Source organism: Pygocentrus nattereri, chromosome 11 (genome assembly GCF_015220715.1).
Source record: "Pygocentrus nattereri isolate fPygNat1 chromosome 11, fPygNat1.pri, whole genome shotgun sequence".
Lineage (NCBI taxonomy): Eukaryota > Metazoa > Chordata > Actinopteri > Characiformes > Serrasalmidae > Pygocentrus > Pygocentrus nattereri.
Genome location: NC_051221.1, coordinates 36,794,086 through 36,866,174, shown reverse-complemented (window position 1 = coordinate 36,866,174; position 72,089 = coordinate 36,794,086). Strand labels below are relative to the sequence as shown.

The 72,089-nt window shown below is 40.9% G+C and overlaps 1 protein-coding gene across 3 annotated transcripts; it reads right to left on the bottom strand.

The window, feature by feature from the left end:
- Positions 1-17,450: 17,450 nt before the first annotated feature.
- On the bottom strand, positions 17,451-61,328 carry slc38a4 (solute carrier family 38 member 4). 3 transcript variants are annotated; one of them, XM_017683090.2, is made up of 16 exons: positions 61,096-61,328; positions 38,266-38,448; positions 37,789-37,870; positions 36,952-37,067; positions 35,200-35,273; positions 35,021-35,113; positions 34,695-34,776; positions 33,816-33,898; positions 33,671-33,729; positions 32,053-32,319; positions 31,743-31,822; positions 31,547-31,647; positions 31,248-31,372; positions 22,497-22,641; positions 21,885-21,982; positions 17,451-20,874 (listed from the first exon to the last, which is right to left on the bottom strand). In XM_017683090.2, the coding sequence occupies exons 2-16, from the start codon at positions 38,367-38,369 to the stop codon at positions 20,770-20,772; spliced, it is 1,614 nt and encodes a 537-aa protein (XP_017538579.1). In that variant the 5' UTR covers positions 38,370-38,448; positions 61,096-61,328; the 3' UTR covers positions 17,451-20,769. The 3 variants fall into 3 exon arrangements, with proteins under 3 accessions (XP_017538579.1, XP_017538580.1, XP_017538578.1); XM_017683091.2 differs by lacking the exon at positions 61,096-61,328 and adding an exon at positions 43,878-43,990; XM_017683089.2 differs by lacking the exon at positions 61,096-61,328 and adding an exon at positions 42,955-43,074.
- Between the last annotated feature and the right edge of the window lie 10,761 nt (positions 61,329-72,089).

Sequence of the window (72,089 nt, the reverse complement as noted above, 5' to 3'; positions counted from 1 at the left end):
TTCAACATAAACGATGGAACTAACCTAACTTTGTGTAAATAGACCACAATATAAAAATATGTACACATATGCAGTCGTGACTGATGCATATTTTTTTCTGAATTTATACAAACACCATTTGATTTTATAGTAATTTTATTTTTGCTAGTTTGTGTTTATGAACCTACAGATCAATATAGTAAATGATGTGATTAAGTCACATTTTTATTAAACTTAAACTTGTAACTAAGTCACAAATAAATCTTAAACTTGAAACTTGCTTGTTCACAAAAAGTGATTTCAGAGCCACTCGGTTCTACCTGATGGAAATGATTTGCCTTCAGGGTTTTGTGCTTATGATAATGTTAATTATCATAAGCAAAAAACATTAGCGTCAGACTAATTACTCTATTAAAAGGTTTGCTAAGAGTGACACTAGAATATTTTCACCTAAAAAGAGTTCATGTAGTCTTGTTACAAAAATGGTAATACTATATGTACCTTTACTCAAGCAGCGGTCTAAAGGGAGGAACATCTACTTCTACTGGAGTAATATTTTACCTTGTGTATCTCTACTTTAACTCAAGTACATGATTTGTGTACTTTGTCCACCACTGTTTATAAGCTACCATCTCAGATATACAACAGCAGTGCAACATTAACAGTTACTAAGATAGTAATACTAATTGCACAAAAGCCTTTAAGTCATAAATTTCCTCTATATAGATTATCCATGCCTGTCCTTATGGCCTACATAATTACATATAAATACGCTGCACAGCTTCGAGTGTAAATTTGTAAAATAATCCTATTACAGGCAGAGACTAAATGAATAAATAATTCTGAATTTCTCTTCTATAGTGTATGATCGAGTTAATAAACAAGAAAGATTTTTTTCATAGTCTTGGCTGTTTTCTTGCACTTTTACCAAGGGCGCCAATAATTCTGGAGGGCAAATTCACCAAACACATTACTCTTTGAGATAAGCCTATTAAACAGGATGGAAGGAGGAGCTCAGTCTCTGTCCAATAATTTTGGCTAAAGACATGAAAGTGCAGATCAGAGATTTGTGCTTATAGTGATTGCACTGCACCAATCTGACACAAACCTGGATCCACTTAACTGCCATGTCCAGAAGCTTTACCCTCATGGAAGTATCAGATGAAAACATTACCAGATGAAAGCAAAGAGTTCGGTTCCTCTCGGACAAAGAGAGCCAGTGCATTGAAGCAGCAACTGATTCAATGTAGCAGTTATGGCGAAAGAGACACAGTCCTTATTTACCAAAACCTGTTCTTTTGTGTTTGTTTGATCGTAAAGAAACACACAAAGATGATGCTAAAAGGAGCTACTGTTAATGTACAATTTCATCACTGCATTATTGTATGATCTATTGCAGGGGTCTCAAACTCAAATTACCTGGGGGCCACTAACCAGGCTGTGTTTTCGATGAGATTAAAGGATCACGACAAAAAGCAGTGGGAAAAGGGAAAAACGACTACTTAAATATATAATAACTATGTACACATACAGAAATTCAAATACATTTTGTTCAGTGCTTATTTTGTTAACCCATGATACCCAGGGTGATACCATGTGCCGGCTCTTTGAGACCCCTGATCTATTGCCTTCGTTTCTTATTTCATTGTTTGCGCCAAGCCTGTAATTATGTCTGTTTATGTTGGTCATTTTATTTCAGAATTTGAGAGAGGCAAAGCTGTTCCTTATAACATGCCATTTAGGGTGACTCCCTCTATGTTGAAAGCTTTGGCTCTCTGAGCAATCATTGCAACTCAGTGTCAGGCTTCATGTGTTGAGCTGTCCACTGCATAATAATAGTCTTTAGTAGGGAGGACATTATAGGGCACCTACTGGATGCATGATTTAGTCTTGAAGCACGCAGTATGAGGAGGAGTTGCCAATTATTAAAGGCAGGTAGGCTAATTTTGCACTTGAATGTGAGAAGTTTGATAGATATGTCTCAAGCGTTTGTGCCAATTGAGGTCTCTGACCCCTTGGACTATGTATGACTTACAAAAGTTGGCCAACCCAGCAACCCTTTGTACTCAGTGGTGTTGCTCAATGGAAAGAAATGCCTCTGCAACGACAAAATGGTGATACATTTGAGTGACAAATCAACTCAATCATGCTTTATTTTGTTTTTTTGGAAGTTTGGAGGGGGATTTGTCTTAGTATACATCAGTGGTCACCAATTCTTCTCCTGGAGACCTACTTTCCTGCAGAGTTTAGGTCCAACCTGCATCACACAGGCTGCCCCATTTACTAATATCTGATACAGCCAATTAAAATACTTCTGAAGAAGTCAATAGGCTGGAGCAGGTGTGGCAGATGGTTGGGTCTGCGTAGCTCACCTGCATATCTCAGCTTTCTGTTACATAAATACTGCAAAGGCCAATATCATGATGAATAAACAATATTGTCCTGCTAGCCAGAAAAGCAGAAAGAGAGAGAAAAAAAGAAAGAGTGTAAAAGTGTCAAAGTGTAATTGATTGCTGATCACTGTTGGCATGACACTGGCATGGCACTGGCACTGACGTGCCGAGTGAGTGTCCAGGGTTCAATAGGACAGTTATGTAATGGCTTAGTCCAGTGCTGGAATCTGACAATGATGCTTAAAGACTGGATCGAGTCTAAGTCTCAAAATCCCTCCATCCAAAATCCCCCCCCAATGTCTCTCACACACATACACAATACACACATCAGATCAAGCACCGACACAACTACAAATGAATGCGTGGGCATTTGTGTACTCTGTTCCAGCCGTTTCTTGTAGCCTAAATGCTTGTACCCTACAATCAAATACCACATTGAGTAACCTTAACCTGGTTATGTTAAGCAAACATGACAGGATTGGCACAACTGGATCAGATAATAGATAAACAACAAGGCTCAATAAAATGCTCAGGTAATTAAATGCATCCAGCATAGATACATTTTTAAAAATTTAGAATAAAATGCTTTGCTCAGATTCCAGGCAGAAATTGCTGCTGACTTACAGATTTTCAGTACCACAGTGCCACCAAGGTTTTGGGTACAAGTGGGTACAAGGCTAATACCAGCAGAAAAGGCTGAATAAGACGTTTATCTGATTTTGCATCAGATATAACCTGAAATATCACAGGATTGTTCGGAACACAATGCAATGCTAAGCAAACTAAAGTCGATCACATAACAACAGTATGTCTAATGTTGACATAAGAGCAACAAGAGTCGCTAGCTAGCCTAATACAAGAATTACAACTCCTTCAATGTGGCTGAATTACAAGTCATGTTTTTGGCTCTGTATTTTCTCCTTTAGGGTAGTGGAGTGTTTGAGCAGTTTGAGCACGAGGTCATCTTGTGAAGTACATCAGTTAAAAACAGCTCCTTTAAAAGCGTTGTGCCTTGGCGGAGAACGCTAACTGCTAATTCTGCTACATCAGCTAACAAATGCCCATGTGGGCCAGCAAGGCCCCGACACCTGTGTACTAGCAGGTGTGAACATTCAAATATAGTGTTTGGATTGCATCGCAAAGCCTTCAGGATGTAAAGTGGGAAGTGATGGGTCAAGTCAAAACGGAAGGAAACTGCGGATCTAGCAGAAAACGACCTGACACTTCAACTAAAATAGGCCAGTTAAATTCAAAGAAACGATATACTGACAGGTGAAAGACTTTTTGCAGTTTTTATGGTGGTTTTTCTCAAGCAACACACTGCAAATGTTTTAACTGGATAGATCATTTATTCAGAAATATGTTAGCTTGCTAAGTCAGCTAGTAGCGATGCTGTAGCAAATGCTTCTTTACTGATACAGCTTTTGCTACTGCTGTTGTTTGGGACACTAATTTCCCATAGTGTAGAAAGGGATCTCATTCATTTTGAGGTGGAATGGTGGTGTGGACAGCTTTATTCATTATAATAGGAGTGGTCTGATTTTGTTGTCTGCACATGTGCCTGCTGGTAGGACAAGGTGTATGTGATGGAGGGAGTGGGAGGGCAATCCTATCCCCAATGGCTGTGTCATCACTGGGGAATGTACTCGGTATCTCCTGACAATAGAATCTAATGTTAGCTCTACTAGTAACAACATTTAACTCTTTCTGCACTTAACTCAGGGCCAATCTTGGGCCGGCAGAGGTTTTTTCAGCTGATAGAGACTTTGAAAAGTTCAACCAGTGAAAGTTTTAATGTTCAATAAACGCATTAGAACATTTTTGTTTTTAAATGAGTGTGTATTAAATAAATTATTGCATAGCCAATATAAAGTCACCAAACTAGTTCATTCTAGAGGGAAAGACAGACCTGCTGACAGTACTAATTTAACACTGTACAGGATTCAGACATGGTGTTGGCCTGGAGTTCTACGGCAGTGGGTGTCGGTAGCGAAAGGGCATATTAAATTGCGAAACTTTGTAATAACTCAGCGTAGTAAATGACATAAACAATGACTCAGCCTTCACTGAAAAGCTCAGCCATTCATGATGATAAGACACGGCACTCTAGCCCTTTTTCAAACAACCTACCAGGAAGACAATCATGCCAAACCATTCTACACCAGTAAACAATACAAACTCATTGTGAGTGTTATACCGGAACCTGGATTATGTAAAGTAGCAGTGATGAGGTGTTTCCTGTGAAAAGCGCAACAACATGCTGCAACCTGTAATATCCCTGCTTTTTCACCACACCCTGTCGTAATGTCCTTGTGCAGACAACTCTTGGACAAGGTGCTGGTTTACGATCAGAAGTTTTGGAAGTATTCAGTATTAGCAGATCCCAGCCTGGTTCTGTCTAGCACCACAAAAGTTTCATGTTTCTGTCTGGTTCATGTTTTGTTTGTGCCAGGTGAAATAACCGAATCCTCTGTGGATTCTCTCTCTCTTTCTGATTAGTTGCTTGAAGCAGAGCAGCTCAGGGTGAGTCAACATTCAGAGTGTTCAGCTACTAGTGAGTGGTTTCCTGAGTCATCCTTACGTAGCATCTATGAGGATCATGTGACTATCACTGAAAGGTGAAGTGTGCTAATGTTTGAGCAGGGAGGAGAGGAGAGAGTCAGGTTTCAGCCTCGCTGTCAGTACACCAGTAAACAAAGCTGTGTATTGTCCCGTGAGGTTTATACACAGTATGCTACGCATTCTTCAAAGGTGCTGGTGCATTTCCAGGGAAAAGAACTGGTTCTTGGCTAGCAAATTCTCCTAAACCTCATAAATCGTGGTATTTCGTCACCACTGGAATTCTTTTTATAAGAAAAACAATATCATATATATATATATATATATATATATATATATATATCCTATATATAATTTCCTATATTTTTGGGGGAAAAATAAAGCTGGAAACTTTCTGAAAAACTGTGGATCATCAGTAGTCTATAAAATGAATCAATGCTCAGTGTTTTACTGGCATTATGGTTCCCAAAAATCATTTGCATCACGCTAATAGTTTAAACTTACTACTGGTATTATTATTATTGTTAGCATTTAGCACATAGGGACCCTGCTAAAAAAAAACATCACAGACCAGCAAGCATTACATGCTGGCCTAAGCTTGTCTATGCTGGTCTATACTAGTCTATGCTGGTTTATGCTGGTCTAGTGGTGGTCTGATTCTGGTTTAGCTGGTCAACCCTGTCACCCCTATATGGCCATACCTGTTCACCAGCACAACAGTATCAAAACACAACATATACTGCTTTTGGTGGTGATCAGCATGTTTATTTCCGTTGCTGCTGACCAGTGTGCCAGGATGTTTTTGCTGGTGACCAGTCATGCCAGTTTTTCTATCAGGGAATGCCCACATCCAGGGAACCAGCACCAGGAACCTTGTAGGAAAAGGCCAAATAGGTACTTCACTTACATCAGGGTAGCACTTCAGAAACTTTTTCCATAACAATCAAAAGCACTACTGTAAATATAAAGAAAGCCAGAAGAGGGGATTTGGCTATTGGCCTGAGTACATAAAACAGAGCTATCTGCTTGCGGTGGAAGGTGGAAATAATCACAGGACTTTAGTGTATCATTTCCCAGACCTACATGCAAGATCAGATAAGTGAATGAAGTTAAAGTGAATTAAAGAAAAAAAAAATTTAAATATATATATATATACTGCTCAAAAAAATAAAGGGAACACTTAAACAACACAATATAACTCCAAGTAAATCAAACTTCTGTGAACTTTTGAATGTTGGTGGTGCTTTCACACTCGTGGTAGCATGAGATGGACTCTACAACCCACACAAGTGGCTCAGGTAGTGCAGCTCAGCAGCTCATCCAGGATGGCAAGAGGGTTTGCTGTGTCTGTCAGCGTAGTGTCCAGAGGCTGGAGGCGCTACCAGGAGACAGGCCAGTACATCAGGAGACGTGGACGAGGCCGTAGGAGGGCAACAACCCAGCAGCAGGACCGCTACCTCCGCCTTTGTGCAAGGAGGAACAGGAGGAGCACTGCCAGAGCCCTGCAAAATGACCTCCAGCAGGCCACAAATGTGCATGTGTCTGTACAAATGGTTAGAAACCGACTCCATGAGGATGGTATGAGGGCCCGACGTCCACAGATGGGGGTTGTGCTCACAGCCCAACACTGTGCAGGACGCTTGGCATTTGCCAGGATTGGCAAATTCGTGGAGAGCGATCTGCTGCCTGCAACATCCTTCAGCATGACCGGTTTGGCAGTGGGTCAGTAATGGTGTGGGGTGGCATTTCTTTGGAGGGCCGCACAGCCCTCCATGTGCTCGCCAGAGGTAGCCTGAGTGCCATTAGGTACCGAGATAATGCGGTTAGCCCTGGGTTCCTCCTAATGCAGGACAATGCTAGACCTCATGTGGCTGGAGTGTGTCAGCAGTTCCTGCAAGATGAAGGCATTGAAGTTATGGACTGGCCCGCCGGTTCCCCAGACCTGAATGCGATTGAGCACATCTTGGACATCATGTCTCGCTCCATCCACCAACGCCACGTTGCACCACAGACTGTCCAGGAGTTGGTGGATGCTTTAGTCCAGGTCTGGGAGGAGATCCCTCAGGAGACCATCCGCCACCTCATCAGGAGCATGCCCAGGCGTTGTAGGGAGGTCATACAGGCACGTGGAGGCCACACACAATACTGAGCCTCATTTTGACTTGTTTTAAGAACATTACATCCAAGTTGGATCAGCCTGTCGTGTGTTTTTCCACTTTAATTTTGTGTGTGACTTGTGTGTGAATCCAGGCCTCCATTGGTTATTAAATTTGATTTCCATTGATGATTTTTGTGTGATTTTGTTGTCAGCACATTCAACTTTGTACAGAACAAAGTATTCAATGAGAATATTTCATTCATTCAGATCTAGGATGTGTTATTTGAGTGTTCCCTTTATTTTTTTGAGCAGTGTATATATATATATATATATATATATATATATATATATATATATATATATATATATATATACATATGATGATAGCTTTCAAATAAGTCAAATAGATAAAGTGGGAAAGACCCATAAATCAATCTTAAATAGAACCTTTTACAGCAACGGGAAGTAGGCTAAGAGGCTTCAACAAGCAGCAAACTATGCCACAATCAAAAGAAATTCCAGAAAAGATGATGAAATTATTGAACTATGGGAATCTGGAAAGAGTTACACTGCCATTTTTAAGGCTCTGCGACTCCAACAAATCGCTATTCCAGATCTTTTATTCCTTCTGCTATCAAGCTATTAAATGCGGATAATAGTCTTTTTAAATGATTGTTATATTGTTTTTTTTGTTGTGTGTGTGTATATGTGTATATATGTATAGTCGTGAGTATGGATGAGAAGGCTGCAAATGAATTGCCCTTTTTGGGACTAATAAAGTACTGTGAACTGTGAACTGAACAGAACAACAAGACATTATCCATGAGCACAGATACTCAGTCACGAAAGATCCCAGAGGAACTGCACGCCTCACCCTCCTCAGGTAAGGTCAGTGTTCATGAATAATGTTCAGTGGAATGAGGTGTCAAAAATGTAGAGTTGAAAATAAATAACTTAGAAGATAGTGGTCCTGTTCTAGATAGAGCAAACACAGCATTCCACAATAAGAACATCCAGCCCTTCAGTGTGGCTGAATTAAAGCAATTCTGCAAAGAGGATTGGGCCAAAATTCCTCCACAGTGCTGTGAAAGGCTGATCTCTAGTAATTGGAAGAGTTTGCTTGCAGTTGTTGCTGCTAAAGGTGGCAGAATTAGTTATTATATATAACTATAAATATATATAATATAAGTTTAGTAGGCAATTACTGTTCCACAGGGGTGATTTAGGTGCTTGCAGAGCCTTTTCCCTTTAAAAAAAGAAATCAAATACATTTTCACAGCACTGTACGTTAATTTGACTATCATATTTATAAAAATATTGAAATATATTCATTATTAGTTCTTGCAAGGTCATGCATACTTATTTAAAAGGAAGCTGCCTTCCAATTTAGCTTCACTGAACATCAAACTGCGATGAACTGGCGACCTGTCCAGTGTGTATCCTGCCTTCTGCTGGGATCAGACCGCCGGGATAGGCTCCAGCAACCCCCCCGCAACCCTGAGGGAGAAGCGGCTTAGAAAATGGGTGGATGGGTGGATGAACATCAAACAATGAGTTAACAGAATATGACTCAAAACAGAATGTTCAGTCAACTTGAGTTGAGCCAGTTTATTTATTTGTATTAAATATAAGGTTAAAACATTGCATTCTTTTTACAGTGTGACTGGAGCCTGGCAAATGAAATATTCTGGGGGACACTGATGGTCCTTATAGGGTTAAAGGATTCTGGACATTGTGGTTAAGGACAAAAGCCACATTCTAGCCATAAAACTGTGGCTTGGCTCGGCTTCAAAGAAGTGACATTCCTCCGACATTCTTGCTATTGTGCACTCCTGAACAAGGCATGTTAATGCTAATCAGTCACAAGGAAAAGATGTTACCAAATCAAAGTTTCTTTCCTCAAGGTTATTTAACCAAAAGGTTTTCCCAAACAGGAACGCCCTGAGGAATCTCAAAATAGTGCTAATTGGAGCTTCTTCTTTAAGGACTGTAGCTATAGTCCAGCTAGGTTTGTTTTTTCTCAGTGTCAAAGTAACTGCCGGGATGAAGGGTGCCAGTGACAATGTTCTGGCCTTGATGGATTGCTGGGTAAATGTTGATTTATTAACGTAACGTGTTCTGATATGTCAGTGACCTCGCTGTGGCCACATAACAACCCAGTCTAGAAACTCCTGTCCTCCAGAAAGTGTGCTTAAGTGAACACCTCAATGGTGTCAGCCACTCTCCCCTCGATGAGGCAATCAGGGAAACTGTTTCTCTACCTTGATCACTTATCAGTGTCAACAGAGGTTTTGAGCAAACTGACTAATACTGAAAGTATCATTATGTGTCTTCAAGCCATAAATGATCGCAGCCCTTGATAAAACTACTCTCTTTGAAAACGAGTTCAGAGGCATTTATCAGGAAGAAGCTCTTTATAACACTCTGGAGGAATGGCATGTGTTTCTGTGCATAATGTAGGTGTTGTACCAGTGGCATTGATTATTAAAGTGACCCATCATTTGCGAGTGATAAAGTCCAAGAGTACACGTTTCCGGCTGCTGTTTCTGTCACCGCTTGAGGAGCTGATGTACGATTCACTTGGGTGGATTTGTATAAATTAAGTACAGCCCCCTTTAAAGATTAGAACTCATGCATGGCAGAGAAATACACTGCAAGAATGGGCCTGATCCAAATCGGAGCTGTATTTGGCATTGCTTTGCTTGGTGAGGGTTGCCTTAAGAGGGAATTTTACTCTTTTTTAATTTGTTGAGCTCAGTGTTGGCCCTGCTGTAGATGACCAGTGCATAGCTGCTGGCCTCGGTTTCTGATTCCTGAACACGTAATGAAACTGCCTCACTGTTAGGTATATTAGCATCAATGAAAACTGACTAATTGAACAATAAAAAAAAACAGGTGTCACTTCAAAAGGTCATATCAGGATCTGTGACTGTAATCGAGCTTTACCATGATGGGAACTTTGCCTTCTCTATTCACAGAGAAGGTACATTTTAATGGATGACTATTTATAAATGATGTTTCATCAACTACCCGAGGTCCGACAAAGAAATAAAGAACAGTGCTCTGCTCTGGAAGGAAATATACAGTCATCACGTGGTTGCATTTCTGAAGTGATTAAGGAGTGTAAACAGGACTGAGCACTTTTTTCCACTTGAACTTCATAAAGGACGACGGCCACTGAGTTCAGAAATCCTCCAGAACCGCAGCATTATTAAATCCCTATTAGCCTGTATAACACAGTAATGATATTACTCTGGGCTTACCTAAGAGCTATATCAAAAACGTCTATAAATAAAGTTGAATAAACTTCATTTATTTGCAGATAGACCATTAAGACATCACCTCTGTTGTTCCAAGAGGAGAGTTGCATCACTACATAGCCCAGTGTCAGTCCCTCAACAGTCCTACACAAGGCCAGTGTCCGAAGGTGCCCAGACAGAACCTGACCATAGTCCAGTGCCACATGCTCTGCTGAAACAGGGAGCTAATACATGACATACCTTAATTTCTGCCTTTATTACACTCTAACATGTCTTACTGGGCTTCATGAACTCGTCTTCTTCCATAGATGCACACGTAAAAACATCCACTGAGCTGCCAGTTTTATTGCACCGCCCTTGAATCCATATCCATCGCCTATTTTATCAGAAAGACAGACCACATACAAACTCTGAAAAAATGTAGAGTATATATATATATATATATATATATATATATATATATATATATATATAAATAGAGTAGGGTGGTACACTCAAGGGTACATCTTAAATACATTCAGAATTGAACCATATTCAACTGAAATTATATTCTCTAAGTTGTACTGATTCCACACACCCTGTCTCACCTCCAGGCTTTTAATTTGTAGTTCTGTTTTAAAACATCAGGTTATGAAAATGTACAAATGTGTACTTTTTACCTGGAAAAATGTATTTAAGGTACACAATTGGACCTTAAAACCAATGTTGTACATTTGAGGGAACATTTACACTGTTTGTACCTTGATGAACAAAGATGTATCTGCACAGCAATTTGAAGTCTGACAGTGTAGGTACAGTTTGTATGTCAATAGCAGTGGTCAGTAAGTAGACACTGTTTAAAAATCCTGAAAATGCTGCTACACCTTACAATCCCATAAATACTGCAGCCCATCTGTTGTTGCACTATTAAGCACAAGTTGATCATTTAGATGATTAGATATAAGTTCTACTTGGATAAGGAACAGAAAACAAAGCTTTCATCTTTGAGAGAGAGAAGAGAAAGTCAAGCTCCACTCTTACTTCAGATCTGAAAAATCCACAGGAGTTTCTGTCCGTCCTTCCACTGTGACAAGAAAAACTCAGAGTCTGAAAGGATATGGAGCAGACAAGAAGCAAGTAGATAAACAAATAAGCTTTTGGTGTTCTGGACCAATGGACTGACCACCCCAGAGCCCAGATGTTTTCAGGATTACTGGGATTGTGAGAAGCAGAAAATACAACCAACTTCTAAAACTGAACTTTAGAAGACTGGAAAAATATCCTTGGAGAACTAAAAGCAATTCTCCCAAAAAGAATGGAAGCTGTAATGAAGGCAAAGAGCGGACAACACTGAGCACAGAAAGAATTGATATTCTACTTAGTTTTTAAAAACTTGCACGGTTGCTTTGACTGGAGATTGAATAAATGAAGGGTGATTGCTTCACTTTTCCACAGTACTGTAGGTACAAGATAGGTATGCAAAATCAACTGTACCATAACATATTTGAAAAGAAACTATAGGAGTTGCTGTCAGAAAACTTGTCCGACAAGTTAGACTAACCCATTTCTAGTCTGACAGCTTATAGTTCACAGCTGATGCTTCCTAATTTCAATCAGCATCACTACTGCTAAAGTGAGCAGACCACAGGGCAAGAAAGTGTAGGAGAAAGCGTCGGCTGAAACCAGCTGAGAACCGGCACAGGTCAGGGTCAGTACGGGATCAGCAGAGCTGGTGTGTTCTGAGGGATCGTGTTTCTGTGCTGTGCTTGTTTATGGAAGAGCAAGAACTCTGTGATGCTTCCTCTGAGACGGGCCCCTGGCGGCTCTCGGCAGGCCCCGAGCAGCGGGGCAGTGAGGGACTGGGTCAGTGTATTACAGTGTGCAGCAGGAGGTCAGCATGACGAAGACCTCAGCGTTCGGCCTAGCCGCTCTAACGCCAGGCTGATGTTTCTGACACGTTGTCGTTAACTGTAAGGTTGGTGTGAATGCAGTGGAGAGTGTGTAGAGGGGGAACAGAGAAAGCTAGAGAGGCGGAGGCAGTGTGTGGGCGTACAGCTGGCCCCCGGCTCCGTCAGGGCCTGCATGTCTTCCCCAGAAAGAGGACAGAGAGCACACACCTGACTATGTGACCCTATTGTGCTGAAATACAGTGTAAACTGGCTCGAGCCGGAAACCTTGACTGACATTACACTGTCTTGTATAACATTAATGGGCTCTTCATTATAAGACCACTCAACCCCTGGTTTGGACCACAATTCCTTGCCTTTCAAAGCCACTAGTTAGATAAAGATATTCACAATATGTAGCACAGAAGCAGCGTATTTGCAGAATGAACGTAGAACTTGGTGCACTTATAAATATAAATGTTCCTGAATGGTTCTTGGCTTGGATGTGTGGTTTTAGGACAAATCATTAAAATACATAGAACCATTACATGATGTGAAGGTTCATTTAAATGATTTACAATTCTCATTTAAAAAAAACTTCCATACTCTGAGGTATTTTAGAGTGAAACATGGTATTAGGCAGGATCTCTGAGCTAACTGAGAACAATGAGGGGAGCATGATATTATTGGTTATTATTATCTTTTCCTGCATGGTGATGTAATCAAAACTCAGAAGATATTTTAGAAGCTGGCAAAAGTCATTGCACTTCAACAGTGATGGAAAAACAAGAACTTCACCCTCCATACAGCAGAATGAGGTTCGATACCTAGCCCAGGCCAACAAGAGCCCTTGAGCAACATGCCAACTGTAACATGCCTCCACTGTAAGGTGCTCTTGAAAAAGCATCTGCCAAAAGCTGTAAATGAATTGTGCTTAATAATAACATTAATGACATAACAGAAATATGGATTTCAGGTTGATGTTAAAAAATTGTCCATTGAAAGGCTCTTAAGGGAAGCAGTTTTTTTGTTTGTGGCAGAGGATCCCAATTCCAGGCCTGGTGATCCACACTGTGCAAACTGTTGTACTTTGTCTCCTCCAGCACACTTGATTCAACTCACTGAATACTTAATAAGTGTCTCATTGATGGGTTCAGGTGTGTAGAGTAGGGAGAACACAAAAATGGATTGGGATTGGGAACCTTGTTCCACGGCATCGCTCTGAAGAACTCTTTTGGTACCCTTATTTTTAAGAGAGTAGCCAATCAGGGTCTTTTGCATATTGTAGTGTCATTAGAAAACCTTTTAACTTTGAAATAGTGACTTTAAGAAACACCCATTATAGCTTTTTATTTAGTTTGGCGCATTTGTACTGGTCCATTTCTTAAACATGAAATGTTCACACAGTGTAAGGGGCAGCTGACGATATGAAGCTCTCTCTCCATCGAGTACATGCTTTCTTAGTCATAAACACACGCACACACACACACACACACACACACATTGTTCTTTCAGGTGTCACATGGTGCATTTCTTCATACCACAGCAGTTAGAATTTTCCCTCTCCGTCTTCTTCACTTTTTGACGTCAGTGCTGCACGCTGGACCACATTTCATTGATGTGGCTTTATGTTCTTAAAGAGACAGGACTACTCTGGGAGGAAGTTTCTGGCCTGCTGTTCACAAATCGAAAATAGTTCAAAACAGTGAAATTGTGGAGTGAATCCAAGAATAGTGAAAATGGGATGTGCAGTTCAGGATAGTTAGTCTTTCCTGTGCAGTATGATTAACTGCCCATTGGAGCTGTGGAACAGCCACAGAGATACAGAGAAAAGAGATGAAATTGAATATAAAACAGAGAGCAGTAATGGACTAGTGCAGTTTAAAGTGAAATGGGATTTCAGTTGGGCAGAGCAATCATCACAAAGTCTGTTGAAGGCTCTATCAAGTTGAACTTTTCCTTTCTGTTATGTTTTTGCATCCTCTCACAGGACTAGCAGAAACCTGAAATACTAGCCATTCACACATGGCCAGTGAGAAGAATGTTGTAACACATCCTTCTACTGCAACTGCTTGTACCTGTAATCATCCTTAACTGCCGTGACTTTTAAGGTAATTTCCAGATTTCAGGAAGCAATTCCCTAACCATACAGACTTTCCCTTTCTCTTACAGAAGACATGGTCCATTCTCAAGACTGGGATGTAACAAGTATTTGGGAATATGTAATGAGTACAAGTACTGGGATTATGCATATAGAAATAAAGTATCTGTATTCAGTCCCAGTTACATTTTGAAAATGAAGTATTCATTATAGAGTTAATTCTACATTTTTTAGGAGAACAGAATACTTACCCACTCGATTGAAAACAATCTTTAAAAGAAACACAATCAATGCTTGTTTAACAATTAACTAATAACAATGGCATGTAGCAAACATTCGTTAGACGAGCTCTAAAGAGGACCTTAATTACCGGCTTCTTTACAAACACTGGAGTTCCTACTAAAGCCTGAGTAGACTGATAAATGAATGTGATGATCAGGTATTAATCTCAGTGTGATTGACCACTTTTGAGAGATGACCTAAGTAGTCCTTAAGTTTTTAACTAGTAATTTTCCCATGATTTTCCCATGTACCTTATCAAGATGCCTTATAAATGTATTCTGAAAAAATGACTATTTATGTATTGTAATGGAATTTGTCACTGAATACACTGAATACAGGACGTATTTTATTTTAGCCATTATTTTAACCTCTTCACATCATCACTGCAATGATCAGAATGGACAATTGAGCTACACAAATAACTCAACTGGTGAGGAGGACACTTGAAAGCTAAAATTAGGTGGCTACCTGGCTATACCTCCCCTCAGTTTGGTTCTTTTCTCAGGCTGAAAGGATAGAAATTGTCTCTGGCATCCATTTAGTGCTGAATAAAGATAGAATCTGTTTTCTTTTAAATTTGGTTTAATGGCTGAGGTAGGGGTTACAATAATGCTAAGCTTGTTTTATTAACCTATAGATCAGTGGCTAGGCTAGCAGACAAGATTGATGATTCCCTATTGGTGCACGATTGTAGCTGCACAATACACGCAGTGCATGAGTATTATAGTGAAGGAACACTGAAGAGAAAGAGAAAACGATATAAACTCATGCGTTCTGTCAAACTGATGAAACTGAGCGAATGCTGTGCTACAGAATATAACATAACATGACAAATAACATGTTAAACTCTAGTTTAAGGTTTAAATGATTAGTGTTCTCCTTTGAGTGTGTTGAAGCAGTCGACATGGCATGATGAATGGACCAATAGAAATGCTCTGAAGTACATGAAATAAAATCGCATTACATTAACATACATAAAATAGATAAAAACTTCCCATTAATAACGTTTTGTTACAACAGCAATGATATTTAGGTCTAAAAAGTTCAAGAGATTATTACGTGCAGTAAATGTACACAGAAAGAGAGCCAGCAGAAGGGGATCATCTTGGAGTGCATGCATGCAGGCTTATGTAACCAGCTGCCTGTCCACAGACTTGTCATTCTGGGAAGTGTGGCTACACACACACACACACAAACACTAGAATGTGTAGAAACCACCATAGACTAGCATGACAAGTCACCACCAAAACCAGACTGTTGTGTCCTGAATGCAGGGTTAGTGTTAGAGTTGGCTAATCAACAGGCTAGCTAGCAGCTAGACTAGCTACATCAGCATCAGACCAGCACTAGACCAGCATGAACCGCATGTTTTTTTTTTCCAGCAGGACTTTCACAGTCATATATCTCACCTGGCAGCGCTTAAGTGTTGCGTCCCACAGCAGTAGTGGGGTGTGTGGGGTGTGTGTGTGTGTGTTGTGGTTGGCAGGGCAGTGTGTGTGGACAGAAGGTCAGAGAGAGCAGATCACCAGCATGTGAGGAGATGAGGCAGCCTGGCAGGCTGGTGAGATATTCTGCTGCTGGGTAAAGGTGTGTGTGAAGTCTGAGAGCGAGCTCCTTCTCCTGCTGCCCTCGCCTGCTCTCTGCCTAAAGAGTTATGACCACTGCTGTCCTACCACCATTCATAAGCTGTACTTGAACGCCAGCCTGACGCCTTACGTCACACACGCACACACCAACTGGCAGCTTCATACCTCATTTGAACTGAGAAGTTTGGCCTAAGATAACATAAAAACTCCAAAGAATATACAACAAAAACTTATACACTTGATATTAATGGCAGTGATAGTGATTAATGATAGCTTGTTTAAAATCATAAATGGGAATAAATGAAATAAATGAAAAGTGAGAATAAACCATATTACACATTTGTTTATCTTTTTGTTTAAAAATCAATCAACAGCCTTATTAATGAGTCTGCAGTGGTATGTAAAAGAAATGTTCTTGATTTTCTAAATAAAAAAAAAAAAAAGTTACACATCCTCTACAGAGAGCACACTACTGTGCATTTAATGTACAATTACTGTTTATTTGTTGAATCTCAGTTTCAGACATTGCAAAAACAAACAAACAAAAAAAAACAATAACATAAAATGTGTCCCGTGCAAAAGTTACAACAAATTGATATCCATCCATCCATCCATCCATCCATTTTCTAAGCTGCTTCTCCCTCAGGGTTGCGGGGGTGCTGGAGCCTATCCCAGCGGTCATCGGGCGGAAGGCCGATATATATTTCCGAATATATCTGAAAATTGATATTTTTTTTCTAATATGTTAAACTCCGCAAATAAGTAGACATTTTGCACATTTGCAGCAAAATGCCTTACTTTAGTGCATTTTATGTCGAGGACGTGTCAAATTATTTTCACTTAGAACAAAATACTGTTTGACTGGGGCTTTACGGCTGTACATCATAACAGTCTGTGCTTTTTGTGCAAGATCTGAATAATAATTTCAACTCTCATTTTCAATTTCTTTCAGGCCAAATCAGGTTGTGGAATGATAAACAGTAAGACCAGCTTCTAAAATATCCATTTGAATGGTAATAACAAAAGCTCCTTAGTTGATTAAAAAAACAAAAAAAAACGAGAGGCTTTAGAAGCAATAACATTATCATTTTTTTCATTTATTTAGCCATTTGTACACATTTAAAAGCCGTTTGTTATCCTAAACTTACATCTGCAACATCCCAGGTGTTTGGACCACCTAGGGTCTTGTGGTCTTTGGAAGTCTATTTGAGGGGGAAAAAAAAAAATGTATAAATCTGTTATTTCATTCACTGGATGGCTTTATTCTCTGCTGCGGATTCTGCACAAGGCTTTATAATCGGAAAGAAAAGATCAGGACAACAAGGAGGACATTTGTTTCTTTTCTGGATTTTTATTTTTACATCAGATAATATTGAAACTTAGCTTCACTGATACAAAAACCCCCCTTTAGACATGGCAAATATACAAATCACGCTTAGTTGATCCACAGGAGGCAGACGCTGCTTGGTTAGCAGTATGTCAGTGCTTCTTGTGGGTTCAATGGCACTCAGGTAGAATGTTTTAGAGAGACAAGTCGAGCTCCAGCTGTGGAGTTGAGCTTCATCTGCGGAGGGTCCGTCAACTTTGTGTCATCATTAATGCTTTGAAAATCAAATAGACATCAAGAGTATCATACAGTAATAAATAATTGTGAAAACACTGCTGAGGTATCGTGGGAACTCATCATAGTAACCCTCCACAAATTCTGCTCGACTCCTTTTGTTTAATACCTGAGGCAAAATCAAGGCACAGAGCTGAAGCCCATCCAGCACAACACTGATAGAAGACACTGGGCATGCAGGTGTGTGAAACACGTCTGACTGACTGCTCCCTGATCTACAGCGAGTCCAAACGGATGTCCACATACAGGTGGACCTCACTCGGCCTCATCTTAAGGCAAAGCACCACAGATGTACATGCTTGGGTTTAAAGTAGTCGTCCAATGTTTTCCTAGGTTTTCTTTAATGGCAGCACAAAAATAAAACACTCACACAGGCTTCCAAGGGCCATAGAGTGAGGTAGCAAACCTGCTGTTCTGTGACAGATCCGCTAGATTTTCTTTTGGAAAGAAAATATTTTATTTTATTCATCTTATGGCGAGACGTTATAAACAGTGAAGCTGCTGCTTCCCAGCAGTCCTGGCCATCAAGTAATAAGTGAATGGTGGTAATTGGAGAATGTCAAAATCATCGTAACTCGACAATTTCATGTTGTTGCACTGTTTTTATGCATGTGTTCATCCAAGTTGCACTTCTATGAGCCATGGAATCCTATAGGCAGTCATTTTTGTGCCATATTAACTTCAGGATCTTTCAATAAAATACCCAACAAAAACTTTAAAAATTGATTTTTGGGAAAGACTATGGATGATTTCTTTAAAATGTGTACAAAAAACAGCAATGTGCCATCCATACATACACCTGTGACTGATATGTACCGTCATCAGCTGACATGTAAATCAAGTAATGTAAAAAAAAAAAAAAAAAAAAAAAAAAAAATTTTTAATTCATTCATAAAAACAGCCATGGAGGTCACATAACAATAAAAATACAATGACTTTTTCACAAATTTACAAAGCAAGCTCAGAAAGAAAGAAAGAAAGAAAGAAAAAGAAAGAAAGAAAGAAAGAAAGAACGTTAGATGACCTTAAACACCAAGAACTAAAATACATAATACTACAACTGTATTGATAAACTTTTGAGATGCTAAACCTTCCCACCCTTAAACAACTCACTAAGTGTACCTCAGTAGATTATTTACAAAGAATATACAACTGTCCAAAAAGACCATGTTTGTGATCCAAGACATGCACAAAATATACCATTTCATTTGAAATATTTATTTGCTTATGTCTAAGTAGACCATCAAAGGATCCATAAATATTGTCCACTTTGGCTGTATGGGAACGAAATACCTGCAGTGTTTGGTTTCAGAACCTCTACTTATGGCATTTGTGCCAAAACGTAGACAACTACTCTCCGACATGGCGAAGGAAATATGGAATTGACTGGCAGAGAGATGCAGCACGGCACGGTCAAAAACTAAGACAAACCTTCTAACTACTTTCATCAGGCCATGCAAAAAATGGGCAAACTATATGGTTTTTGGGGGGAACCTTTAAAGTACTTGTAAAAAGTAATTGAACGTAAACCCTTAAGAAGTTGTTTCAGCTCAAATTTACTGGAAAATCTGGTCTACACAAGACTTTTGGTGTGACTTTGAAGGGGAAGCTACCGAGACCGACAGTAACAGCATTACACACACACACACACACACACACACACACACACACACACACACACACACACACCAGTCTGGTCAACCAAGCTGTAAACCTCCAGTATAAACGTGTGAATTGCCTTTTCTGTATGGTAGTGTAGAGTATGGTGTGTTATTCCTGACCTTTTCTCCATTCACAGGGCATTGCTCAACAGAGTTATACCATTCACAGTGAAGAAGCAGGGTTTAAGCACAAGTCTGCTCAACTGGGTGATGAGTTTCAATTGTTGATGACTAATGCAGAGAAGCTCTCCTGGTATCAGGCGCTCAGATTTCAGCTAAAACCAAAATGGTCAGCACCAGCTGTCTCACTTTCGTCTCTCTCTCTCTCGTTAGAGAGACAGCACCAGAGTCAGAATGGAGCGGGACATCTCAGCATTCAGAGAGCCCTCTGTTCATATATCTTCACATTATCTTGCATAGAGTTTCTCTGCATGTGACCTGCAGAGTAAATACAACACCAGAACACCACAAAACGAGTCCCAGCTCAGCAAAAACAATAACAGCATACGTGCATGAAGATCACGGTGGATCGATTTGTAGACGCGGCTCTAAACTCGGGTTTTTTTGTGAAGAAGAATAAGAACATTGGCCCATTTCCGTCATGAGCTGGGTCAAACTCACCAAGCAAAGAGCTCATATGACCTCAAAACCTCGAACATTAAAGTGATACAGTTTGATCTTCCACAGCTTACTCTAGTTATAGTTCTGTAATGATATGTGATCGTTCAGTTAAAAACATGAGTTAAGAGACTTAAGAAATGCTAAGTATAAAGGATTAATGCCAGTAAAAAAAAAAAAAAAAAAAAAAAAAAAAAAAAAAACCCAATAAAATAACATATGCATTTTTGCCAGCATGCACTGGTCTATGAACATACGTAAAACTCTTGAAACCTAGAAGTGCTTTTTGTACATACAGAAAATTCCCACAACCTCCTGAAGCATCGAAGCAGCACTTTTTTCTGCAGCAATGTCTGTCTGAGGCAGTTGGGTCAGATTCAACATCCATCCATCTCCCTTTCTCTCTCTTTTCCACACAGAGAGCTCTCAGTGATATCACCTAAAGCCAGGCTGTTGACACAGAGGCTGTTGATAGAGCAACACAAGCTGGAGTTTCACAACTACATTCACTATGCACTACAGTTCAGCTTTCCCAGTATTTATCTAAAAAAGCATTATATAAGAGTTAGAGGACACATAATCAAGTGACGCTGGGAGGACAGAGAGAAAAAGAGAGATCACGCAGGCTGAACGACCGCTTGTTAATACTGTGTGTGGAGGGGTGTACTCTGCTATGTGACCCTCACATGGCTTGTAGTAACACTCAGTCTGTGTGTCTGTGAGCGTTGGGGTGGCCTTCCAGTCATTTAGTGACCACCTCCAGACCCAGGGGGGTTGTGGACCCAGTCGAGGATGATGAGGGTCAGGCTGCCTATCATGAAGATGATGCCAACCACAAGGAAAATGAGTGCCTGTGGGAAGTGAAGATTTGAAATGACGCTACAGCCACACTATAAAGTGATACATGAGCATGGTTGTACTCTGTCATACAAAGGTTAAAGAGCAAAGACTACGCCAACATCAAAACTGAGAAAAAACAGCTTTAAAGTTCTGTAAAACGTGCTGAAAGTATGTATGTGATACTGTACACACACCCTTCACCCTTCAACCCTTCTCTGGCGACAGTCATGATTTACATCATTTTACAAACGTTTGAGACACCAACTAACTACAAGAGAAGCTGACATTTTTATGTCAAGAGACTTGTGACATAAGTTTGATGATCATAAAAGTGATTGATTTTTCATAAATTGTTTTGTTCTATATACTGTTGTTGTTTTTTTTTTACTTTTACATTTTTAATTATTTTTTTAAATAGTTTTCAAACATTTATTTTAATTTGCATATTATTTTCATCTTAGCTTTGAAAACATGTGTTGATACCTAGAGTTGCTGAAAAGTGTTTCTGCTGAACCGGAGTATATACACACCCCTTGATAACAGTGAAATGCATCACCAAGTTCCAGTCAAAAATATAAAGATATGCCCGACCAGCCACTTTTGGGTTCTGAAGAGTTAAGTAAATACATAAAAAGGAAATACGTTTTCCTCTACAGTATATTATTTACCATTTAATGACTTATTTGTCTTATTAAAACTTAATACTGAATAAATCATTTTAAATTGATTCTAGTGTCTAGCTTGTAGTATTTCAATACACACTGTTTAAGTGTGCCACAGCAGTTGGGATAAACCCTCTTACAGGAGAAGGAAAATTTCAGAAGGAAGTAATTCTGGAGCATTTCTATTGGTCCATTTCTACAGGGCTTTGGGTATTAATGTCAAATTATGTAAAAAAAAAAACAAAAAAAAAAAAACAAAAAAAAAAACAAAGTATTTTGTAGTTTCAAAGCGTGTCATGTCGTGTGTCACCTAAAATTCTATTATGGCAGACTGAATTTGAATGATAAGGTGGACTTACAGATATCTTCTGCGTGGATCTGAACGGTATGCTCTTGACCAGCCGCAGGTAGAAGGCAGCTGGGAGGATGAAGATGAGCATGGTGGCAGCAGAGGAACCTATGAGATTCAAATGTAGAGTATGAGTATGTAGGAAGCGAGATCCAACCAGGCATATGTCATCACTTCCCTGAGGAGATCTTACTTCTACTTAATTACTGGGAAATGGTGGAGAACACCATTGCTAAGGATTACTAATCAGCAGAAAAGTTTTTCACCGTCATGGTTGGGATGGAGATGTTTGTTTTGTGTGATGTAAGACCTAAATGCTATGGCTGCCTGAAGGACTACATTCTGTTCTTTATGCTTCATGAAGAACTGATCTAACACACAGGAGAACATCATGCTCACCTATAAAGCCAAAGATGTCCCTGATTGTCGGGACAAAGATGACAAGTAAATTGTTAATCAGGATTACTAATCAGCAGAAAAAGTTTTCACCATCATGGTTGGGATGGAGATGTTTGTTTTGTGTGATGTAAGACCTAAATGCTATGGCTGCCTGAAGGCCTACATTCTGTTCTTTATGCTTCATGAAGAACTGATCTAACACACAGGAGAACATCATGCTCACCTATAAAGCCAAAGATGTCCCTGATTGTCGGGACAAAGATGACAAGTAAATTGTTGAAGATCAAGATGGCGAGAGCGATGAGGATGTGTCTGATCCAGCTGAATTCTTGCCCAGCAAACAGCAGTGTGACAATGGATGAGCGAATCTACAAAATGCAGACACAAGCACAAAAGCTTACTTACCACAACAATATATACAGTATGCATCTTTATTACAGTTCATACAGAAACAAAATATGGTGGTTTATGCACTTAAAGACTTTGCTGAAGTGTTATTGTTTGAAGTGTGACTATTGAAATTATTCTTACACCCGTCTAACTTTTTCCACATTGCGCCACATTTCTTGTAAGAACAATGTGGGCTGAACACGCGAATAAGTACACAGGATATTGTGGTTTTGCGACTGACTGAAAGTAAATGAAAAATAAACAGTTTCATTAATGAAAAATGAACACGGATTTTCAGTCCAATAAAGAGTTCTGGACGGATAATGTGAGAGGATATGAAAGTAATATGTACAGCGTTATTTTTTATTATTTTTGGGCAGGGCTGTCTTCTGCTTTGTTCTGAGAAAAGAGGCTTCTTTCGTCCTCTGTGGTAGCAGCTCTACCTGCTCTGGTAAAGCTAAAGCGAAAGTAAGAGCTGCAAATTGCAGTGATGCATGTGTGAAGAGACCAACCAGTCCATCACTGTATAAAATCCACACCTCCACAACTACCATTTATATACAATGTCACACATGCATTACTCTTATGAATTTATCCTTACACGTTCTGCTAAATGAAAACGGAGATGCTTAATGTAGTTCACAGGGCTAATAGGTCTTCATTTGTCAGTCGTTTTATAAATGTTTATGTATCAGCATTGACAAATATGTACATCTGAATATTGACATTGACGTACAATTCCCATTACAATGCATTCTTAATTGAAACAAAGCAAATTAAATGTATGGCAAAGTAACAAAGTAATAAAGCAAAGTAACAAAAGTAAAGTAACAAAAAGTATTTAACAAACAATTTAAATTAACATCGTGCTCGTTCTGAAATTCCCTTATGGATTATCTACAGATGCTATCTGGTAAAAAGTTATGGTTTAGGTTAGATTTAAGAGGAATCTGCAGAGCATCTCCACTGCACTCTTAAAATGAAGCGTTACTAAATCAACTTCTGCCCCCTTCTACTGTTTTACTGCTACAAACAACAAAAAAAAAAACTATATAACAATAAAGGCATCATATAATGATAATGAATTTCTTCAAATTATAAGGTGCTGCTGCTGCCACACCTATCAAAAATATGCTCTGCACTCCATGTATAATACACAAAAGCACACACAGGCCCACACACACACACACACACACACACACACACACACACACACACACACACTGCAAAGCTGAATGAAGGGGTTGTGTAAGTATACGGGGGGCAGGTGTATCGAGAGGGATCAGTTAATGAGCTGAAGCAGGTCACAGGACCAGCTCTGATCGGCTCAGAGTGAAGGCCTGGGAACGCCAGCACACTGGGGGAAAGTTCAGCACCCACAGAGGTGAAATGAAGCCACCACGAGGCCACACACACACACACACAGAAGAATGGATGCAGGGCGGAGCTTAGACCTCTGGATTAACTTTCTGTGTGTGAAGCTTGTGAAACGGCCTGAGAGAGTTGCATCAGCCAGATCACAGCACGCCTGCTCCTACACTGCCTTTGAAATCTACTATCACTTTACTGTAGAGAACACACTAAGCTATATCATACTTCATTATAGGGAGTGAAACTCTTCAGAGCAAAGACTAGCTGACCCGGAAAGGTACAGCAGCGTTTTTAAATGAAGCAGAAAATAAAGTGAAGTTAAAAGAGAATCTGATGTGACGGGCTACTTTTGTAAACATCTTAAAAGACTGTTATTAAATAATGGCACACTCGGCTTTTCGCGTAATTCCTCCACACATAAAGCAGAATGAAAAGTATACAGATCCGTTTCACTGTACAAGCAGGAACTTCATGTTAGGCCATTTTTTCTAAACCAGCCTAAAATCGGCAGGTTTTGAGAGTGAACTAGACAGTGGACAAGGATTTCAGCATACATTACACTTTCATGACACATCACAATATTTAATTACATCTGAGGTCTGATGAGGTGGAACATGCAAAAATACATTAAAAAAATAGGATATAATTTACTATAAAATAATCTTTATTTATTAATTCACACTGCACTGCACTGCACTAAATCCACCTAAAGAGAAATAACTATGCTCTCTTTATAATGAAACTTGCAGTTGGTCGTGATTATTTAAGCACTGACAATGTTCACAATATGCTAACACAAAGCACAATGTACTGTAATTGTTCACAATAATGCTAAAAGTCACATCGCCATAATGTCCATTTCTAACATGAATTACCAAATAAATATAAAACTTTACAAGGTTATCTTAAATACACTGAACAAACTGAATATACAAAATTAGTAAAAAGCGGTTATAAGAAGACGCCCTCTTTAATTTCAACTAATCTACACATTCAAATAAATATTTATTAAATTCATGTTTCCATTAACCTAATCCTGACCCCAACTCTAACCTTAAACCAAAGCCTAACCCTGGTTCTAAACCTCACCTGGTACTAACCCTAATCTTAACCCCAACACTGCTGAGAATCAACTACGTTTCACCAGACAGTCGGTTCATAATCTGAAAATACTGTTGCTGTTGGAGCAAAAACTCTCCAAAATAGTAACTTTACAGGAGGAAAACTTGTAATGGAAGTTAATGTAACAATTTTTTCCAATAAACATAAAACTGAGGAGTATATTCTTCTTCTAATATTTTACGAATGTTGCAGCTGGATGTATGTATTTTGCACATTTCTGTATGGGATTCGTTGAATGTGATATTTGATATTACTTCTCAATTAAAAAAAAAAAAAAAAAAAAAAAAAAAAAAAATTTTTTCCAAGTAATTCTAGACCCTTTCTGTTTGTCAACATGCAAACAACAAAATGTAAAGGGTAACTGCTTTTGTAAATTATGCAAAAAACAAACAAAAAACAAAAAAACAGAAATATAACAAGAGTTATATTTGAGGCTATCCAAATGAAAAGGGACCAATCTAAACCAGTCAGATAGGATTAAACACAGAAAATTATAAATAGAAACACTAAACTATAACGCTGAAAACTTGTAAAAAAATTGTAACCGGGTACTCCAATCTTGAGAAAAGGCATGCAAAAGATGCTCTCACAGACACTAAGTGACAAAATGCAGCGCATTACCCTCCACGTCTGGTAAAGTGTTTTAGATTCCTCTCCCCCCCCCCCTCTCTCCCCCGCTCTCACTCCCTCACTCCCTCACTCCCTCACTCCCTCACTCCCTCACTCCCTCACTCCCTCACTCTCAGCTAGGTGTCTGGCTGGTATTTTTAGCATGGTAATGAGAGTGTACCACTCTTCTTGCACTGGTTCTTACATTAAGGGGCTGTTACTGGTTGGCACCTGTGTGTGACATTTCGGTTCCTCCAGTACTCTCGGCTAAAAGAATTCAGCGCCCACCGGTGAGCAGCGAGGAGTCTTTGGAGGGTGCATGTGTGATATTCAACCAGCGGCCCTCTCTGTCTGCCAGTCGCCATGGAGGTGAAGCATGTGGCTACAGGCCACTGAAGTGAATCATGGGGCGGCGGTGGGAGCACGTTCAAACTCATGCAGCCACAGTAATCAAACTGTAGAGACACAAGCAGGTCATTATGGGGGGGAAAAGACTAAATCTGGAACTATGTGAGTCCTACAGCTTGCAGCTATTATCTCCTCCACAACAGACCCAATACAAATTCAACAACTGTTCATTTCCAGCTAACGCTAGCGTCTCTTTGAGGAAGACTGGAGTCAAACGACAGCCCAGTCCGTAACAAAAGACTTCAGACCAGAGCTGCCGCACGCTGGGACACGTTTGAAGCTACAACGTCATATTACAGCTGCACTGCTGGAATATGTGAGACCTAATCCTGTTCTTACAGCAGGTTTCAGCGCTGTACTAATTAGAGTAAATCCGTCTGCTCTTTGCCTTAGAGCTGCAATGCTAATGTTTAAATGCCAGACGACAGTCGCGTTCAGGATCATTTAACAATATTCTCATCTGACAGTGCTGTGCTGCATCATATCCTAAACAGATCAAAACCCCAGAGAACAATGGGTGTCTGCCAGTGCACCCTGAGGTGACCTTTAGGACTGGACCCCTGGGTCTCTGACTGCCACATTCATCCTGAGCGCCCACTACAGACTCAATCCAGTAGTACCACTCACAGAGCACATGCTCCAATGGAAGTTACGCTACTCTTGCGTTTTATTTTTTCCTTTGAGAATAACCGATGATCTTTTTGTAATTTTGTAAACCAAAAACAGTCATAATTCATTTTACATGACCAATTTCAAGCCTCTCTTTATCCCTTTAAATCAAACAGGCCGTTTTTGTGACTGTGCCTTAGGACTGACACATGTAAAGCTCTATTCTGATTGGCTGCCCTGTACTGTGCCTCATTCAAAAACCAGAATGGACTGAAACACTTAAACTTCATCATGAATGGGCAGAGCTACACTGTGGTAGGCTGAATAGAGGGATATATGTAAATATGCTGGTTTTCATGACATGATCTACTGGCAGCTTAGTAGTCATATGGACTGTATGGACTGGGGAGTGAATGGTGTGTTTCAAAACTTTATTTATGTTAATGTACTGAATTCAACTCTAACTTTTTTTAAAGTAAGGAACATTGAATTTTCCATGACATGGCCCTCTGAATACCTGGAGCTTTAACAAAGACCTCAGTTCACGTGCTTGCTCATATATGCGTGAATGGAGTGTTTCACAATGGCTTTTAATCATGGTTCAGCCAATCAGACTTAATCAGACTGGATCAGTTTTATAAACACACTTTCAATGCAGCCTTCAATGGGATGAATGGCAGAATTCAAGCTCCATAGCTTTGCGATTATAGAGAATAATGCCGTGTAACATACATATAATCAGCCTTTGACTACAACACATGACGCCACCATGCTTTAAAAACAGAGTCAGAAACGCAAACTGTCCGTCATTAAGTCAGTCATCGCAACAGGCCAGTCATGAGATAAATTTATTCTTCAAGTCACATGCGTATCACAATGGAAAAAGGCCAGTAAGTGAACTCGTGCCCATCGGTAGGAGAAATGGTTTATCATGCTATATCCCTGTTGCTAAGCCAAGGTCTCTGTAACCCCAGAGACAAAGCAAATGTAATCTCTGTCTCTTTCTGTGAAGAGCTGTGACCTTTCAGAAACGTGAAGAGCAAGGACGGCCAAAAAACACAAAATGTCTCTTCTCTCATATATCCACAAGCCCTTCTGCCAGCGTCTAAATGCTATCTCTCTCCAACACAATGAGCTGTAGGACACTATCAGGACATGAAGTAAATTTATGTGAGCAAAACATGCAAATCAAATGCATTTAAAGACTTGGACCTTCATACGCATTCAGCCTCACAGTGCCAAGCTATCGCTGCCGTCCAAAGAAAATGTGTATCTCCAATATAGTGACTCTTAATTACATTTTTTCTTTTTTATTAAAGTTCATTTAACAAGGTTTTATTCCAGGTTGTTTTAGAGCCTTTCTATTGCTACATTCATCAATTTTGAGAGCAGTTGCTGCGTTCAAATGATGTATAAAAATAAAACGTAACAAAAATGGACATTTTTTTGGGGACGGAGATGATATACAGTCATAAACCCACGGTAGCCCTCTATGAATGCAGTTTCCTAACAGAGATTTAAGCCTAGTCCTGGACGACACAGCATTCTAAATGGGGATTCTCAACTGAAAGGAAAATGAAATGAAAGCAGCCTTATATGATCTGATCTGGTTGCCAGAAATGAATATTGCAGCGTTTTTCAGCCTGTTCTCTGTCACCTGCCACACTTGTAGTGTATAATAATTTTGATGCATTTCCATAAACGAACATAAAGACTGTGGACATGGAGCACAGTCAGGCTGACATGCTGAAGCACCTGCCCACTGGCTTCTATTATAAGTGTGCTTTGAGCGCTGGGAGATTGTCTGTAGCAACTGCCTGCTACAAATGCGTCAGACAGAAAACTGCTGAAATATTCCTATTGCTCACAGCAGATCTAAATGTGTGCCTTCAGAAAAGATTCAGGAGTAAATTTGTCTTCAGCTAAAGGACTCACATTTAGTTATCTTTCATCCCACACCAGAACACACAAAATCTCAGACATCAATTTCAGCCTACACTTCAAATTACGCCTACGTTATTGTGAAGGTTATGGATTTGAGAGTGAGCTTGATGTGTACTTGTAGCTCTCCTAGTGGTAAGATAGCGGCATTGCACTGTCTGATTCTCTGCAAGGTCGAGCTGTCTGCAAACATACACACTGGCTCAGTACAGTGGAATATTCCACACACCCCTCTTCCCCCCACACCTCCCCCCGCCTCGGTGTCCCTCTGCTTCACCCCTCCTCTCAATGGATCTCCATCTGTATCTGCAGTCATGTTGCTGCCCTGATAGTTAATATAACTAATGACAAGTGTCATTATGTATATAATGAATGCACTACTGATATATGTTTTTATACCATTTACACCATCCTGTCTGACCCCTAAATAAATATATAAACCCTCTGAATGCTGCCTCCCTCCACAGAACTGACAGTCGTGAGTGTCTGATTCCACAGATTTGGCACTTATGCGTCCTGTAATAGACACTGGACATTGCCTAGCGCTTCTAAAAAGCTTGGGCTCACACGGCGCTCTGGCTTGAGAACAACCTGACGAAAATGGACGAGGATTCATGGGAGGTAAAGAAAAAGGATTAACATTTTCTTTTCGTTTATAATTCATGGATTTCAATCAATATCTGCTTGCACAGCACCATCTGGTGGACAGTTAAAGTTTTACAGGTCAGCAGTGTAAAAAGCTGAAGAGTTGCTGGAGTTTGAGGAACTATTAACAGGTTGTCAGTGAAGGGTGAATGGAGGGGATTTCCTAACAGAGACAGCTAAAGCAGTACCTTAACACAATTTCATTACATTTCATTCTAATTCATGAGTGCTAAATCTGTTTGTATAATAGCACCCTCTAGTGGACACTTAATGCTCTGCATGTCTGTAGAATGCTTCGCTTGACGGGCTGCTTTGTATAAACAGTTAAAGACAGGTTATCAAAAAAAAACAAAAAAACAAAAAGTAGCACATACAATTAATTAAATTCACATCACAAAACACCTCTCAGTGGTGAAAATGCTGCAGATTTCCTCACTCAAACACTCAAACCCCATTCCTCCAAATCTCCCTCTTACTCTTAAAAACAGCTCCATAAACATTACCTCATTTAAACCACACAGTGATCCATTTACACTGGATCACATAAAACTCTCTGACAGAAAGGTTAAAAAATGGAAATAAGAGAGTGCAAGTGCATCTAGAGCATCCAGAAGGGCCCCAAATGAGTCACACACTTACTGATCTGAGTACTGTGTAGCATGAGGGGAAGCAGGACCCTAATATAGCTGTAGCCATTTAGGGTCCCACAGCTCCACTGACAGATATTACACTCCTCAACCTCACCCACCCCTGTTAGTGAGGCTAGGGCTAAAATCCTACTCGGACAAAGATCACTGGGGTAAACCAAAACTTTGATGAGTGTGCGCTATATTAGTACGTTTATATATTAGTTCCTAATGAGGCCCAATAATAAATAGACTTAACTGAACAACAAACTATGCATTACCTAAAAGACACTAAAAACATCTAAAAAATCCATTACTATCATTCAAACGATCGAGTCGATGAATTGTGACAGCCCTAGTCATAGTATATGCAACAATAGTGTGTCTGTATCTCGGGCGAGTATAGTAATGCTGCAAGTGCCCAGAGCACTGGAAGTTCTGGGGAATTGGCCCAGTTAACAGTGTCTGTTGAGAGGAAGCTGACGCTCAACCCTGAGACTTTTTCATACTGTTGCCATTCCCTGACCTCATGAGGGAACACTGTGTGCTTTTGGTCAGCCCATAACATAGGCTGGCCAGTGTTACTGAGAAAACAGCAGCATACCCAGCTTTTTGCCCAGCTTGTCAAAACTACTATTGAAAACTACACTGGCAGCCAAGAATCAAATAACTGGGTTGTTTGATGTATATGTTTAATCACCTAACACTGACAATTCAGTGTTGAACATGCCGATGTGTCAGCATATGGATATGGTGTAAATGATAGTACAAAGTTGTGTAACCAATCAATACAACTTTCAAACACACACACACACACACACACACACACACACACACACACACACACACACACACACACACTTTGAGCCGCTTATCCTTCTGGGTCATTTCTGAAAAGACGCTCTGATACACTAACATTTATAAAAGTAGTTATATTAATGATTTTACTTTTTATGTTATTTATGTTTAGTTATGTGACTTTTTACTTCATTTTCTCCCCAATTTAGTTATTGCCAATTCGATATACAGTTGTATGCAAAGCTTAAACAACCCTGGTTAAATTACATGTTTTGTTAATTATCTCACTAAAAAGTACATAGAAATACATGCTGCTTTAAATAATAAATAATACGCTGTAATTATCTATAATTTGTCAATGTATTGTCCTTTAAGTGTATTAAATTGCCAACAAAATTGGTATAAAACACAGGTTCTAAACCTGTGAGTACTAATGAATGTGCTGGTGTACTCACAGGGAAGAGGACAATGGGAACGGTGAGAGTCACAGCGGTCAGCACGGCCAGACGCACCAGCAGCAGCATGGTGTCAAACTTGTACACCTTAGTGAAGGTGTGCAGCAACTCTGCCTCCACGTTTTCTGAGTGTGCATGAGGGAAGGGAGAATTGAGCGTTGTAAGAACGTACACATCATAACCTCATGATTAGTTATGAATTAACTGTAATGGACACAAAGCTTGCCATTCAAGTGGGTTTTAGCCAACGGGCATCTTTGCCTTTTCAGATTATGTGTGTTTGTTGGTAAGGAACGTACCATAGAATGTGAGGTAGCCAAAGAGCGCCGACAGCATGTACATAACAAGCATAGCCAGGATTGAAATGTTCGATACGTTCTGCATTTTCCTTCGGCTGCGACTGCGAAAGGAAATGGAAAAAACAAAGTCTCTAGAACAGATTGCCTTTTTTATTTTATTATAACTTAACTATAAATTACTATGCTTTGTACTCACTCTTTCAGCTCACTATAGATGGGAAGAACTTCTGGGTGACAAACAAAAGCAAAGGCCAGAATAGGAATAGTGTATGCTGTCTGGATGAAGAAAAAAAATTGAAAAAAAAAAAATCAGAAGGCATATAAACAAGACTTCCTTTAAATGTCTACAGTTCACGCCTGCAACACAAACAACAGAATGATTGTGCTACACAGCCATATACACCTTCAGCAAATAAACCAAGTTCAGCACCTGCACACCTTTCTTACCAAATCAAATATCTTAAGTAAACATGTTATGCATACAAACACAAACCCTCTGTCCTCACCTGTGAGTTGAACACAAAGTATTTTGGTGTGCACATGTCCTCATAGTCATCAGGGTGGGGGATGTAGTGGACCCCGCTGTGGGCCACAGCAGGTGACTGAGGGTCCAGGTGAACACTGCTCATGTCTGCTCGAGAGAACTCCATCAGAGCTGAGCTGTTATGGAGAGCTTGCGGACCTAACGGCGCCGAACCGTTCAGACTCAAACCAGACGAGTTGTTGTAGAAGAAAGGCAGTGGACAGGGCAGCTGTGTCTTCTTATAAATCAGCTGAGAGAAGGGGGGGGGGGGGGGGGGGGGGGGTTATTCACTAGTCTGTAGAAGAGCTGGTCAACACATCAAAAATATTTCACAATACTTTAGGTTTTCACAGTACACCATGTCATAATGTTTATTTTTTGACATCTGATAAGCTGGAAAAGATGATTCAAAACTATGAAAACACTGATTTCTACTCAATTTTATACACTACGCTGCATTAAATCCTATTTAATAAAGACATTTTGCTCTCTTACAATCAAACACGCAGTCGGGAAGTGTTATTTAAATGCAGACAATATTTACAATATGCTCAGAAAAGCATACTGTGATACACTGTGGCATAACTTATGTTATGATAAATACTGTCATATTGCCCAGCCAGGCCCTAACAGGTAGTTGAAGGTTGATGCCATTAACCACTTCAAAGAAGTGAGGAATTAAAATGTAAACTACCTGTTTGTGGGTCTTCACTTCAGTTCCTTATTACATGATCATTTGCATGACATTCAACAAATGAAGCGCTTTAATCTTAATTAGTGAAGTGAAAAAGTGAAGGAAAAGTGAAGAAGTGAAGAAAAACTCTGTGCAAACATAAGTATTAAATTTTGCTATGTCTAGCTTTAGTGTTTTAGTGTTAGGTTTAGCATTAGCTCATCTGAAGGGACATCCTCAGTCCCTCAAGCAAACTCATCAGGTTCAAAAAATGTGCAACTTTACGTCCAGTTACTAAAAATGTCTCTGTTTCGATTCATATTAATATGGTTTCTAGAGTTTGTCAGCTTTAAATTAGCCCACATTTATTTTCTCAGTTCTCAGTCTTGTATGTGTGCACTGAAAATCCTGTAAGCCAATATTATGACTAAAGAAAATTTCGTATGTATTTTTTAATGTACTCTAAATTAGGGCTCCTGAACATTTAGTCTGTTAGCTTAAGTGCTGCAGTTGCTACCAGGAGACTCTGGTCTGCACTGAGCTGAAAGTTGGAAGGACAGTAACTCAGGGAGACAGGATTTTTATTTATTTACTTAAAGTATTACTGAATAATTCATGAGTTACTGTATCATCAGTCTTAAGAGCAGCAAGTAAGTTTTAGACTTTAAAGGGTTAATTCAACAACAGCAGGTACACAACCTCAGATATTCGTCCAATTCGTCCATAATAGTTTAATGTGGTTGGACAGCTTGAACTCACTGACTCATTTGGGAAGCTTAGATAAAAGAGATTTGGGACTGAGGACGCACTGGTGCAAGACTAACTAATTAACAATTGCTGTTTGTTGTTTTGCACTAATAGTTTTAAAGATTTGGCGTCTGGCTAGCGGGCCTCTGTGGAGGACAAAAAAAGAAAAAAAAGAACTTACCACCCCCACAAAGAAGACCATACATGAAAGAGAGAACCCACTGGTGTAGCCTAGGTAGCCTGCATGACAACAGGAGAATATGCATCAGGTGTAATACTAAAACACAATCACACATCTCAAACACAAAATCAAATGGAGGCCTTACCCAGGTTCTTGAACAGCGACAGCGGTAAGATGACTCCAAAAGAAACAAACACCACCAGGTAATTACCGTTCAGGTACCATTCACTACAGAGAAGCAGGAGAACAGGCGACATCACTAACTCACCACATAGCGACCAACAACAACAACAACATGCTGTGACGTGCATCAACTACAGACGTTCATTAAGGATGAGCGATGAGCCATAAAATACAAGAGGCAGCTAGATTACTGTTATAGATAGTTATGGCAAGTAACAGTTCACATCTTCATGGTAACATTTGGACTCATTTACATTGGCATCATTTACACTGGGGAGTTTTCATGTCCCTACCACTTTTTGAATTGCCCAGGTTTGTCTCCACCATTGACCCCAGTGTAGTCTGCTAATAGATATTCAAAAACTCTAAAACCTAAGATGACTTTCACAATGCAGCAAAGTCAAAGTGCTCTTTGATCATTCCTCAACATTAAACAAACATGAAAGAAATCTCCGACAGTAAATGAAGCAGCTCACTGAAAAACAGTTGTGTTGTTTATGTGCAGAGGTGATCGAGATTAGCTACATATGTTTGACCAAAGCGGAGTGCAGTGGTTGAACATTAAATAATTTATTAGGACAAATCTATTCAGCACATCAAGCGTTCAGTTCTTATTTTAGAGTAACTGTTTAGCAGAGCTGTAAGAACATAATATTGCTTTAGCTTCATGTAACATTTAAGGTTCATACTTTCATATCCTTTTCAAAACACACCTAGGCACATGACCCTGTATAGTCCTCGAGCCTAACTCTCATTATAGAGTGATAAATTTACTCACGTAATCTTGACACTTACTGGTTCCAAAATAGTTAACCCACTAATTCAACACACACACACTTACCCAGAGTTCTCCTCTAGTCCCATAAAGGCTCGGATGACCTCTGGCAGCTCATATTTCACTATAAACAGGTAGCTGGACATGGCTGAAAAGAAACAAATTAATCACAGAATGCTCACAAGACACATCAACTCACATCCACTGTCTAAAATAATGTATTACATCAGTGACTACAGCAAGAGGTCAGCACAAAATTCAGCAACATGAAGAATCTGGCAGGTCAACCCTGAGTGAGGATAAACACTGTTCACACACACACACACACACACACACACACACACACACACACACACAGTACAGAACCATCACACAGTTGCAGCTTTTCTCACCTCCTATATTCTGCAGGATTATAGAACCGAAAGCTGCCATTTTCCCTGGCCAGCCAAATGCCCTTTCACCCAGCTTCTCATAGATGAGAGAACCTGGAAGGATTGAAACCTGATGGTTACAACACTATTTATATCTTTTTAGTGTGTAGTGTATGTACGAGTCTGTAGGTGTTGCATACCTCCTTCTTTAGCTGTTACCAGCAGGAGATGAATAGAGTACAGTGACAGAACAGCCACGCCCAGCAGTAGAATGCTGCAGAGTAAATCCAGAACAGCAGAGTAAAAGTAAGCTCATTGTAACATTCTCAAGTAATGCATAATTGACTTTTATCAACTATTTACTTTTCATTATGCTCTCAATCCAAGTTTCCTAAAGTTCATAAACACTACTTAAAGCCCATTTTAGAAAAACGTGTTCCACAACACTGAGATATACATCACATTCTGTGCACGGCCTGTGTGCCGCATTTTAAGTCTGTCTTATATTATCTGTGTGTTTGCACAGCTGTTAAGTAAAGTGTATGCTAAATGCCTGTGGTATGATGGTTTTATATATCACATCACATTACATTACACAACACACACACACACACACACACACACACACACACACACATACATACATACACACACACATACATACATACACACACACACACACACACACACACACACACGGCCAACTTCATCCTAATACTGTCTCCTTATCGGGCTGACAAAGCAAGAGCCATCAAATCAGCAGCTCCAGGTCAGCAGGGTTCTGTTTGGACCCAGTCAACCTTCATGTGCCATTGCTATATGCCTGACAGAGCGAGCAAGTGAGTGAGTGAGCGAGCGAGTGAGTAAAATTCTGAATCAAGATCATAATCGATTGAATATGTCGATTATACATTGAAAATGATTCTGGCTTCTGAGGCAAAGAGATGGGACCACAATTTTGACTGTTTTTCTTGCTGTCAAATGCAATAACAGCCTACTGGAACAAGTCTAATTTGATCATCTTTGGATACATAACTTTTTTTTTTAGCTTAACTGTGTTGCTAGCAGCACTGAGCTGAGTAGTAACTGTTTTCCCAGCTTAATAAATAGTTATCTTTCTTAGCTAGGCGATGTTACATGGGTTACATTAACTACGTAAGGTTAGCCACACAGGCTAACCAGAGTTACTGTACAGGTGATGTCAGCTACATAAGCTAGCTAAAAAAATGGGAAGTGACCTTTCCTTTATTAATTATATAATGTCTACAGGAAACCCAAATAGAGAAAAAACAAACAATAAATGAACATTAAAGAGTTTTGACACATAAAAAGGTGTTGTTTTAACATTACACCCCTCTGATAGAGAGATGGGGAGGGGGGCACTCCGGTACAGTCACTGTACACCGGCCACCCTCGCGCCAAACGAACAGAAATAGCCGCCTGACACAAGCAGGAGAAGAAGAGTGATGGAGACAAGGCTGAACATTGACCCCTTTCACCAGTCAGGTGAAAGCTGGACTGAGCCCTGATGGTGTGTTATTCATTCTCATGCTATGGGGAGAATGAGAGGTCAGCGGTCCAACTGCCCAGTCTCAGTCAGAGTTTTTACAAATGAGGAATAAGTTAACCTTCTCTCTCTCCTTTTCTTCATGTTTTCCTCATCTAATCATTTTGCTCTAGCCTCTTTCACTCTCTCTCCATCTCTTACTCTTCCTTTGTCCATCTCTGTCTCTCATGCCTTTTCACTCCCCTCAGGGGACAGTAAGGGTTAAGAGGAAGAGGCCAGTGAAGGGGGGTCCTCATCCAAAAATAGCCCTGGCGTCTCTCTCGGCTCTGCTACATATCCAGAGTAACTTCACTCTGGGATGCAGCTCAGGAGACCCCCCCCACAGCTGCACTGACACTCAATCCACAACTCACACAGTGGACCCAACGGTCAGTAGTTCACTTACACAAAGAGGACAATGCCAGTGTTGGCCATAGCGAAAGACAGGCCCAGGATACCGCTGCCCATGATGGCGTTACTGAGGTTAAAAGCAGACATCCCAAATGATGCATGCCCTGGGTGCTGAGAGAAAGAAAGAAAGAAAGAAGGAGAGAGAGAGAGAGAGAGAGAGAGAGAGAGAGAGAGAGAGAGAGAGAGAGTGAGAGAAAGAGAGAAAGAGAGAAAGAGAGAGAGAGAGAGAGAGAGAGAGAGAGAGAAAGAAATTTGATAAAAACAAATCGATAATTATGGAATCATGTAAAATTACTGTTAAAATGCACAAACACAAAGGAAAAAATGATCTAAAGTAGTGAAATGTATACAGCTGTATGAAAGTTTTGAGTACTCCTGCTCAAATGACGTTTTGTTCATTTAATAAGTGATAAGTTAATCCATCTTCTACAAAGTAATATACTTTAATGTGGGATATTTTAGCAAATTTTATTGCACATTTTTTAACATTAACTTTTGCACAGGTCACATTTTATGATTATGTATTTTTTCTCTGTAATGTTACATTCAGCAGATTATAATTGGGCATTAAATAATTGTGCTTTAAAATGTGCTCTCTAAGCTATTAAAATTGTCAGAAAAATACTTGCCGTGCCTCCTCATCTTAGAAATATGCATGAACTTACTAGTCCTCTTCTCAATTTCCACTAGCACCATTAATTGTTACCTTATTTGTGGTTAGTGGACCATTCCTATTACTATTTTAATACATACAATGATTCTTTTCAAAATTAAACGTATTATTTAATACATTTACTAATAAAGAACAAGATGTTTATGACAATATTCTTACATATTCTTCCTCAAATTTCTTCTTTTTCATTCCATTTGCAAGGAACTTCTGGCTCTCTGCATCTTCTTCATCCATATACTGGCTGTAAAAATGAAATTTAGAACAGGTTATTATGGGAGAGAGGACTGACAAAAGCTTTAATTTGGAACAATGGTAATGGACCTTATTTAAATACATGCATGCCTTATTTAAATACCCAATTAAGTCAAATAAAATGATATGACTTGATGACTTGATATCTATAAATTCTACAAACATTTATCTCTAACATCTGTATAGCCAATAAACCTAATTCTCATTGTGAAATGGTTAAATGTGAACCTCACAGTTTCTGTAAAGCAGCAAACAGCTGAGAATGGCATTTGAGAGCACATGCTGCCACAGAGAACAGGGCAGCAGAGGAATGACTAACAGACAGAGGTAGACGTAATGTGGTCTGGAAAGCAGGTATGTGTGTCAGGGTCCTGTGCTGCTCACCTGTTCATGGTGGTCTTCTCTGAGTCGATAGGCATGGAGTAGCGCTCGTCCATACTGTCATCGTCTGCCTCAGTGCTCACTGGCTTCAGCTCCATACGGTCCATGGCGTAAGCAGAAGGGAAGACAATACAGGCAGAAGAGTGGAGGACAGAGCCTTCTCAGTCAAACGAGGGGAAACACTGACTGTAAAACAAGAGCACAGGGAAGTCGGTCAGAGAGCACTGTCAAGACGGCCACAAGGACATGAAAAACCTTCACACACATTTACACGCATGGGCTAAATTTAACAAGCTAGATAAGACACATTTGTAGACAAACAGCAAATGGATGAAACGTAGCCCGTGTCCTATATTTAAAATATAGGTCAGGAATCACTAACAGGAGTCTTAATACGAGGAGATGCGGCTCATTACAGCAACATCAACTTATATACTAGGGTTGAATGATACGGACAAAACACTACTGCAAGTATACTGCCACACATTATATTGTATCTAATACAGTGCTTTTCAAACCAGTCCTCAGCGCCCATTAGACGCTCCAACTTTTTTGGCCCAACCTAACTCACAATCCACATGTACGATGCAAGCACGTGGATCATCTGGAGGGCCCTGAGGACTGGTCTGAGAATGACCACACTAATTGTTATAAGGACTAATTTTGATATTTAAGCGTCCACAAATAATGAACAGATATCCTGTTAACCGATAAACAAAAAAGGAAAAAAAGCGCAACAACAAAAATGACCAAAATTGAAAATAAACAAAACAAAACAGACTTCGGCCAAAATCAGCAACATGATGACGTCAACATTACATTTACGGCATTTGGCTGACGCTCTTAACCAGAGTGACTTACAATTTGATCATTTTTTACATAGGTAGGCCAAGGCGGTGTTAGGAGTCTTGCCCAAGGACTCTTATTGGGGTGTTTGCCCAGGTGGGGATTGAACCCCAGTCTACAGCGTAGAAGACAGAGGTGTTAACCACTACACTATACCAACCACCCACCACACAAATCAACATGTTAGTTTGTCACAGAAATAGATTTCCACTGTTTCTGGACCTCGCTAACATCAGCTACAGCAGTTAGCCTAGACTGCCTTGACAAAAAGTCCCTTACATTACAAGCTTCCATTCAGGCACTCGCGTTTCATATCGGCACAGTGTAGTTAACATACAACACAACATCACAAGCACAAGCAAAAGCTAACATTTATAGTCTTTTTAAAAGAAAAGCCGCGTTTCATTCCATTCTACTCTGAATATTTTCTCTGGCTTTCTGTGATGAAACGGAACAAGCGCCAGAACAGTGATTTAAGGTTTCGAGTACTGCCAGCTTGAAGCTTGAATGGTTAACCGAGTAAACGAGCCCATCATCCCTAATATGAAGTGCCATGGTTAAGCTTATACATTATTATACATTATTTTTGGTGCTTAATTCATCGAAACACCAGACGAACATCATGACACGCAATAAAACATTCAGGGTTTGGTTAGATGCTTATTTGCACACCATAGACCTCTATGACATCACTATTGCAAAGGTCTATTGCAATAATAACTAACAAATGTTATACAGTGCATCCCTAATAAATTCCTGTAGCGAACAGAGGAACAGAGGACAGGTGAGAGAGACAAGGATGATCTGTCTGGAGTTTTAGCTGTGGACAAAGCACAATGACATGGACCTCTGTTTATGCACACAAACAGAGAGTCACCATGGCATAAGCCTGCTTCGGGTCATAAGAGATACAATGTTGCTATGTGTAGCTTGCTCAGTTCAAGCTTTTTTCTAGGCCAAGAAGCAGAAGAGTGGAGATGAGAAATATTATGATTTCAATGGTTATTAGTGTTCTTAAATATTTTATCATATTTTAATACAGTACAACAATTGTTATTCTCATAATAACTCATAATAAGCAATGTTCACACCGTGCCACCCCTACCAAGGTTTCACACCAGCAGCCTAATCTAACCAAACAAACAACAAAATGGAAATCACATGTAAACAGCATGTCCTTCCCCTGGTTCTGTTTCATAAGTAAGGACCAGGAATTTGCTAGGTGTAAGGATCTTGAGAATGAATGAAAGAGGACCATTTAGTGCTGCAGCAGAAACTAGACATCTACTGTCGCGTTTAAAAGACTGGAATGCCCTGTTATATTAATAATCACTGTTATTTTATTCAACTATAACTTATGCAGTGCAGACACTATAAAAAAGACAATAGAAGATATTTTAAGAGGTTTTATTTAATTCTAAGCATTTTGAGAACACCAAGTTATTTAATGATTATTTATGAAATGTGTTTATTTACAGTATTTTCTTGAAGAGTTACCTGCGTCAAGGTCTGATCACCACGTTTCAAACACAAGGCATTGTGATGTTACTTTTATTACATCAATCTCAATGTTAGACAGCTTCTCAGTCATTACAGACTCATCTGCACCTAAAATATGTAACTATTTGGATCGTTTCCTACCAATTAGTTGATACCTTTACTCTCTTTACAAAGTTTACAGGAGAGGCATCAAAACAGAATCACTTCATACATCTAACTGCAATTTTCTTTTTACTTTGTATTGACAACAGTGATCTCAAACTTTTGAACTGTGATTCCAAATGCGCAAGTTACACTCTAGCAGAGCTGGTGAATCAATTCTGCACTAGAGCCACGCCAGACACCCTGGGATTTCATACTTAGACAGAATATTAACTGAATATTATTGGTAACAAAATGTTTTTGCAAAGCATCTGAAAATAATATCGGGAGAATATAATGTAGGGGCTTCAAGTAGTCCTGGCCAAGTTATCAGGACCTGTGTGTTTTCCAGCTTGATTCAAATAAAGAATTATGTCAACACAATTACTACCAAAGAACTTAATGAACTCAATGCATCTCATTTTTTCAGTGCCCAGTCTGATAGCTGCTCAGAGCCCAGCAGAACCAAGACCCTGGGTCAGTTATTCGAATAGCGCCCTGTTGGACAGTCAGGAATAGTTCCCTCATGCCCTCAGTGCTAGTGAGGAGAATGACATTATGTAATGCAGCAGCAAATAAGACAACGTTGCCAAACCATTCGCCCATCAAATTACCCACAGCTCTCCTCATCCTCACACAAAGCCCCCTTTGATAGAGCGCGGCCAGGATTGTTCCGGACCCTGAGATACACGTTTATAGAAAGCTGAAAACTTTCCACTGAGGCACTTTTGGCCCACAAGAGGGAACAGCAAGAGTGCCACTGAAAAGAGTGCTGAGACACTGAACACTGAGCAAGCTGGGGTCTGTTTACATCTGTGATACACTGTCTGCCCAGCACACTGTAATTAGCTTCCAAATTCTATGCAATTTTTTATGCCAAATTTGTCTTGTTTTATACTTAATTTTCTTTCCTTCTAGGCTGAGGGAGACTAACAGATTCAACAGCAGTACCAAGATTTAGTTCAGTGCATCCCTTATTTTTCCAGCTATATTTGTAAGTAATGGGTAGTTTTGTAACACATGAACATTTCCTTTAACATTATGAGAAGAGTACTGACAAGTCATAGTGAAGCCTGCTAAACCCGTCCTGCAAGTGTGAATGCATGAGCAAGTCTTTCAGTGACTTACACAATATATATGCAAAGTACCCATATGACAGCACAACCCAACCACAGCTTTTTAAAACCCTGCTCAGGCTTTTAATTACTCCTCGTAAGTGGATAGCAGTCTACTTTGTCACTTTATAACTATGTCATGCCTCTGAGAAAAGGAGAACAAACTTAAGCAGCAATTGAGGATATACATATTTAAGTCATGTCTGCTCTGAACTACAAGTCATTTACAGTCAAAGCGGCTTTACGTGTTTAACATGGTGGTCAAAAGGATCAGCCTTACTGAAGTTTAGTGAGTTTGTCACAGTAATAAACCACGTAACATCTAACATTCTCCTCAACAACACTTGCGAAATGCATTTATTTGGATTTAAAGGGGAATTCCAGCATCACATTTTCTGCATAATAAATGGTCAATATGTAAACAACCTCAGTTTCATGTAAAATGCGTCACTGTAGACAAACTCACCAAAACAGATTTCTTAAAAGTGGTGGCGACAGTAACCGAATGTCTGAAGAGTTTAACGCCTCCATAAGGTACCTCAAATTTATTACAGGGAATAAATCATGACTACTTGGCCTGATGCCTGAGAAATTGTTTTACCATAATTTTATGGAGACGTTTCTGGCTAAAAACTAATTTTATATAGCCATTCATAGCAGAGCTGAGCTGACATTTTAGAAAAATCAATCGAATTCCAGCTTAAAGAACAACTGCAGCAGAACATGAAAATGAAGCAGCGCACAGAGTGAAACGGATCGTGCGCTCACAGGAGTCTCACACCGACTCTGCATGGAATGCAGGGCAGCTGGGTGAGGCTAGCGCCCTTTGCAACAGAACAAATAGCCTTCTAAGTTAAGTTGTGCTACGACCAATATCCCACGCTCATAGGCAGTTACGACACCAACCGCAAGGCCCCTTCAGGGGACAAAAGACACTGACACACTCTGACACAACTGAACTCTCACCTAGCAAACACAGCTGCATATACAAAACCACTAACATGAGAATCACAGATCTCAAATGTGAATTCAGGTGTTTATGGCTGGTTACAGTGTAGATGAAGCTATTTGACTGCATTCAGGTACTCACAGGTTATGGGGCTCCGTATTGACAGCAGGAAGGAGAAGGGTAGCTTTTACTCCTGCAGGTAAGTGGCAGCTATTAAGTGCAGAGGGAGGGCCCTCTCTAGCCAATCAGGACTCCTCTACTGTTAGCTGTTGTCCCCCTCCCCCTGCCCCCCCCTCCCCTCCTCACCTGCGTCATCAGACACAGAGAACACACAGGATACTAAAAGTGCACACAAGATAACATGCATTGCATCATTTACTGTTTGTTCTGATCCTCTGGGATGAGAGGGATGGGGAACGTTTTTGGGATATTTGTCCCCAATATACACAGGCTCACAGGATCACACACGCTTGCTTACACTGACACACACACGCACAGTGATAGAGATGCACTCCAGCAGCTGCTCGGCTGTGGGGGGGCAGAGCTAACACCTCTCATACTTACTGACATACACTGTAAAGCCAATGTACACCAGCCTAGAGATGCACCATACAGCATTCCTGCCTCAGGGGCCAGACGACGCTTTATGTTTTAACCCCCACAATCTTCTGAAAGGACTCCATAAATCTCAGAAAAGACATGAGTGCTGTTTAGAGTTTAGAAAAGTGACAATTTAAGTAGCCTATGTTACAAACTGGCTACTGGTATCAGATTAACTGATTAAAAGCCAACCTTACATGTTTTTCTTTGTCTTCTTCGCAACCCAGATAATTATATTAGGTCTCCAATTAACTTGAACATCATCTGACATTATAAACATTACAATTTTGCACACATTCTCACATACATATCATCACAAGCACACCATTAGTCAAGTGACAAGGAGCACTGCAAGCTTCACCGATAAACTAAGAGCTGCAGCAGATCACCCACAGCATGAAATCATCTTTAAAACAGCCCAGTGTGCTAAAACGACAACGGGACAGAAATAAAACCACTCTTACTGTCTGGATGCAGATGCATTTTCTCATCTCAAGGAGAAAGAGCTTTCCTGTGCGGAGGGTCATTCCTTATATGGAGTCAGAAGCACAGCATTCAGCTCCCTGAGCCAATCACCAGCTCTGGCTCAAGGGTCAAAACAAAAGCAAAGAATTTACACTTCACCCTGGTATCATGCCGAAACTCATACTGGGTTCAAATGCCCTTTTCCAAACTATGCTAGACACTTTCCATGCATGTAGAAGCTGCCTGGCAGCCACAACAGAGAGAAGGATAATAATTCTGTCGGGAAAATTCATTTACACAATCATAAGGTTCTTCGGGTTGTAAAAGGCCCTGTCTACAATGCCGGGCACTGCTTTATAAAACTGCTGAAGACAGTGTGATTTCCAGTGTTAAACTGTGAAATATCTTCCATTATGAAAGAGCATACAAGCAAACCAGAGCAGATTAGATGGAAAGGAAGACCAAACTGCCGCAACTCATTTCCCTGGGACTGACTCAGAGCAAAACACATGGCTCCTCAGCAAGCGCAAACATTGCCCTCAATGTACAAAAATGTATACAAAGCTGTGGGAACGTTAGCTTTTCGAGTCATTCTAAGGAGCCGCGGCTGCCCACGCGACCCGTCCACCAAATGGCAACATGAAACCTCTTACAACCCGTGCTCGCTGATTCTTAGCAGAAATATCTTCAAAAACAAGTTTCACACCGGAGCAATCTGGGAGGATCTACACTGAATTAACGTGTGAAATAATTATAAAATAATCCTTATTATAATCGTTACTTGTCTTAATTTCACAGTGCACAGTATATCACATTTGGGTGGGAGTGTCCAGTTTATCTAACCTGAACTTAACAGTGAGAGTGTATGCATGTGATCACTTATTATGCCCAAATGACCACCCAGGCACGTGCCTCTTTGCCCTCAGACTGTATATGCCTCTCTGGTTGACTGTTTAGTAGAATAACTATTTTATGTAACCATTCTTCAACATCTGTTTCAGTGATCCTTAGCTTAGTTTTTCCCCCGGGATTAGAGCTTGTGGTTCGGCTTGGGTTCTACGAGCACTTCTGGTGTAGTACTGACCGCTTGTGGTTGTCCTCAGTAACTGCGAACTGCCATCCAAAACGCTGATCATCTCTTTAAGCAAGCATGACGTTCCAGCATCACATGTGGTTATTCTGAACAACAACTGTGTTTTGACAGGTTTTGGTTTCAGTAGACACAAAACTCTGTAGAGCACTCAGACTTATGACTGAATGCCATGAACTAATTAAACACTACTCAGGCATTGCATGCTGAGGTTTTAATCCCTGTATAGATAGCGATGTTACTGATTTTGGCTGCCTTTCTAAAAAATATATATATATTTTTTTATCTGCAACATGTCCCTCTTGGTTGAGATAATTTAAGAGTATTATACAATAAATTAAATTAGGTTTAATTAGCTTTTATGTAGTCCTCCCCTTTGAGCTTCTTCGCCTCAAAATATCTGTGCAACCCTAAAAAATGTCTGATTCTCCCGCTCAAAGTATGCTGCATTAATGTAACCAACACTAGAGCAGAATCCCATATATAAAAGCTCATATATGCCCTTGAAATAGGTTTGAACTCCAATATAAAAAAGCTTTTTAGAACAATTTGGGAAGTATACAGCCATATAATGGGCTACGAAAGCTGCTCTAAGATTTCAAGAGGCACCTGAAAGGGTTTGCTTTCAAGCGCAAATATAACAAACAAAATACCTTCAAAAAAACATTGTGCTGAAATGAGTGGATGAAGGCATGAGTCAGTGTACAAAGCAGTAAAATCAGCAACAGGGAGGAGATTTCTGCATGGCTAAATGTCAATGTTAGCATCTAAAGGGTAGTTTATATAGCAGTAATGCACAAATCCGGTCTCTGCAAGTGGATCCGGTTACCACTTGTCCCTCACTACAGCCAAATGTTTTGCACAAGGCACCACCTGCAACACTGTGGGACAAGTGTGTCAACTGAGTAAAGCAAAAGACAAAAGAGCAAACATACATGCTACACCGAAAAACATATCTACTACACTTTTCAGCTTAGAGAACCGCTACCTTTCATTACTACAGATATAAAGTAGAAGAGGTCTTCATTAGTACCTATTAGTACTCAGACCCACCCTCTCTCACTGTAATGTAACATTCCACATCTGCCCGAGTTAACCCTCACCATTCATACCTACATGCTGATGGTACATGTCATGCAAAGGTCAAGCTTGGGTCCCCACCCAAAAAAATGCCCCATCAGACAGAAATGGACCCCAGGCTTTGAAATTCATATTTATTACAAATGGAGAAAGTAATACTGTACTGTCAACAAGCTGTAGGGGAATGTTTAGTATAGACCATCACCGGTTAGAAACATTCTGAAACTCTTTTTCCTCAAGATTCACAGGTGTGAACCCACACGGTTTGCCCATATAAAAGATGGCTTTGTTGCAATTTTGGAACTATAGGACCATTTAAGGCTGGGATGCATTAAACTAGATTTCCTGTAGGTTCCCACAGCCTTTGGTGACAATTCAGTGTTCAGATTTGCTTTTCACTAAGCGCAGTGATCAGTCTTCACATAACCAAAACAGATCACCTCCCAGAAGAAATGAGCCAAAATATCAGAGCATCGCTTACAGCAGTATATTTCACATTTACTTACATTTACATTTACAGCATCTTATCCAGAGCGACTTACAAGAAGTGCTTTGTCTGCCTAGAGAAAGTATCTTTGCTAGTTACCAACAGATTAGAGAAAGACAGTCCTGAGCTCAGATACTGCTAGAAACAAAGAGAAAGAGAAAAAGGAACAGAGTTAAACAAAGAACTCTTTGCCATTCAGTGCAATACAATACACAGTGTAATACAATAAAATATAATAAATAAGTGCAGCTTATAATTCAATGCTCATTTAAGTGCTGTGTGAAGAGATGAGTCTTCAGTCTGCGTTTGAAGACAAAAAGAGACTCTACTGTACGGACAGCCAGTGGGAGTTCATTCCACCACCTGGGTGCCAGTACAGAGAACATTCTCGACGCTTGTCTTCCACACGCCTTGAAGGATGGTGGGTCAAGCCGAGCTATTTCTAATTCAAATACAAATTTGAAAATGCTGTGTATTTACAATTGCATTTCCTTTATGAGGGAATGAACACACTAAGACATAAACCAAACTCTGGATGCGTGTTTTCACTTGCATGTCTGTATATAATGGCTGGATACAGTTAAAATGGAAGTCCTTCTGACTTTGTTTCATTTTCACTGCCTTAATGGTCTGACTAACAGTCGCCCAATGCAACTGCAATTCCTCATTGTTGTGCTCCAACTCTGCCCAAATTCAAGTGCATTTGCAACCCTGTTTGCAGAGGCATTTTCACTGTCAGTGAGGCACTCCTGTCAATCAGATGCTATGGGTCTGACATAGGGAGGAAATTTTTGTGCAGGTGTGTTTTAGAAGAAAGTCCAAAATATGGCGCATTAGAAAGCATTGCTACTGACATTTTAACACTTGCCAAACAGGCTGAACATAAATCTGTCTAGTGATCTCCTGTAGTTGCTTGCAGAAGTGATTCTTGACCGGCTAGAAAACCCTGGGGCTGCACAAGCACAGGGTATTTTTTTTTGTTGTTGTTTTAAACATTTCGCACCATTAAGTCACTTAAAATGAATGTCAAAAACACAGTTTTTGCAATACAATATTTTGCATTTGAATTTGGATGGCTTAGATAATGCACACTTACATAGGAAATGCATTATAAACGCACATATTCATTTTCAAATTTGACAAAAGTCTGGAATATGCTCTCATAAATATATCACAACAAAGATATATGGATATGAGTGTATTTATACAGTTTGAAGGCAGTTAATGTAGGGTTGCTGTCTCTAGAGGTTGACACAAATGAGAAATCTTTTACAGAGGTTATCTAAACTTGTAGGGGAATTCACCTCTGTCGCTCAGCCTGCAGCTTTCATAATTCTTTACACGGAATTGTATTACTGTTGGCATGACCCTTGACTGAACCATAAGGAACCTTTTTCATGTATAAATGGCTGCATCTAGACAATCACAGTCTCATTTTAAACCCTTTAAATCCCTAATCTAAACATTTTTGGACAAAGATGGCATAACGTGCAGGTGCATCCTGAGGCAGAAGCATTCACACGAGTCTGTGCATGTGAGCTGGCATCGGTCTGCTGGCTACAGTGTACAGCCTACATGCAAATATTGCTCAAAGAATCACCTCTGTGCTTAGATAGGAGGCTTCATTCTGTTGACCCCTTGAATGCTGGGCTTTATTCATTGATGAATCTAATCACAGAATCTTATGCAAGTACAATATGTTGTTTAATAATTACATGCTATATATTATTAGTCACTACTGTGAAACTAATATACAGTGTGGGTTCATATAATATCCCCCAAGTTTTAAACTGGGATTTCATTGTTTTTTTTTTTTTCTTAGTTCATATATAAATCATACAAATGTAACAGAAACCACAAATCAGAAGAGTTTAATGCATCTAATACATATAAAAAAACACTGCTTTATGATAGTTCAGCAAGAATGACTTGGCTCAAAACATACAGCTGGCATTTGTAAACAAAAAATGACAAAAATGGAGATGATTGAAATGAACATGATATACAACCTCCACAGGCACATGTATGTTCACTGATCGTTCTGGAGATTTAAAAAGGCTATATTGGTTATAAGATCAATGATCCGGACCCTGGCTCCTTTCACCACCACTGTAAAAATACAAGTTTCCACATTTTATATCAACCGAGTGTTTATACCTCAGCAACCGGGTTATGCAGAAAAGGGTAAAACACCTTTTGAAGGGGTTAAAAGCACATCTTCCTCCTTAGGGTGATCTTATCTAGCCAATATCAACAGTGAATGCTTTGATCAGAAACCAGAAGAAAAAAGGATGAATCTGGTCTGACCCTGTAACAATCCTGAAATATCACACTCTCACGTTGTCTGATGTAATGTCGTTAGCAGCGCATTTCTTCCTGTGGGCCTGCAGAGTGTTTGAGTAGTTTGAGTACGACAGACTACTTTCAGATAAAAACTTAGAGTAAAGACCTTCAACTAAAAACAACTCATTTTAAAAGTTCAGTAGGTTTTACAGAAAAACGATCAGATTGGGGTCAGCCAACAGAATATCAGCATCTCAAAAGAAAACTGGTATCATAGCATCCCAGCATAAACACAAGACATAAAATGCCCCATAACGACTTCAAATAATTCCTTTAGCTTTGGACTAAAAATTACAGGCTTCTAAATACAGTAATTAAGGCTGTGAACATGGCAAAACAAGTGAGTAAAGTGAAAGCTCTCTCTAACAGGACTGGTGTTTTCTTATGTCAGCACTGGAGTATCAAACCATTAAAAGTTTGATAATTAGCTAGAGTGCTGAGATGATTTTAACATGATGCACTATAGATGCTGGGCCTCATACAGTTCAGTCGTACAAACATGATTCATTACACCTGCTCTCATTAGTCACGTAGGACTGAAACCACAAACACTTCTGAGGTGAAAGTAAAACTGAGTTTAAGAAATAGTGAAGACATCTGTTTTTCGCAACTTTTCGTGGTTTCCTTGATCACAAACACTCTGTCCATGACCTTACTGGACTTATCGATTTGCTCTTTTGGGGCTTTGGTGACACAGCAAAACTACAAATAACGGTTAAACTTTCGGGAGGCTCTTTTGGGAAAATACTGCTCTGGCCTTGAGAAAATGACCTCTGATGTCTTGCACAAAGCAGAGGTGAAAACACCCAATCTGCACAACATACAGTATATTGGAGGTTAATCATTACTGCAATACGGCCTTTCTTTGTGAACCTTCTCAATCAAAAAAGCAGAGCTACTACCGAGCTCTAACGAATCACGAGTTGTTTAAGTGAACATTAAAGTTAGTAGCCTGGTTGCCTTCAAATTTTGACTTTAATACACTTCAAATAATAAGTAAAACTAATATACAACACAGACTATTGTTGAGTTAACTCACTTTCACAAGTTCAATTAACTCAAATATTTAAGGAAGCCACGTTACAAACCTTTCTAAGCTAAAACATTCTTTTTGCACAACTGTAGATTAACTATTTTATTTCATCTATACTGTAAAAAGCATTTTGTGCACCGTTTTCACTGCTTAGTAATTACTTCTAAACGCAAGCTCTGAAAACTCACACTGTGCTTTTCTTATTTGCACTTCAGATGTTCTGACAGTAGTTCTGCTTTAGAAATAAATCAGTGTTTAAATTCCTGCTTCTCAGGAAAGAGACACAAAGCACAGAGGTATGATGTCTATGATGGAAGCTCCTTGAAGTTCATACCAAAATTACCACAGACCAGCATTTCCCAAAACATTTGGAGTGCAAGCATCAGCACCAGAGGTGGACTGATCACTGTTTTTTGGGGCCGATACCGATAGCTGATCACCTTTCGGCATGATTGGCCAACAGCTGATACCGATCAAGGACATGTCTTGTGTTTATTTTCAAGACATGACCCGTGCTTCTGTAGTCCGAAAAGCTCGGACTCGGAGTTAACAGGCCTTTAGTCTCACAGTCAAAAGTCAAATGGATTGCATCTCCATCTAGCAGTTGAACAAGGAACTGAAGGGTCTTGTGACCGAGGGGCTCTGCATAGGCCCGCAGCAATCCTTAAATGTAACTCATATGTTTTACGGTGCTGATCAGCTCTCAGGATCAGCCAAGTCAGAAAAATATCGGCTGGTCGCATATTTGGTCTGAAAATCGGCCGATACATATACACGATCCATTCATCTCTAATCAGTACCAAGTAGTAGAGAGAGACCTGAACGTGACACTGAGCGTGTTTACATGCACTTAACAATCCTATAACCAGTGGTGGACAGTAACTAAGTAAATGTAATTCGTTACTGTACTTAAGTCGTTTTTTTTCTTGTATCTGTACTTTACTTAAGTTTTTCCATTTTGGGTGACTTTTTACTTTCACTCCACTACATTTCAAAGTCAAATATCTGACTTTTTCCTCCACTACATTTTGAGAAATCTGTCGTTCCTTTTGGTTTCTACGTGTATAAAAACGTAACATGTCAAAACAAAAGAAGCGCAAAGCAAGAGCACCAATGATGAACTAACCTAACCTGTAAATAGACCACAATATAGAAATATGTCCACATATGCAGTCGTGACAGTACATTTTATAGTACATTTACATTTAAAGCATTTGGCTGACGCTCTTATCCAGAGCGACTTACAATTTGATTATTTTTACATAGGTAGGCCAAGGCGGTGTTAGGAGTCTTGCCCAAGGACTCTTATTGGTATAGAGTAGGTGTTTGCCCAGGTGGGGGATTGAACCTCAGTCTACAGTGTAGAAGGCAGAGGTGTTAACCACTACACTATGCCAACCACCTATAGTAAATTAGTTATGGTTAGTTTATGTTTATGAACAGAGGCCTACAGATCAATACAGTAAAGGAAAACTTATTTGTGATCCTGAGTTTAAAGCCAGTTTTTATTCAACTTGTAACTAATTTGTTGCTTGTGTGTAAAAAGTGATTTCAGAGCCACTCGGTTCTCCCTGATGGAAACTGTTTACCTTCAGTGTTTTGTGCTTATGATCATTTTAATAGACGTCAGCGTCACTCCTCTCCTTGGATCACCACCTTATAGTGGTGGAGGGGTTTGCGTGCTTGAATGATCTTAGGAGCTATGTTGTCTGGAGCAAAAGCTCCTGGTAGGGTCTCCCATGGCAAACTGGTCCTAGGTGACAGGTCAGACAAAGTGTGATCCATAATAACCCCTATGAAGACACAAAAACAGGACTTGTGTACCCTGCCCGGAACAGGGTTACCGGGGCCCCACCCTGGAGCCAGGCCTGGGGGAGGGGCTCGCCAGCGAGCGTCTGGTGGCCGGGCATTTACTCATGGTGCCCGGCCGGGCCCAGCCCGAAGGAGTTACATGAGTCCCCCCTCCCATCGACCCACCACCAATGGGAGGGGCAGTAGTAGGGGTTCGGTGCTTTGTGGATCGGGCAGTGTCCGAAGGCGTGGGCCTTGGCGTTCTGATCCTCGGTTGCTGAAACTGGCTTTTGGAACTTGGAACGTTACCTCACTGGCGGGGAAGGAGCCTGAGTTGGTGCGCGAGGTTGAGAGATACCGGCTAGATATAGTCGGGCTCACCTCAACACACAGCTTGGGCTCTGGGTCCAATCTCCTTGAGAGGGGCTGGACTTCTTTTCTGGAGTTGCCCATGGTGAGAGGCGGCGGGCAGGTGTGGGCTCTCTCATAGCCCCTCGACTCGGTGCCTGTATGTTGGGGTTTTCTCCGGTGGACGAGAGGGTAGCTTCCCTATGCCTTCGGGTTGGGGAACGGGTCCTGACTGCTGTCTGTGCTTATGCACCGAACAGCAGTTCAGAGTACCCAGCCTTCTTAGAGTCCTTGGAAAGGGTGCTTGAAAGTGCTCCTCCTGGAGACTCTATTGTCCTACTGGGGGACTTTAACGCTCACGTGGGCAATGACAGTGAGACCTGGAGGGGTGTGATTGGGGGGAATGGTCTGAACCCGAGTGGTGTTCAGTTTTTGGACTTCTGTGCAAACCACAGTTTGTCCATCACGAACACCATGTTTGAACACAAGGATGTCCATAAGTGCACATGGCACCAGGACACCCTAGGCCGCAGTTCAATGATTGACTTTGTAGTCGTGTCATCGGACTTGCGGTCATGTGTTTTGGACACTCGGGTAAAGAGAGGAGCTGAGCTGTCAACTGATCACCACCTGGTGGTGAGTTGGTTCAGGTGGTGGGGGAAGATGCCGGTCAGACCAGGCAAGCCCAAACGTATAGTGAGGGTTTGCTGGGAACGTCTGGCAGGAGAACCTGTCAGATTGATCTTCAACTCACACCTCTGTCAGAACTTTGACCAGATATGGGGGGAGTCGGGGGACATAGACTCAGAATGGGCCATGTTCCGTTCCTCCATTGCTGAAGCGGCTGACTGTAGCTGTGGCCGTAAGGTAGTTGGTGCCTGTCGGGGCGGTAATCCTCGAACCCGGTGGTGGACACCCCAGGCGAGAGATGCCGTCAAGCTGAAGAAGGAGTCCTACCGGGCATGGTTGGCCTGTGGGACACCAGAGGCAGCTGGCAGGTATCGACAGGCCAAGCGATCTGTGGCTTCAGTTGTCGCCAAGGCAAAAACCCGTGTATGGGAGGAGTTTGGTGAGGCCTTGGAAAGTGACTAAGTCGGCTCCGAAAAGATTCTGGCAAACCGTCAGGCGACTCAGAAGGGGAAAGCAGTGTGCCACTAGCACTGTATATAGTGGAGATGGTGTGCTGCTGACTTCGAATGAAGACGTCATTGGGCAGTGGAAGGAATACTTTGAGGACCTTCTCAATCCCGCCGACACGTTCTCCAGTGAGGAGGCTGAGTCTGGGGACATGGGAATAGGCTTGTCCATTACTGAGGCCGAAGTCGCTAAGGTAGTTAAGAAGCTCCTTGGTGGCAAGGCTCCAGGGGTGGATGAGATCCGCCCTGAGTTCCTCAAGGCTCTGGATGTTGTGGGGCTGTCTTGGCTGACACGCCTTTTCAACATTTCGTGGACATCGGGGGCGGTGCCACTGGATTGGCAGACTGGGGTGGTGGTGCCTCTTTTTAAAAAAGGGGACCGGAGGGTGTGTTCCAACTACAGGGGAATCACACTCCTCAGCCTCCCTGGCAAGGTCTATGCAGGGGTACTGGAGAAGAGAGTCCGGCTCATAGTCGAACCTCGGATCCAGGAGGAACAGTGCGGGTTCCGCCCTGGTCGTGGAACACTGGACCAACTCTTCACCCTCTCCAGGATTCTGGAGGGTTCATGGGAGTTTGCCCAAACAGTCCACATGTGCTTTGTGGATCTGGAGAAGGCATTCGACTGTGTTCCCCGGGGTATTCTGTGGGAGGTGCTTCGGGAGTACGGGGTACATGGCTCTTTGCTACGAGCCATTCAGGCCCTGTACAAACAAAGCTGGAGTTTGGTTCGCATAGCCGGCAGAAAGTCAGACTCGTTCCCAGTGAGAGTTGGACTCCGTCAGGGCTGCCCTTTGTCACCGATTCTATTCATAATTTTTATGGATAGAATTTCTAGGCGCAGTCAAGGGATGGAGGGTGTCCGGTTTGGTGACCTCAGGGTCACATCGCTGCTGTTTGCAGATGATGTGGTCCTATTGGGGACATCAGGCCGCGAACTTCAGCTTTCGCTGGATCGGTTTGCAGCCGAGTGTGAAGCGGCTGGGATGAGAATCAGTACCTCTAAATCCGAGACCATGGTTCTCAGGCGGAAAATGGTGGAGAGCCCTCTCTGGGTCGGGGATAGGCTCTTGCCTCAAGTGGAGGAGTTCAAGTATCTCGGGGTCTTGTTCACGAGTGATGGTACAAGGGAGCGGGAGATTGACAGGCGGATTGGTGCTGGGTCAGCAGTGATGCGGGCTCTTTACTGGTCTGTTGTGGTAAAGAAAGAGCTGAGCCATAAGGCAAGGTTCTCGATTTACCGGTCGATCTACGTTCCCACCCTCACCTATGGTCATGAGCTTTGGGTAATGACCGAAAGAATAAGATCGCGAATACAAGCGGCCGAAATGAGTTTCCTCCGCAGGGTGTCTGGACTCTCCCTTAGAGATAGGGTGAGAAGTTCAGTCATGCGGGAGGGACTCGGAGTAGAGCCGCTGCTTCTTCACGTCGAGAGGAGACAGCTGAGGTGGTTCGGGCATCTGGTTAGGATGCCTCCTGGACGCCTCCCTCGGGAGGTGTCACAGGCAAGTCCATCTGGGAGGAGACCCCGGGGAAGACCCAGGACACGCTGGCGCGCCTATATCGCCCAGCTGGCCTGGGAGCACCTCGGAATCCCCCTTGGAGAGCTGGTGGAAGTGGCTGGGGAAAGGGAGGTCTGGGCTTCATTGCTTAGGATGCTGCCCCCGTGACCCAAACCCCGGAGAAGCGGAAGATAATGGATGGATGGATGGATGGATGGTCAGCGTCACTAATTAATGACGTTCTATTAAAAGACTGGTTTACCAAGAGAGACGCTGGAGGATTTTCACCTGAAATGAGTTCATGAAGAGTCTTGTTATAAAAATGATAACAGGACATCAGAGCCAGAAGTACTCTTTTAGTACTTTTACTTTGTACTTAAGTACATTTGAAGGTAAATACTTTTGTACTTTTTCTCAAGTTGAGGTCTAGAGTAAGGACTTCTACTTTTACTGGAGTAATATTTTACCTTGGGTATCTCTGCTTTAACTCAAGTACATGATTTGTATACTTCGTCCACCTCTGCCTATAACTGCAGTAAATCAGATTTTGTCAGTAATCCCATCAACATGTTTACATGCTTTTGAGTAACTATATAATGGGTCTACATGAGCTGAGCAGTAATCAGATTTCTACTTTGCAACCAGCCAATAAACTCACAGAAGACGTCACGTAAACGTAACATAAAAATCTAACTTCATGCTGCGTTACATCATCTAGAAGACGAAGAATATTTAAATACTTTGCTCTGTGTTTGGTTTCAGCTCCTCTCCAAAAGTGTTTTGCTGCCATCTCGCGAGATCCACCGTCTGTTCTTGTGTATGCACAGTCTGACAAATCCAATAGAAATTGGAGTATGAGCTTACAGGCCCTGAGAAACCTGATTAGAGCTAAAATCCAGCTCTCTTTATCAGATTTTTTTAATTGTATTTCTCACTCACATGATGATGACAGACATCTAACACTGACTGAAAACTAGACGGTAGCATTATTTTTTCTAACCTCTGAATCCTTATAAATTTTAAAATATACAATATTAAAACACAAATTAACTGCTGACTCTTTTGTGGTTCTAAATATTAGCATTTTAACTAATGACCCATCACGTCTACCACGTTCATCATTTCATAAGCACTACAGCATAATAGAATGATCTGAGGAAGCCAACAACTAGTTAACAACACCCTGTAATAAGATAAGATCTGATCTACAGTTTTAGCACAGGAAGCTGGGCCTCAGCATAAAAGTGCATGTTCTCCCAAGAGCAACTATTACAGCTCCATTTGAACCTCAAAATACTGTCATATCTCATTGTGATTAGGTTGGAATTGAACTGATGTCTGTGCCAGCAGCTGAGAACTTCAATGATTGGTCCTAAACTGCCACTTGAATCTGCCTAGCCGGATTCATCCTGTGCAGGAACAACCTCCACGATTTCCAAAGCAGAGGGCCTGAGCTCAGGATATAATACACTGGAATAGCTGCAACATACCCTTGCAAGCCAGACTTTTGCCTATCGTGAAAGAATCTTGTGGATTTCTGTGTTTAGCAGGACAAAGAACAGTGACAGAAAATGGCCATCTAACTGACATGCAAACTGGACAAGCACAGGCTGCAGACAGCCAACCAGCAAGATACTGACCAAATCTGCATAGTTGTGGCCAGCTTACATTTATGGCATTTGGCTGACGTTCTTATCCAGAGCGACTTACAACTTGATCATTTTACACAGGTAGGCGAAGGCAGTGTTAGGAGTTTCGCCCAGGGACTCTTATTGATATAGTGTAGGGTGCTGACCCAGGCAGGGGATTGAACCCTAGTCTACAGCACAGAAAACAGAAGTGTTACCCACTACACTATACCAACCCCAGCTTAAAGGGTAATTACACCCTTTGTTTATTTTTTTTAATTCTACATACTTAATTGGGTAAGGTGTAAACAAAGTCACTCAGTAGTTTGACGTGAAATGCTCCACTCCAGAGAAAATCGTTGACTCAGAAGTGTTCACAGTAGCAGTAACCAGACGTCTAAAAAGTTTAATGCCTCTAAAAGCTTCCCCACAGAAAGCTATTACATGAAATGGTTACGGCTACCGTGCTAAGATGCAAAGATATTGTTTTTCGATAGTTTTACTTTATGTTCTTGACCTAAAGTGTATTTTTAACAGTCCCCAAAGAAAACATATTTTCTGATTCACAACTATTTTATCTTTACCAACATTAGGCCTACAAATAAAATCTCAGACGTTCACTGGTTTAGTACATAAAAGGGCTATATTTGTGACCCCTGGTTTCTATCAGTACCATTGTGAAGAAATCTGCGTCAGCAAGTTTCTCTACAATGAACTACTTCACATCAAACCACTATGAACAACTTTGTTAACATCTCCACGTTGGAATTAGGCAGAAATTAGAAAAAAAAAAAAAAAATCAGCGGAATTCCCAATTAATGTCCACAGATGTACACGGAGCGCCTGAGGATGAGACCAGCAATCACTTCTGGATTTAGGCGGCAGGTAATTCTTCTCAAATGCCCACTGATTTTTAGAATAAGTGTTTCCAGGATTCCAGGAGTTTGAAAGCACAGTGTACAGAAGTACAAGGAAACACATCAAAAGGTATCATCTGTGGTGACTGACAGTGTGATACAGATAGGCAGACTGAAAAATGCTGAGGTATGCTATTAATAGCCTGCACTTGTGTATTTAATAATAATTACCTGCTAAAATAGAAAGCACAATCACAAACTAAATGCTTAATTACATAGGATATTTTGGCAGCTTCTATGTTCAATATGCACTGAACGTATCGAATCAATCGGATTTAAATAGCTGTCTAAATATAGTCACTGCACACCTGAGTGACCGAAGACTCCAGGATGGCACACTGGGTTGGATGAGTTTGTGTAAACTGATAACGTCTGAATGCGACCCGTTCACATCTGCAGTGGCAATTAGCTCGCACAATCACATCCCTCTTACACAGTCCAGTTAACATACCAGCCTGTTGCTCTTAGGTCTGAGCCATCATCAATACAATGACATACAAGTCCTACAATTTGATTGTATAACTCAAATCCTACAATATTCATATGTAAATGGGAGCAGCTCAAAGGACACAAGGCAATCATGTTGCACAAGTTACCTAGCTGCTTGTCACACTGCAGAACTAGAACAAGGCCGTTGTGCAACTATGTCAGGTGTTGCATCAGACTCCCTCGCAGGCAAAGAACCATCATTTTTGCTAGTCACTAGAGATTATTTGAAAAAATAGAAAAGAAATGACATTCAGGCTCATCATTCAAACACTGATGTCAAGATACTGAACACCACTTATGCTTAAATAATTTGGTTTGTTCAGTTAGTCTTTCTAAATTAGACAAACTCCCAAACTCTGTAAACATCTGACTGTGACAATCCTTTGAATGGACTAAAAGAAACCAATCACCAAATTCAGCACGTGGAAGCAGCCTGTAATGAAATTCCAACTTCTTTTGCTCTTCCCAAATTCGATCTTCATGACCCACTTTAGACAATCAGCTATTTCTAGAAGCTTGCGATCACACTGATCCTAAACCTGGCTGGTTTTAATAAAGCTTTGAAGCTCCAGAATTGGAGACCTCTGCTTTAAGACAACATGATACACATTATGCAGCCCATCTCCAACAGGCTTGGCTTAGAATTCACTGCCAAAATGTGTGAATTTGTGGCATTATTTTAGTTATGTTGCTATATTTTGTCCATTTATAGAGTGTATTAACTGTAGAAACTCACAAAAAATATACAGAAGCATCTTTTGATTGATTTCAACCTAAACATCAAAACCATCCTTTTTTAAAATCAGGAACCGGCAGCCCAGCAACTCTGCCTACATCCATAACCCCACAATTGCAGCTTCAAATCATGCGTGACGCAGTACAGCAATCAGAAGAAGGAAGCAGACCAGCAGGTGTTCTTGTCCTAAGCATTATACTGAAGTCCTTGTAAACAGCATTACACTAAAATTCCCACATTGGTGGGAAACGTAAAAAATACAGAATAGCTTAACTCCTTAAAATCTCAGGCTTATTACATACTAAGGCTGATTACTCAGTAATTACAGCAAATTTAGTGCAAACTGACCATTACAGAAGTGTGAAATGAAGGTTTAGGTCCACCGACAGGCCCTGGCCATTTAAGGGGCTAAAAACAGGCAATAGAAAATGTTGTTTTGTGGTATGGACACTTTGGAATGCAATTTAAATTGGGCAATATGGCCAGTTACTGATTTGCATGTGCGAACGAGTGGATCTGTGCTGAAATGGTGACGTGTGTTCAGGTCATTTAGGGGGCCTCAGTTTAAAGTTCATGTACGAAGTTTGTTTTCAGTGATCGATCACCAACAGAACTTTTGCGGTACATCTTTAAATGTGACCTCAAATTTAAACAGGCAGTTTCGGATAAACCCTCCAAAGACCCTCCGAAGCAATGTTTGATCACACAGGGAAAGCAACACTAGACCACACAACAAAAGACTGATGTAAGCCAAAGCAAAAAACTCTAAAATGTACTCAGAAATTAAGAAGTACATGTCTTTCTTGCTACATGAACTATTAAAACTATTACACTGTAAAACCACTTCATGGTTTCATCGTGGTTTGGAGGTTGGATTCATTGAAGAACGTGCGTACTCTGACAGATACAGTGGAATGGCAGGGAAACCAGTAGCTTCAGTTGATGGGCATCCGAGAAGTCTTAAAACCTGAATAAGGTGACTACGACTCCAGGGACAGCCTGTGTGAGAGACCCTCAGAGTGGGTGGGACATACATGTGTGTGTGTGTGTGTGTGTGTGTGTGTGTGTATGTGTATATACATACAGAAACACACATATATATATATATATATATATATATATATATATATATATATATATATATATATATATATATATACACACACACACACACACACACACACACACATATACACACACATACATACACACACACACATACATATATACACACATATACACACACACACACACACATACATACGTGTGTATATACATACATACATACATACATGTGTACATACACACACACACACACACACACACACACACACACACACATACATTATATATATATATATATATATATATATATATATATATATATATATATATATATATATATATATATATACACACACACATATATACACCACACACATACATACATGTGTGTATATACATACATACATACACATACACCAACAACAACAACATCATCACCGCCCCCCCCCCCCTACCATTTTAAGAGCACACACACATCCACTCATGAAAGCTTCAGATAATTTCGTGTTTTGGGAAAGACGAGTGTTAATCACGCTGGAATAACCGTAACTCACTAAAACCCGCACCGGCCACGGTTTGTTGTCTGGCGCTCATCCGGGCAACACGTTACCACGAGTTACTCCCTGTTAGACAAAGCTAACCGAGCACCTGAGCAGAGCGCCGTTTGTGTCTGTCCCTCACCGACATGCTGGACCCCCAGATATACACTCACATTCAGGAGCCCCTCGCTCAGGACAAACGGATTAAAAGACTTCAGGGTCGTGGAAAGCAAGGCGGCGGCTGGGCGGTTCCGGCGGGCGCAGCATGAAGATCCCCAGCAGTGCTGGCGTTGGTGTTAATGTAGTTCACCGCGGAAGAGGAGCGAGTTTAGCCGAGTGTGGAACCACATTGGCGCCAAATGCTGTCAGTTTCTTACCATACCGCCTTTCGTTTGGTCAGAATGGTCACTTTGACACCTTTTTTCTGTATGAAGAAGTTAACGTGCAGACCCCTTTACCCCTGAACACGCCGTTTCTAAATAAGGTACATAAATAAGGGGCGGCTAACCACGGCAGTCGCCACGCGCCTACATACACACACACACACACACACTCAGGCGCACAGGCACTGACTTTGTGCTCCTCTAAGCGCTTATAAGCATCCCCACTTTTGTCCCACAGTACTGGCCATTTCAGTAGTAAACGCCTCATATCTAGCCGTGTGGTCGCACACGGTCCGCGCTCGTAGTCGTGTTTTATTCGGCTGCACACTGGGCGACTTCCCATGAAGCATGGTCCGTCCCCTCGACAACTCCAGCACATAAACATGACTCTTTTCAGGCAATTCGCAGCCAACAGGTCGATTTAGTGGTTTAATTTCCTCAGACTGAGCCCCGCTGGGTGAGCCGCCCTGCAGGGCAGTGAGTTATCCTATCTGTCCACATTCTCCCCAACCTGAGCGCTCCGGTACTGAGGGGCTGCAAGAAAGCGACCCGCGGCTGCTCGCGTGTTCGCAGAGGCGTTAGAAAGCGAGAGAAAAGCTAAGCTGTCCCCCCTCCGTGCACATAAACAGCGGCTGTGTGCGAGCACCCACCTGGTTCCGTCGAGGAAGCTCTCTGAGAAGCGAGGGGAAGGCGGAGGAGGCGGCCGTCTGCTCGTCGCTCTTCTAGACCATACCCATTCAACAGGGAAGCCACCGTGGAAATTTCCACCATGTGATGGCAGCCCTCCTCGAGCATCAAATTACACCCTCAGGCTGGGGGCACTTGGTGGGACCAGCTGGACGGCGGTCGCCTGTTGGAGCTTCTTTATCATAGCAGAGGGACACGGCCTGGTTGAGCTTGCATGAGGACTTCTCGCCAGCTTCGTCCTCAGTACAACTAACCCGCTCAAACCGTTTATCAGTGGTGGTTATCGTCGCTTTTTAGCTGACGCCCTTCAGTTCAACCAACTATGCCTTTATACACTGAGGAACAAGTTGATTGTAGAATCAACCTGACAAAATAGACAGGATTAGTGTCTTTGGGCCATTGTTAACATGTTCCTTTGTATGTGTTGTCTAGGCCTCACACCCAGCAACTAGGCAGGGTGTCCAGTTGTTTTCCAAGCCCTGCCCAAGTCCAGTGTCTTTAGACTAATCAGACATAGTCTGGAACCCAGTCCTTTTATGCCCACTCTACCCTTCAATATTCCCATTGAAAACCATGAGCTTGACTGAAGACTCTTCACCACTTTCATTCTTAAGACCCTTCATCTTTGAAATGTGTTTGTCAGTAGTGGGTATCGCCGCTCACTGATTGATGCTCTTCAGCTCAGCTTTAGTTAGTTCATATGTGGAGTTTCCAGTTACCGTCTGTGGAAGTGTAGATAAGGACTTTTTAAAATCACCTTGTATTTACGGTTATTGCAGTTGCTTTGCTTATGTCCATGGACAAGACTAACTCTGAGCCTAGTTGTTGTTACTTTTTGTTTACTTGTTTGTCAAAATTTCTAATACAAGTCACTATTTCTTGTGTAAACCTGAGTTGCTGAGGTGAATCTATTTAAGATCAGTTCATTTGGAGCAGGCCTACAGGCTGAAGAGTCATTTGCCCAAAAAGCTTGCCAACATTGGGCATCATTCAGCAATACGTTGGTTCTTAAATTTGTTCTTGAGAAAGGTCGTAAGAGAAGGTTTAACTTCGATTCATGATGTGTGGTCAAACCGCAGAACTGGTTGCACCTTTGTGCATAGATTCTGATCTTACCTAAGAACAAATTCCAGATATGAAAATGGCACGTCAGGATCTTTGTGAAAACTGCACAAGTAGATTTTAAGAAGAAATTAAGAAGGTTGGTGAATGAGGCACTTTCCTAGAGGTTTTGTGGGTTTCTGTTAATTAACTCTTATGTTTCTTCCATCCATCCATCCATCTATTTTCTAAGCTTCTTCTCCCTCAGGATGGAGGGCTGGAGCCTATCCCAGCAGTCATCGGGCAGAAGGCAGGATACACCCTAGACAGGTCGCCAGTCCATCGCAGGGCAGACAGACAGACACAGACAGTCACTCACACACTCACACCTAGGGGCAATTTTGCATGTCCAATCAGCCTGACTGGGAGGAAACCGGAGAACCCGGAGGAAACCCACACAGACACTGGGAGAACATGCAAACTCCACACAGAGAGGACCCCGGTCACTCTTATTTTTGTAGTTTACAAATAATTACCTTTGCAGAATGTTATCTTTCTGTCGTAGCACACTCCCGTGTTAAATGTGATGCATTTATATGTTTTGTTATTCTCACCACGGTGTTTAGTGTTCAGGTTTACCAGATCATCCTGGAGCCATGAATGCTTATAGAATGGCGAATTTGCGTGGAAATAGGTGATTCTAGTCTTACCTAAACCATTCATTCATTATAGCATGAAACAGTCCATTTAATGAAAGGGATTTCTTTTAATTGATGCCAATACAACACAAGGAAGAGTGTTTGATTCAAGTAAACCGAACTAATTTACCAGTAAGCAGAACTTAAAAAAGTAGAGCACTGCCAGCTCAGTGGAAACCATTTAAATATTATTGGGCTGTTTGAGTTGACCTTCCTTGCTGCAGAAGTGTGGATCACAGAAAATGAGAAAGTAACTATTGCTATATATAAAGTTTTTAAGCTTGAGCCTGTCAAGTTAATTACGTACATTTTCTTTCAAGGCAATACGTTTGCATGCCTTTATCAAGTAAAGTTAACTAATTTAAGTTAACAGTGTGGGTTTATGCCTCTGTTTAAGATCCTACAACGTTTCGAGTTGCCACACCATGCAAAAGCATAACATGCCACAATCTAATTCCAAGAGTCACAGTTATCCCACACTTGTATACACATGTAGCAACTTTCATTTTGTACCATTTGATTTCACTCGTGTGAGAGCTGTCTGACAGAGAGTAACACACCTATCAAGAATCCAGGGTGTGTCTCTCCCCAAGAATGGTTTCTACAGTAGTCGTTAGAGCACCATCAGCTGCACGTGGGCTCTGTCCCGTGCACATCTGGCAAACATGGTGTCAGAATAATTGTGTAATCAGAGCCATGGCAGTCTTTTTGATGTTGCCTGTTCAGTTTCAGAGAAGAACAGCTGGGCATTTACAGAGGGCCTTGTCAAATTAAATGACATTGAATCTTGTGCTGTGGTCTGAGGACACAGATGATCTAATACTTTGTCCTTGATCTGAATGCCATGGAATTTACCTAGTTCAGCAGGTCTACAGCATGATTCATTCATCAGACTTCAGCAGCTTTCTACACCCTTAAAAATAAAGATGCCAAAAGGGTTCTTTGAAGCAGTGACAATAAAGAATTATGTTTGCTTACCTAAGAGACCTTTCATGGATGTTTCTTCAGAAGGAGCCTCCACATCATGTTAATATTCCCTCACTGCTCATTCGTAGTTTAGTTAACTGATGCAGTTCTTTATGCAGCTAGAAAGCTCCTCAAGGTAATAGTCGTATGTATTTCTGGAAGAATGTTCTTATATGAAGTATCACATGAAATTGTAAAGTGGCCAGTGAGTGTTTCATTCTCATAGTTTGGGGCAGTCTACCTAACATGGGGCAGTCATGGGCTGGAGGTTAGTGAACCGGCCTTGTGACCGGAGTTGAAAGTATGTGACTGAGGTGTCCTTGAGCGAGGCACCTAACCCCAACTGCTCCCCAGGTGTTGCAGATAGGGCTTCCCACAGCTCCGGGCAATTGTTCTCACTGCTCTCTAGTATGTGTGTGCTCACTAGTGTGTGTGTGGTGTTTCACTGCACTCTTAATCTTAAACAGAGGTGATCAGTGAGTGCTTGCATTTACTCAGTTACCTGTATTTATGAAAACATTGGATATGATGAATTTGTACTTTCCTGAGTATTTTCAAATGATAAACGTACTTGTACTAGTGCATTTGCCACGAAATTAATATACTTTTTATACACTGCAGTTCTTTAAGTTACTTAAATCTTACCATGTAAGATGACTTACCATGTGTTACCATAAAGTGACTGAGTCAAGACAAAAACAGGCTAAAATGTGTATGTGCCGTGCTGCGAGTGCTCTGTAAAGCCTGAAATAATAATTTTGGGTGTCGTGTTGGAATCAGGCGTCTTTGTGTATTAGCGCAGATTTGAAATGAAGCTCTGGCTCAGTGTTTAGGTCTTAAATGCAATGAATACACGGTAGATAATTCACTCACTTCCTCAGAAGACACATCCTTCACCAGGTTTTGAATGAGTTCTCTTTGAATACTCTTTCAACTCACTCACTCGATCATCAGATTCATCCGCTCCAGCAAGGAGTCCAAAGCACAACCATTAGTCAATGTTCTTCTATACATTGCATGCAATTACACATTTCTAACAGAGAGGTCTCCAAATCCCCCAAACTATCTTAGCTTTAAATACTTGAATACTAATTACCCAGCTTGTTTTTTAGACCAGTACTTTTCCATTTACTTAGATAACTATTTACTTTTACTTAAGTAATCATTTTGGCTACAATACTTTCTAAAAACAAAAGGTTTCTGGAAGCTCTTTGAGTTTTGGTGGAACCTTACTATCTCCGGGAAGCTTAACTCCAGGAACGTTAACCGTGCCTCCAGGAATCAAATGTTCTTAAAAAAGTCTTAAGTCACACCTCTTGAAACTTAAACTCCCCTCTTTATTAAAGGCTCTGAGAGAAACCAAATCTGCCTTTTAAAGGTTCTTGAAACATGAATAATTCTTTAAAGAACATTTCAGTGGAGCCTTCATTTTATAGTTGGTTGCCCACTCTAATGAATAAACATTTTAAAACGTGTATTTTGCCATTAATACTATTCCCCATAATATTATAATTCCACATATGATTCAAATGTATCGTAAGCTCTTTCTAAATGGGCCGTAGAACATAAAGGAATATAATAGCTCAGTGGCAAAAAGCGTTAAATGAAAGAAAGTGGTTTGTGCCTCTTTGATATATTGGAACATAGCACCTCCAGTGACATTTGGCAGGGCATAACAGAATGCAGCGTCGGTTTACTAATGGTATTTTTGGAAGGGGTTTACCTTGACAAGTTAGCCAGGATGACCCAGTTCATAAAAATAGACTTTCATTAGAGAGTGCGGAGACAGACAGGGAGACAGGCAAGAGACCAAGGTGCAAATGAAGGGTTCATTTCTTGTAATATATGTTCTAGATCTCAGTCCTCACGCAAGTATCCACTTGTATATTGAGAAGCTGCAGTGCGATTCTAGTGGAATGCCTTACAGCGGGGCTTCGATACTTATTACACAAATGTTACTCATGTGAAAAGCATTTCTTCATTTTTGCGTTTACACCTTTTGAAATGCCAGCTGCCCTTTGCGTTGTGTGAACAATGGTCAGAAATAAGTTAAAAGGAAATTCTGTTCTGCATAACTCAGTGGATAAGATGTAAAAAAGTCATTCAGAGTTGTTTGGTGTGAAATACTTAATTCTAGAGAAACTTAGAGACAGAAATAGTCAGAGGAACCAGTTTAATGAGTTTAATGCCTCTAAAAGGTCCCTCATGGAAAGGCAGTACATGAAATAGTAATGAATTCACTTACTGGTACCTGAAAGATTGTTTTATGTTAGTTTAACAATAGTTTCGTGAAAAACGTTTGGCCTAAAATATATCCTTTGAGTACATTTATAATGGAGAGCAGGGGTGGGAATCTTTAGGCACCTCACGATTCGATTACATTTATCGATGCATCTTTTTTTCTATACAGGATTTCTATTTTCCTAATGTCTGAGGACTCGATAGTTTTAAAGCAAAGTATTTTTAATGATCCATAATGCATTTACTTCCAATATCTTTTATTAATAAATCAAATGGAAGTGATCTTGGCTCTTGCCTGTCTAGTAGCTATGAAAAGGCAAAGAGATTTAAGACGTCATTTGGAGACGAACGGACTTATTCGTATTTATAAGCACCTTAGTTGGTTTCCTGTTACGTTAAATCTGCAACGAGAGACTGTCAAACACTACAGCTGTGAAGATGAAGTCGCTTCTCTTTCGAATTTCCCCGTTCCACCTTAAATGGTGCCGCATTTACATTCGGTGCCTCAGTCAGAATTTAAGGTGGAACTGAAACATTTGAACAAGAAGTGACATCAGACTCATAAAACAGCCGAACGTTGAGAGACATTTTACAGTAAGCTGCTCAACTTCTGAGGAAAGGTTTCCTGATGGAAAGGGGAGGAAAGCCGCTGTAACGTTAGCTGAGCTAAAGCTTAAAGCAGAGCGAAGTGACTTTGTGTTTTCGTTCATATTTTTAGCCTATATTAGGACCTCAGCACACACTGAGACATACTGGGCATTAAATGTTGTGGCTCTCAAGGTGACTTGATTTTTGTTGAAAGGATAAAATGGCTCTTCTTAACATTTGTGTTGTGACTCCTGATCTAACCAGGCTTTAATGCAGAGCCGGTGGGATTTCTCACTCATCCAGCTGTGTTTCTGTTATGTGCCGCCACAGACTGTCCGGGCGCTGCACTCACCCTCTTCCAAGTTCCACCTTGTACGTTCTGTCAACATTATGGAATAAAAAAAAAAATTAGAAAATTGTTTTCGATATTTATGAATGGATTCAGAATCGTTCACGTCCGCATCGCGATGCATCTAAGAATCGAGTTTTTCCTGCACCCCTAATTGGAGAGGTAAGTGCAGGGCATTACAAGACAAAATTGCACCCAAAGAAAACCTTTGTCTTTGAAATGTGTTGCCATTTTATCCTCATTAGCATATAAAACTCAGCAGACATGTAGATTCACACATTTTTTTGGGTTTTGGATACTAAATAAAATGCTATATTTGTGTTGTAGGCATTGCAACTTGGTTCCGATCGCCTCCGCTGTGAAATCAGAGTGTGTAATCTTCTTTACAATGAACCAAAAATAACCTCTCTTTGGGCCTATTTTGTCTTACAATGCCCTGCAGATTCTTCTCTATCTGCTACTTATCTGCATTTATCTGAAAAGGATGTTTAAGGCCAACACTTTAATGCAAAACTATTGTAAATAGTTAAAAACTAAGGCATGCCATTCCTGACCGTTTCATTTCAATAGCTTTCTGTGAGGGAGCTTTTATAAGCGTTAAACTCTTCAGATGTCTGGTTCCTATCACCACCACTGTGAACATTTCTGACTCGTGAAGTTGCTCTAGCATTTCGCACCAAACCACTCTGAATGACTTTGTTTTCATCTCAACAAGTGCAATATGCATTATGCAATTATGAATTATTCCACATTAATAACAGTGTTCGACTGTACTGAGAAAAAACCTGTTTACCTTAACATAGTTAAAAATATTCTTTCTGTCTCATACGATTTTGTTACTGCAGTGAGGATTAGCAAAATAAGTTGTAAAAATGAACTGCAGTTTTATCTTTCTTGGTTATCTACAGTAGGTGCAGGTGGAATTGCTAGCACAGTCATGCAGGCTTTTAGTATGTGTCTGACTCCTCTGTGACAGCTGGGTTTTTAGACACCTTGTGTGCTCAAGTGTCCTGAATCCATCAGTCAGATATCAGGTATGCTTAGTTAGGTTTGTGCAGGCTAGTGCAGTGGGCTTGCTGGGCCAGAGGGAGTTTACTGATGTGTCAGTATGCAAGTTTGTACATGTTTTTTATGCAACACTGAACAGGTCACTGACTGCAGAGTGAGGCAGGAGTTACTTGTGCCTCTCTACAAATAAATAGGTCAGACTTTTGTATGTAGCTTATGTGACTATGTGATTCTACTAGTCTTGTCACAGTCTTTTCATTCATCAGGCATTTTTACAAGGGATATATGTTATGTTGGCATAATAACACTTCAATAACCTTAAATATTTACACTGCCTATCAACAGTCTGTGGACATCTTGCCTAATTTTTCACTGCCTTTTTCAATAAAGTAAGTCTTTGCTGACATAAATGACACAAGTGACATTTTTCAGGGTTCTTTGGAGTACTCCAATAGAAGAGCCCGTTTTTGGTTCCCCAAAGAACCAATAGATGGTTCTTCAAAGGGTGATTACACCGATTTTTTCGCTTTAAGGCACATGAAGAAATCATATCTGGGCAGTAAGTGTTTATTTGCTGTGAAAAACACTAATTTTAGAATGAATACAAACAGTATTATAGCTATTAATAACTATTTTATATGTCAGTTGGTTTATTTAACCGTTTCTAAACTTCTCCTTGTGACTGCTCAGAATTATTTGTAGTTATCATCCAATATCTGGTTTGGCTAATCAGCACTTCATTATGTTCAATCAGGTGTGCTGGCTGGATTTGAACAATTCAGTGTGATAGAGCCTGGAGAGGTGGTGATGGGAACCAGGGGTCACAACATACATAAATAAATGCTATTTTTTACTATCGAAAACCACCAGTGAACATTCACGTCTTCTGAGTTTTATATGTAGTGATGATGATGATGGCAAAATAGTAATAAAAATACATTTTTGAGGCACTATTTTGCCTCATAACACCCTGCATGTACCCTTCCACGATGGATGGATTTGAACCCTAAGAACTTTCTGCAAGGCAGCTATTTTAGATGCTTTGGATGTCTGGTTCCTATCACCTCCACTATGAACAATTCTGACACGCCAAGTTTCTCTAAAAGGGAAAATTTCCCATTAAACCACTGTGAATGACTGTTTACACCATAACCATTCAAATATGAAGACATTTAGAAAAATGTAAATGGAATTCTACTATAAAGAACTGTTTTTTTAAAGTTTAACCACCTCACATAATGTTAAAGTTTATACCCGTTTAAAAAGTCTTAAAAAGAGTGAAGGAATAATTTGGGTACATTCTGCAAAACTCAACGTATCAGAGGATCATCCTTGGTATGAAGAGTAAGTTTAGCCTACATAATAAATTATATATTATTATATGTGTTAGTGTGTGTTGTCCTGGTATGAGTAGATCAGACACAGTAGTGCTGCTGGAGTTTTTAAACACCTCAGTTTGACTGCTGGACTGAGAGTAGTCCACCAACAGTGTTCTGTGGGCAGTGTCCTTTGACTGCTGATGACGGGCTACAGGATGACCACTACGAACTGTACAGCAGTAGATGAGCTATCGTCTCTGACTTTACGTTTACAAGGTGGACTGACAAGGTAGGTGTGTCTAATAGACTGGACAGTGAGTGGACGCAGTGTTTAAATATAAGGAGGTGTATACGTCTCCTTGGAATCCTACACTTAACCGAATGTATCTAAATTTGGTTTACATGAGTAAAATAGTGATTGCAGTTGGTTAGTAATGAAATAGCAATGAAGCACCTTGTGGTGCCCACCACATTCTCCACACCGTGTGGGGAGCTTAGGTGGTGCGGCCATGCAAAGCAGCTCTCTGGATCACGTCGTGCCTTGGTTATAAATGGGCTATCATGTTATTATGTCGTTCAGTGGTAGCGTTAGTTTTTATTTATGTATGGTGGTGTGCATTGTTTGGCTAGCCTCCTCGTGTGATGCATCCCTCACTGTTTTCACTGTACGTTCACATTTGTGAAAGCCGCTGTTTTGCCTCAGTCAGACAAGCAGCTGTAGCACTAATATGAATGCATTTCTCTTTCCTTCCAGGACCTTGGACAGTCTTCAGTTATGACATTCTCCTGGACATGGTTTTATTATCACTTGTCAGTGATAGCCAAACAATGCAGTGAGGCATCAATACTATATTGTGTCAGACATGGGAGTGTGCAGGTTTTCGAGAGGAGCAGAGGGCTGAGAATCAGATGTGTGGGATGCTCCTGCTTATCCTTCAGTGTTGACACAGGTGCAAGTGAAAGTTTTAGAGTCATGGCCCTTTGTTTGAGTAAATCATGGTAAGATCGCAGCCATCGCATCGTCATGTGCACCTGCACTCTCTGCCCAAGGGAGGTGTCCAGGAGGCATCCTAACAAGATGCCCGAACCACCTCAACTCTCCAGGGCGGAACCGCACTGCTCCTCCTGAATCCGAGGTTCGACTATAAGCCGGACTCTCTTCTCCAGCACCCCTGCATGGACCTTACCAGGGAGGCTGAGGAGTGTGATTCCCCTGTAGTTGGAACACACCCTCCGGTCCCGCTTTTTAAAAAGAGGCACCACCACCCCAGTCTGCCAATCCAGTGGCACCACCCCCGATGTCCACGCAATGTTGAAAAGGCATGTCAGCCAAGACAGCCCCACAACATCCAGAGCCTTGAAGAACTCGGGTTGGATCTCATCCACCCCTGGAGCCCTGCCGCCAAGGAGCTTTTAACTACCTTAGCGACTTCGGCCTCAGTAATGGACAAGCCTATTCCCGTGTCCCCAGACTCTGCCTCCTCACTGGAGAACGTGTTGGTGGGATTGAGAAGGTCCTCAAAGTATTCCTTCCACCGCCCAATGACATCTTCAGTCGAAGTCAGCAGCACACCATCTCCACTATATACAGTGCTAGTGGCACACTGCTTTCCCCTTCTGAGTCGCCTGACGGTTTGCCAGAATCTTTTTGGAGCTGACTTAAAGTCACTTTCCAAGGCCTCACCGAACTCTTCCCACACCCGGGTTTTTGCCTTGGCAACGACTGAAGCCGCAGATCGCTTGGCCTGTCGATACCTGCCAGCTGCCTCTGGTGTCCTACAGGCCAACCATGACTCCTTCTTCAGCTTGACGGCATCTCTCACCTGGGGTGTCCACCACCGGGTTCAAGGATTACTGCCCCGACAGGCACCAACTACTTTAATGCACCTCCTTGTTGAAAAAAAATCATAGAACCCAATAAAAGTGAGTTATTCCACATGCATTTGATTGTTTCTTAATGGCGTCTAACGGCAACCATCAAGCCAATTCCTATTAGGAAGCAAAACCATCAGGTTTTATTCCTAATGGCCCTGCAAACACAGTTACGTTGTGAAAGCATACTGTTTTGGTGCCCACAACATTGTCTGCTTGGTGCTCTCTACATTGTCACATTGTTGAAATGTCATTCCTCATAAATGTAAAGTTAGGACAACGTTGTCTTGACAACTTTCTGGGAGGTTGTGACCATGTTGACGAGACAGTAATCGGTCCTATACTGACTCTACGTTGTCACAACCTCCTAAAATCCTTAAAAGGTTCTATTTTAATCACTATTACAGTTTTTGATAACCGATTCTAACCGATTCATGGCTTTCATGAGTTTCAGTAGCCTTTTTGTTTTTTTTCTGCGAATAAACCCGACATTCATGTCTTATTGTTCTGGTTTTACTGTAAAGTTTCCATATTTACTTACCTTATTATCAGTATGACAACATTAATATACTGTACATTCAGTGGAACTGTTGTTCGTGTTTCGTTGTTTTCCTCATAAAACGATTGGGGGCAGCCGTGGGCTGGAGGTTAGGACTGGAAGGTTGCCAAGTCAATCCCCAGTGCCGACAGTCCATGATTGAGGTGTCCTTGAGCAAGACAGCTAACCCCCAATTGCTCCCCAGGCGCCGTGGATAGGGCTGCCCACCGCTCTGGACAAGTATGCTCACTGCCCCCTAGTATGTGTGTGTATTCACTAGTGTGTATGTGGTGTTTCACTTCACGGATGGGTTAAATGCGGAGGTGGAATTTCCCCG

Excerpts from the sequence above, each read along its gene's own strand:
- slc38a4 (XM_017683090.2), bottom strand. The coding sequence starts at position 38,369 with ATGGACCGTATGGAGCTGAAGCCAGTGAGCACTGAGGCAGACGATGAC. Across the intron at positions 33,899-34,694 it reads GGACTAGAGGAGAACTCTGG|TGAATGGTACCTGAACGGTA; the intron begins GTAAGTGTGTGT and ends GCTTCTCTGTAG. Across the intron at positions 32,320-33,670 it reads TGGTCTTCTTTGTGGGGGTG|CTGATTTATAAGAAGACACA; the intron begins GTAAGTTCTTTT and ends CCCTTCTCTCAG.